The sequence below is a fragment of the Pinus tabuliformis genome, chromosome 8 (assembly GCF_031772625.1).
Source record: "Pinus tabuliformis cultivar Carrire ecotype Pingquan chromosome 8, CPIR1, whole genome shotgun sequence".
Classification (NCBI taxonomy): Eukaryota; Viridiplantae; Streptophyta; class Pinopsida; order Pinales; family Pinaceae; genus Pinus; species Pinus tabuliformis.
The window spans coordinates 403,430,471-403,502,559 of record NC_142294.1 but is presented as its reverse complement, the minus strand read 5'-3'; positions in this window follow the sequence as shown (position 1 = coordinate 403,502,559).

The following is a 72,089-nucleotide window of genomic DNA, read 5'->3' as shown; positions in this document are numbered from 1 at the left end:
GGATTGGGCCTCTTTCTCCTTTTTTGTGCCTTGGCCAACCGCCTTTGGAACATCTTCATCTTTGCCTTGCACACGTGCATTCTCGCCCAATAATGGTTCTTCATGTTTCTCAACAATTTTTTATCTTGGTTGGCCTTAGCCAACAGCCTCTCCAAGTGAGCATTTAGCCGGATAAGCATGGACTCTTGCTCAGCAGGCAATAGATCACCGGGTCTTCTTCTATTCAAGATGCGATCTCCACGAATCCTCCACAACTCATCAAGAGCTTGCTCATCCTCCAACTGCTTGTTGCGCTGCTCTAGATATGAGATTGTCCATTGTGCCCCCTCTAATCTCCTCTGCAATGCATCATTTTCAGCTCTAAGGTGCTGAATGATCTCCTTTGACTCTCGGCTAGGAGAACTGACATCAAGATCAATAAGCTCTATATCTGGAACACCTGATGGTCCCTCATCAATCCTGGGCTGCTTGCCCCTCTCTGATACCTGTGCTGCTGAAGAAAGCGAGGCCCCTTCCACCTGATGTGGAGATAACACTCGCTGAGCCGATGAAGAAGGCGAGACCCCTTCCACATGTTGTGGAGAAAGTACTCGCCGAGCTGCTGCAAATAAGGCCCTCTGGCCTCTCTGATAAGTAACCAAAGATGAGGAGCTAACATGTCTAGTGACGGGGATGTCATGCTGCTGTGATGGTCCTCCCTCCTCGTGAATAACCTCAGGATGTGGCGGTGGTGGTGCTGTGAAAAGCTCACGAGAGATTAACTCCTCCCATGAGATGCCCTGCTGAGCCAACTGATGTAATACCACAAGCTGAATTAAGCCATAATGGTAAAGGCTCCTATACTGTTGTGTCGGGCTCTTCCTCTGCATCATGGACACCATCCTCTCAATGTTCTGATAGAAGAAAACAGGGATGTTCATCATCCGTACCCGTGTGAAGTGCATCAAGAGGCGAATATGGTACGAATATACCTGTGAAAATCTGCCTTCACAGGTAAAATAGAGCATGATGAGCCTCATCATGGGAGCATACTCACTCCTAAGAAATCTAAAAGGAAACACTCCCTTCAAGCATGATACCTTTTCAGCAGCCGGCCATTTACCAACCCACCGAGACAATCATCACCGTTCATTTCTTTGAGAAGGAAGGCATTTGGACCACGGTGTGCTGCAATTTTGTAGGGACCTTTCCACAAGTTGTCGAATTTTCCATGTTTCCCTTTGTCTTCATTTTGGGCATCCCATCTCAAAACAACATCATCTATCTGAAAATCATCTGGTTTGGCCTTTTTGTCATAGATTTTCTTTATGCGCTCCTGCAACTTAAGGGAATTTTGAAGAACCTCCTCTCGTGTCTGCTGTAAATGAATCATTTGACTAATCCGTCGTTGCATAGGATCCTCCTCGCCACCAGCTTCTTGAAGCAACTTTGCTACCGGAATACTAAGAGAAGTAGGAAACACTGCATCTATCCCGTAAACCAGTTCAAAGGGTGACATACCAATCGACTTCTTTTGACTTACCCGATCAGCCCATAATGCATTTACTAACTTTTTGTGCCAGCTCTTCTTATTGATTTCCAACAATTTCTTTATGATATTCACTAGAGATTTGTTCGAAGATTCGGCCAGCCCATTTCCTTGCGGATGGTAGGCGGTCGAATGCCCCAAGCTGATGTTATATTTGTAGCAAAAATCAACCATTTTCTTCGATTTAAAGGCTGCTGCATTATCTGTAATCAACTTATGTATACAGTCGAAATGTGACAATATGTTATTCTCAAGAAAAGAAATAATTACCGAGTCCGTGGCCTGCCGAGTGGGAATGGCTTCAATCCACTTCGTGAAGTAATCTGTGGCGGTCAAGATCCATCGATGCTGCCCAGAAGATGCTGGGTGGATTTCGCCAATAAAATCCAAGCCCCATTGCTAAAATGGTGCGCTGATTTCAATGGGCTTGAGAGGCAACGACTGTAATTTCTGCTTTCCTTGAAAAATTTGACATTCATGACAACTCTTAACTTCTTTATAGACATCAGAAAACAATTAAGGCCAATAGAAACCTACTCTTAGGATTTTATTAGCCATGGTCTTCCAAAACAAGTGACCCCCACAGTCACCTTTATGAAAATCCTCTACTGTTGTCTTAGCTTCTTCTTCGACCAAACAATTCAGCAATATGCCACCGGGGTCTTTCCGATAAAGTGCAGATTTAATGATACAAAATTTGGCAGCCTTTAACTTCAATGTTCTAGCTTTGTTTCTAGGCATCCCGGGGGGTGAAGACACATTTTGAAGCACATATACAATATCCGCATACCAAGGAGAAGAAACAAAGATATCTGATACCTGTAGAGCTGAATTTTCTTTGTCTTCATCGGATAAGGCAGCAATCAAATTGATGTCTAAGACATGAAGATTTGTTTTAGCCATCAACTTAGCAAGTCCCTGACCTTTAATCAACTTGGTAGGCTTAATTTCCACATCATACTCTAATAGTGCAGCAATCCACTTAACCCTTCTTCCTTCCGGTTCCGTTTGTACTAAAACATCCTTAACAGCTGCATTGGGAACATATGCCAAAATATGAGAATTCAGTATGTATACCCGGAAATCTTTCAAAGCTTTTACTAGTGCCAATGCTTGATTTTCGATGATATTATAATTCAGCGCTCCATCCCTTATGATGCGGCTGAAAAAAGCTATGGGCTTCTCAACTCCATCTCTCTTTTGCATCAACACAGCTGCCAACGTATGCTCAGAAGCAAATGAAAATAAAATAAAATCTTGTGTATAATTCGGGCTGATCAAAGTTGGGGCTGAAGATAAAATTAACTTTACCAAGTTGAAAGACTTTACCGCCTCTTCGGTCCATTTGAGCTCGCTGTCCTTTTTAAGCATGTTGGTTATTTCTCTAAGATGTTCGGCAAGATTGGGAATAAAGCGACGCAGAAAATTCAATTTGCCATTGAAGGATTGAACCTCCTTCTTGCTTCGGGGCTGCTCTAATTGCTGAATTGCTTCCACCCGTGCAGAATCGATACGAATGCCATCTTTAGAAATAATATGGCCCGGCAGCTTGCCTTCGCTCATAGCAAAAAGGCTCTTCTTCGGATTCAACGAGATACCATACTTTCTGCACTTTTGAAACACCTTAGTCAAATGAAACAAATGCTCTTCATCAGATTTAGAAAACACGGTCAGATCATCAAGATAAACGACCAAAAAGACATCCTTCTCATTAGCAAAATCCATGTCCATTGCCCGCTGAAATGTGGCACCAGCGTTCTTCAATCCAAACGGCATCTTGGCATAATGGAATGTCCCCCACAGAGTAGTGAATGATGTCTTGTCTCGGTCATCTTCATGTACCAAAATCTGATTATACCCGGAATAACCATCAAGCAATGACATCCTTGATGCCCCAACTACCCGCTACAATATATGATCCATTTTGGGTAGCGGATAATTGTCCTTTAGCGATACCTTATTCAAATTTCTGAAGTCTATACACAAGCGAATCTCACCGGTCTTCTTTCTCACGGGCACCAAGTTGGAAATCCAATCAGAAAATCGGATTGGCACTATGATTCCAGACTTATATAACCTGTTGACTTCCTTCTCGATCAATGGCAGCAACTTAGGATTAATTCTTCTCAACTTTTGTCGAAAAGGCTTTTGATTTGGCTTTATGGGAATGGTATGCTGAATGATACTTGTGTCATACGTTTTCAAATCTGAATAGTTCCATGCAAAATCATTAGAAAACGAATACAACAATCTAATATATTCTTTCTTTACCTTGGGTGACAATGCTTTTGATAGCTTCACCATCTTTGGATTCTCAGCTGTCCCGAGATTCACTTCTTCGACACCTTCTTCTGTTGGCCTCAAAGTTGGCTTGCGGGCCACATCATCTTGATCGAACAATTCTTCCAAAGGAATTAATCCTTTAGGAATGTAATTGTCCTTGAGTTGCAACACATCCATCTGATTTACTCCTTCAGCTTCCGTGTCTATTGAGATGTCTTCGAATTTACCCTCAATTTGCAAAAAATCTTTGATTTCTTCGTCATCTTGGAAAACTTGCCAACACCTTTGATTATCTGGAACTGTAGGATGATGCTTCACATATATCTCAAACTTATTGCTGGAATTCATGGGGACAAGGAGCACGAGGGGAACGTTAGGGGAGGGACACTTTTAAAGAGAAAATGGGAATAAATATATAAAACAGGGATTTAAGGGAAAAAACATTGCAAAAATCATTGCATATGCATCATTATATACATTGTTTACATGGGTATAATGAGAGGTAGGGTTGGGGCTTGATTTTTCATTTTTTAGGGAAAAGGGGTAGGGTTTAGGTTTTCTTTACAAATTTAAAAGGGAAATTTATATAGAAAGACAAGGAAAATGACATGGGAAATGGGAAAAATGATTTACAAGGGAAAAACCTTAAAACAGCATAAAACCCTAGGCATATTTTACAATTTTAAACCACAGCCATATAGAGCTTTTTCTCTTGCACAATGAGATCTTTAAAAAATGTATTCATGATGTCTTTAACCATAACAAGCAGCAATTTGTAAGTTGGAGGGCCTACCTTAGGCAATTTAGCAATTTTGTTGGCTCCTTGGATGAATTTGCAGGTGATTTGGTAAGGAGGGCGCTGACGGGTCGCGCGCCTCACCCAACGGGTCGCGCGCCACTGACAGGTCGCGCCCGTTAGAAAATAACACTGCTGGAAGGCGCTTGACGGGTCGCGCGCCTGGTCTGACGGGTCGCGCGCCTGGTCTGCTCACAATTTCGCTCAAACCCTCACCCAATCTCTCTTGCAAGTGAGTTAGATGCACAATGAGGGTAAATGGAGGGAGATTGGGCTTTTATAACTTTGATTTGAAATAATTTCATGCCCAAACCCACTTTATAATGTTTTTTCTTTGACACTTTATAAACTTGACTTTTCTTGGTTTCCTTTGTCCTGAAATTGACTAATTTGATGCTTTTTGCAGGGATAGCATCTGAGGGATCTTGGCAAGGGAGCCAGGGTTACATGCTGTCTTTTGAAGCCTTTTGAAATTTTACCATTTTTTACAAAAATTTGAAAAATGACCTTGGCTTTAAAAACATGGTTTTTAAATCCAAGGTGAAATTTAACTGTACAAGATAGAAATTTTTGAAGAAACACTTTGAAAATCATCCCTCTGGCTTACTGAGCACTTATTGACCTTCAGAGACATGACCTTGAAGACAAACTTGACCAGAACCCTATACCTAGGAATTTGACCTCAAGACAAGACAAGACAAGCTTGAAAGAGATTAAGGACTAAAATGACTTTGATCTAGCAATGCCAAGAGGGGGACAAAGACACCAGCTCCTCCATCAGGGTTATGGCATGCCTAATGGGATGCAAAAATTGACACTGATGAGACACCTACTTATGCAAATGCAAAGAGCTTTGATCGCTGATGGAGGGCTACAAGACCGACTCTAACACGGCCGACAGAAAAAGCCCTATATGGATGGATCGCAGCTAAATGGAAGACCAAAGGCGACGTAACACTGCAGCTAGGACTGAATGGGTTCTCTACTGCGATTTTATTTTGCCTAGAAGACAAATACAGAATCCTGGGCGAAGGGCATTATTTTTTCGACTCAGCTGGTCTGTATCTAAGGGAATGGGTAGCAAGATTTAACCTAGACAAGGAAGACCTCACCTGGGCTCCAGTCTGGATCAGAATGTATTCACTTCCAGATGAATACTGGGATGAAGATATTCTCAAAGATATAGGAAATGGATTAGGGGAATACATAAAAGCGGCGGAAGAAACAAAGCTACACAGATACACACCCTATGCCTGCATCTGTGTTTTCACGCACCTGGATAAAGCCCTCCCAGACTCGGCAAGTCTTTCTCACCACGATAATGAATGGATTCAACCCTTGGATTATGAACATGTTCCTTTTCATTATCGAAAACTCCATGCTCTCGGGCATTTATTTAGGGACTCTCCCCTAAATGCCAAAACCAATGCTCCTGAACCCTAAGAATCTTTGACCCATGATGGCTTCACCAAAGCACCCAGCCGCAAACGAGCGCACAAAAAGCCTTTGACCGGAAAAAATCCCCAACAAGACAATTCCTCTCGCCCTGTTATTAGGAACAACTTTGAAATTCTAGCTCAAACCTCATAAGAGCAAATCCCGTTCTCCAAGCCCAGCTCCACACCCACCTCCTCCTCCTCCCAGCCTCCTCTTTCAAGCTCCCCTTCTGAACATCAAACCCCCAAAGCTGCTCAGGCTAACCCCAAGGACAGACAAAAGGAACCTGCAGGAAAAGATAATGATATGGACGTGGATGGAACTCCTGATCCCCTCCAAAGCTTAGACATATCCACAGAAGGAATAAGCTAGGTGCAACAGATGGATGAAGAACCAGAAAGTATAGATCTGAATGGACTAGACATTTTAGAGCTAGAGTTAGCATGCAAAAAGAAGGATTACGACAGTATCCCAGAGCTTCAACTCAATAAACTGGAAGTGGTCATCTCAAGGGCTTATTAGCAGAAACAGCTAGGCATCCAGCTAGGAAGCCATTGGGATGGAGGCCTTCCCCAAAAGACTCGAAAAAGAGGGGAAGAAGAACTGATCTCCAGCGAACAATAGAAGTAGGGAAAATCTTGGTGGACTCAGGCTGGTATGCAAAATTGACGAAGTACTACAAACCCTCTATTAATAGTGAATCATGAAGCTCATTTTTTGGAACTTAATGGGGCTCAACAGCCCAGGGAAACTCAGAATGTTAAAAAATATGATAAAAATGGAAAAGCCGCAACTATGCTTTCTTCAGGAGACCAAGTGTAACAGCTCTACACTAGGCAACATCCTTTCTAAAGCATGGCCAGGTTGTCAATCAGTGGCAGTGGATGCATCTGGAGCATCAGGGGGGCTTGCCATTACATGGAACATGCAAGCGCTTACTCTCTCAGACTTCCACGCTTCTCATCACCTCATTCAGGCTGCCTTCCACATTTTAGGCACCAATATACATGGAAACCTGACAAATGTTTATTTCCTGAAGGAAGCAGGAAACAAAATAGCTCTTCTCAATACTATCGAAGCTCTGAATAACAACAGATTGCATCCTCTATGGATCATTGGAGGGGATTTTAACATTATCACCAAGTTGGAGGAAAAGGTTGGGGGAAGAACCAGATTGGAATAGGAAAACACCCACTTTAAAGACTTCATCCAGAATACCTCTCTAATAGACTTGCAATATTGTAATGGCACTTACACTTGGAGTAATCGGAGAGCAGGAAAACATCAAATCGCTTCCAAACTGGACCGATTTCTCATATCAGGTAATTCGGTTCACTTAGGAGGAGACATAACTGCCACTATTATACCCCACTCAGGCTCAGATCACTGACCAATCGCCCTCCAGTGGCAACGACTAAGCAACTCCACCAGAAGGCCCTTTCGCTTTGAAGAGTTCTGGCTCACCCACCCCACTTTCAAAGACATTTTCAGAACCACTTGGACAACATTCACTCCACCAGAAGGATCTAAGATGTTTTAGTTCTAGCAGAAACTCAAATATTTAAAATATGATTTGCGTTGGAACATTGAGACGTTTGGAAACATCTTTAAGGCGCAACATGACTTAAATAAGGAAATGTCAGATCTCGAGCAAAAAATAATCACAGAGGGTCACACGGAGGGGACCCCAGAGCAAGAGCAGCACATCCACAATCAGCTAGAGGAGAGGAGAAAGCAGGAGGAGATTTTATGGAAGGAAAATTCCAGGATCAGATGGCTGAAAGAGGGCGAACGGAACACCAAATTATTCCACTGAACCACTGTTCAACGAAGAATGCACAACAACATCCCCTTCATTCAAAGGCAAGGGGGGGCAAGAGCATAACAACATGAAGAAATTGAGGAGGAGTTTCTAAATCACTTCAAGCAAGTTCATTTAGAGCCCAATGCAGACAAGTGACCTGTGATAGAAAGAATAACACATAATGTGCAAAACTAATCACTAAGGAACACAATGAACTTCTCCTTCATCCTATACTAACTCAGGAGGTGGATACAGCCATGGCCTAGCTCAACGAGGGCAAAGCCCCTGGCCCGGATGGCTTCACCACAACTTTCTTTGACACTTTTTGGGAGCTAATAAAATTGGAGGTCTGGCAAGTAATGGAGGAATCGAGAGCTCTTCATTGGCAGCTTTCTTCTTTCAACTCAACTTTCATTGCCCTTATACTAAAAGAGGCGGAATCCATCACCCTGGACAAATTCCGTCTGATTGCTCCCTGTAACTTCATATACAAAGTTATCTCCAAAGTTATATCCAACAGGTTAAAGCCCCTCTTGCCACTGCTTATCTCTCTGGAGCAGTCTAGATATGTGGAAGGGAGACAGATCATGGATGGCATTATCCTCTCGCATGAGATCATAGACTCCCTCAAGCATTCCAATCAAGCAGGTATGCTTCTAAAGCTTGATCTTTCTAAGGCCTTCGATAAGCTCAGTTGGACTTACATTCAACAAATGCTAATTGCCTTTGGATTCTCTCCCATGTGGATCTGTTGGATCATGAGTCTTATCTCCTCCTCTTTCTTCTCCATTCTCATGAACAGGATCCCATCAAGACCCTTTAGTCCCTCTCGAGGAATCAGGCAAGATGGCCCTCTCTCCCCCTTCCTCTTTGTTTTAATGGCTGAAGGCCTGGGTCGTCACATCAAACAAGCCCTCCTCTCGCAACAGCTTAAAGGTCTCTTCATTCACCACTCCCCAGCTATATCTCATCAACAGTTTCTTGACGACACCATGCTCTTTGGCTACCCATCTGTCCAGGAAGCCTCCTGCTTCAAAGCCCTGGTCAATGACTTCTCTGAGGCCTCAAGAACTAGCATCAATAACTCCAAGTCACGGATCTTTTTCTTTCACACCCCTCCTATCGTTAAGACCACTGTTGCTCGAATTTTGGGATTCCCCATTGCCACTCTCCCTTCCAAATACCTTGGATCCCCCCTTACTGCCTCAACCATCAAGCATTCCTCCTTGCATACTCTCATTGAGAAGCTCGAATCCCACCTCAACCTTTGGACGCACAGAACATTAAACTTGTCCAATCGTGTAGTGCTCATAAAGTCAGTTCTTCAAGCAATGCCACTCTACTTATTCTCAATCCTAGCGGTGCCTAAATGGGTTCTTAAAATAATTCGGGATCTTCAGCGAGGATTCCTTTGGGGAAGTTCAGCTACAAACCGCAAATGGGCCCTGGTAAAATGGACCACTGTCTGCACGCCCAAAGAAAAAGGGGGCATTGGCCTGAGAGATCCCACACATAGCAATGCCTTCATGAGCACAAAAATTTGGTGGCAATGGCTCTCTAGCCCAAAAAAACCTTCGGCCACCATTTGGACGGCCAAATACGCCAATCACAGACCCTAGGAGGAGCTCATTAGGTTCACTCACAATGTCAAAGGCTCGCTAATTTGTAATGCGGCCAAACAACACTTCGAGTTGATACAACAGCATAGTTTTTGGGAAGTAAGAAATGGAAGGACAACACGATTCTGGACAGATGCCTGGAACTAAATTCCATAGCATAGCCACATTCTTAATCCACTTCCGAACTCCATTGGAGAGGAACAACAACAAGAAAAGATTTGGCAATATTGGACTCAGGAGACAGAGCAAGGCTTCAGGAAATGGAAACAAGGTAACCAACTCATCAGAAATGAGAATTACCAAATCATTAAGGATCTGGAAAGGGAGCTAAGAAAAAGGAGCATCAGACATGCCGAAGGAAGAGACATTCTACGATGGGGGTACCAGCCTAAAGGCGCTTTTACCACTTCTGAGGATTACAAACTTATGTGTAATAACCCTACTCCTCCTGACCCAATTTGGAGCAAAATCTGGGTGTTAGGTTCTTGGCCTAAAGTCTCCTACTTCCTTTGGTTGGTAGGACATCAGAGAATCCTCACATGAGATAAACTTAGATGCAGAAATTATCATGGCCCCTCTATTTGTGTTAATTGCAAATCCCAAGAGGAAACTCTCCAACACCTCCTGGACTCTTGCCCCTTAGCCAATAAGTTGTGGGAGAAGGCAAGCTTCAAATGTCAAAGAAGATGCAGACTTGAGGAAGGCATAACTAACTCATTGCGTCATTGGCAACAGAATCCATACAAAAGTGAAATTCTCAACCGTTTATGGAACATAATCCTCAGGCTCCTCTTATGGAGCATATGGAAGGATAGGAACAAACACATATTCAAAGATCAATACTCCCTGATAGATAGTATCTGGAGCACACTCTATGGGAATCTGAAAGAGACGCTGATGCTCCGCTCATGGACAAATGAGGACCTTCTGACTCTAGAAAATGAGAAAGCCATTTTGGATAACTGGCAAATGCAACTCCCTCAGGAATCTAACAATAAAGGCCCTCCTAAAAACAACAACCTAAAAAAGGTCTCCTGGACTACCCCTCCAAAGCATACCTTCAAGCTCAACTTTGATGGCGCCTCAAAGGGCAATCCTGGAAATGCAGGCTTTGGCAGAATTTTCAGAAATCATGAAGGCACACCCTTGCTGCTCTACTATGGAAACATTGGGTGGGACACCAATAACTCGGCTGAGTTAGAGGGACTAGGCAAGGTCTCCTTCTATCATGGAGACACAACTTCCAACCCGTGGAGGTGGAAGGAGACTCTCAAATCCTTATTAATATGGCCAAGAATCTCCTAAATGGATCTCATGCAAGGAAAATGACCACCAGTTGGAGGCTTGAAGCAAGACTGGAAGCCATAGAACAAACACTCCACAGTAATAGGGCCATCACCTTCAATCACATAAAGAGGGAGGGCAACAAGGTCGCTCACCTTCTAGCCAATTTAGGGGTGGAAAATGAGAATGCTCTACTCACAGGAACTCTGGACGTTATATCGAATCATGATCAGGCACAGGAATGCACTCGTCTAGTCCAAAACGATGATGCTCCCCCGGATGCGAGTGATTGAAGGGATGGGATGGGTGATTAATTGCGGCCACCTACCAGCCATGCGTAGTAGACTAGATCACACATGGGGGCAGGATCGTTATCAGCTATGCGGGAGTGGGTTTTACGGCATCCAGCAGGGGAGCATAAATGCTTCGTTCGCCTTAGCACATAAGCCAGGGTCCGTCTCCTCGGCTCACATGAAGGTTGTAGTAATGGCGGGAGGGCCTCAAGGCGTGGGTAGGTGTGATATATGCGGTTATGGGTTGGGCTTCACGGCGCAAATTCATGGTCTGTTCACTGTGCACATTCATGGTATGTTTATGCAGTCTCTGGAGCTGCGAGCAGCTCCAAGCGTTTGCCTCTCTGTTTGGGCTAATCCCTCGCCTATTTTTGGTCTCCCCGGGACAGTTCTGGAACTCAATTTCACATTGAGCTCTATTCATTTGGGCCCTGCAATCATGGTTCGGCCTCGACAGTGAATGCTCAGCCGTCAAGGCACCTCCCGTGGAGGATCTTCACACCCCCCTGTCGACGAAATTTCTCCCCATTGCTGCCAATGCCATTGCCATCGCACTCAAGAAGCAAACCCCCTTCGGTCCAGTCAATTCCTGGATTCCAGCGCTCCCGATTCCGCTTCCTCGCCCGCCTTTGGCTCTGCCATTTTCAACTTCAACAGTTCTTTGAACTATCCCCGGATCAGCGCCCATGTTTCGGTGCTCTTCATTGAGGAGTCCCCTGATGGAAGCGATTCGAGAGACAGTCGGGGGACGATGCCAGCTGAGGGCTCCGCGAAAGCCATGGAGACTCCCTCTGCAGACCCTGTGAATGCTTCTTTGAACTGTCCCTCGAGAGCTCAGGAGGTGATGATCAGCCAACAAGAAGATGTCAATATGGAGACCGTTCCAACTGCAGCGGAGGTGGCGGAATTCGGGTGGTGCAGGGTAGTGGAGGAGGATCCTGAAGACTAGATGCGCCTTCTTACCCAGTCTCTGCGGCCCATCTGTGAGGGCATTCGGCCACTCTTTTTGTTTTCGGATATGTTTTGGATATGTGTTACTGTCTCTGTGTCTCTGTGTCAATGCTGATGGCAATTTGTCTATGTTTGGGTTAGGGAATTTTTTCTCTCTAGATGGAAAGTGTGTGTCTCCCCTCTACGGGATTATTTTGCTATTCCACTGGCGCCCCTGCGTGGGTTGGTTTTTGTTTGGTCTGGTAAGTCCTCGGAGACTGCAATCTCAGCTGTTCCAGGCTGCCATTACTTCCAGGCAGCTGGTTCTTTCTATTTTGTAATGATGTAATTGTTCTCTATTTATGTATATAATAGAATAGTTTTAACGAGAAAAAAAAATATGGAGATTATATGAAATAATATTATTTATATTACATTATGCATAATTTATATTTAAAACAAGAATATATTAATAATAGAAAAATATGAAGTAAAATATTTCAAAGTACATATTAAATAATTTAATTTTATATCTGATGATGATGATGATGATGATTAACATCGAGTGAGACCAAACCTTGGTCTATCAGACCTAGAGAAATGAATTATTTATTTTGATTCAAGATTTTATTCTTATGCTCAAAAAGCTTGGAGAGAAACCTCCCGAGCTCACTTTATTGTTGACAACCTAAAAGCCTAGGAAGGTCACCATTGCAACAAAGATTTTGAAATTGAGATCTAATGTGGTTGTATATGGGGCACTCTAAGAGGAAGTGTTTTTCATCCTCGATGTTCGTATTCTCACATAAATTTTCATCCTAGATGTTCGTATTCTCACAAAGATGGCAGAACATTTCCATCCATGGTGTTTTAGGAACTACCCAACTACCCGTTTCACTATGGAGCTCATGAGAGTTTGTTCTAATGTTGGCTATATTAATTTTCTTCTTTGAGCTAGTTAAAAATGAGAGATACTTTTGATATTCTAGGGTGGGGATGATGACCTCCTTATAATATCTTAATTTTCTTTTAGTTTCTAAATCTTTATCTACTTTACATAGATAAAAATAAATATATGAGATACTTGACATATTTTTTATCTACTTTACATAGATAAAAATAAGGTAATTTAAATTAAAAATTCGTTATATTTTAATTTCCATAACTAGGGAGATGAGTAATTTATTTTATTTATAATATAGAGTTCATATATAAAATTTAAAAAATATCAATAGCAAGGAAAATTTATTTTATTTATAATATAGAGTTCATATATAAAATTTAAAAAATATCAATAGCAAGGAAAATTTTAAGGTAGGTTATCAATAAAATATTGCAATAAAACGGTTGATTAAAATGTTTTAACATGAAATATATATAGAGGGATTGAGATAATTCTCTTTCCATTAGTATTTTCTTTCTAATTCAAGTATGAGATATATTTGTAATTCTTTTAATGCTCAATGTTGATTTGATATGTAATATTTTAGAAAATATTAAAATAAAGAAAAAAAATCTATGTATATAAGAAAAAAAACCATGGGGCGTATTTTAACATTTTAATGTAAGAACATTAAATATCAGTAAAATATTTGAATTTCAACTGCATATATACTATACCATCCTAGATTATATTTAATCTTGATCTATCATGTTTGCATCTCAAAATATTTGGTGAGTGAGGATTTGTATATACAAAGTTAAGATAGATCAAGGTGATACAAATATAATCATTTCATGTAATATTGACATTTTATCCTTAAATAATGTCACTTTTATTATTAAAACACTTCTATAGAGAAATAGATAACCATGAGCATGAATCTCCTTTAATTTATACATAATAAATAAGAAACAAATAATAACCACAATTTATATAGTTGTTGTTTTAGCTATAAATTTACTTAAAGAATCATGGAGGCTCATATATTCTATAAATAGAAAATGAAAAAAATAGTAGCAAAAACATTTCTATATAGTTGTTGTATGGGTTATTGAGTTTGATAAAGAATAATAGAAGAAAGTTGAAAATATTAACAGATTGTGTTTAATAAAATAATTATGTATTAAAATACAAACTAATTAATCTAAGTTTAAACATACAAACATTAATTTATGATATATATATCTTATGAAATTTCATCATAAAGATATAAATAAATAGAAATAAAAATTAAACAAATATTATGTTTTTCACATAGAGTTTGAAAACCTATAAATAAGTATCATATATATATATATATATATATATATATATATAATTGATAACAAAGTACATGTGACGTTACATTATGTATTCACTAAAAATTAAAATGAAAATACTCAATGTGAATATAAGCATCGTTTTGTTCTCGATCAAGAGCACAGTCATTCTATATATCCATAGAGAACATAATGTTTTTCCTACTCCATAATATTATTTGTGAATGTATAGTGATTGTATATTGATAATGCTTTTTCATGAAAAGTCGAGATGGATTAAAATGTCCATGAGTTGTTGTGTTTTGAAGTGTAGATGTACTTTTTCTATGCAACTAAAGTACTCAAATTAAAACTCTTCTTAATCCTCATTCTTCTCATGACCATCACTAAAGTAGTCAAAGTCAACACTCTTCTTCATCCTCATTCTTTTCATGTCAATCCCTAAGTGAAATTCTTAGAAACAAGTGAAGATGATGCAATTGAAACAAGAAAAAAATGTTTGGAAACAACCAAGAAGATGTTCTTGGATAATCACCAATTCTTTTTTTTGTAAAATATTCTACCTTTACTATGCAATTTATCCAATTGGTTGAAGAAGAATAAAAGTTACAATATTAGTGAAATTGATATTAATTTATGTTTAACCTAATTAAAATTTTAAGATATTGGTTAACTGATATGAGATTTTTGACTTATATCTATTAAATTATATGATATAACTAATTAACATCTCATATATATATATATATATATATATATATATATTACTACATGATAAAAGTTAGAATTGTTCCAGAAACCATGCAAGTACATTCTCGCATAGTTACTAAGTTTGAATTAAAATTATAAAAGATTGGATAAAAAATTTCCATTGAAGAAAAATTGGATAATATATATGTGACAATGCGTGCAATAATAATATACATTTCTTACCTATTTTTTTATAGTTTCACTACATTGTCCTAACATGACCACCCTTGGCGAGTGACTAGTTAGTCAAATCTACTTCCCCATACTACCATACACCAAAGTTAGTGTTCTAGATTTTTCTTTATAAATACATAGATCTCACTTCCCATTCATAATTATTCATTGGTAGTGATAGAATTGTTTGGCGATTCTTATAAAATTTTCTTTGTATTCCTATTCAAGGTATAGACAACCAAATAAGAATTGAGTGGGTCAATTCAACTATATTTTGATTTGGTTTTTTTTTGTTTTCTCGCTATGTGATCTTTTGTATCATAGGGAAGCGATTTGTTCCATTGGGAAATATATCAATGTTTCTAACAAAACTAGACAAAATTTTATATTAAAGGAATTTTTTCTAAATTTCATAATTCACTTTCTCTTCTTTATTTCATTATCACAAAATAACATTTTTCCCATTCGTAACTTATTAATAATAAGATGTTTTTTTCACAAACATTATTTAATCATGTTATTTATCCTAGATAAGAAGTATATTATTCACTCAAGATATTGTTTTATGCAATACACGTACAAAACATGAGAAAAGATAGATGAGTGACTTAGAAATTATCATCTTCGAGATGGAAGCCACCTTTAAATTACATAAATGAAAAATTATTGGATATATGGACACAACAATAAATCAGAAGTTATAATAACAAAAACAATAAGGGGGATACACATTGCTATAGGGACCTAACATGCCCCTCCTTCGCAAAAGTGTTGTCCTCAATGCTTTTCTAGCTTCTTTTGTATAAAATTATCATCCTCCCATCTTGAATATTAAATTGGTAAGCTCTTCCAACTAATGAGATACTCTGAAATTAATAGATTCCATAGTTTGTCGGTTATTGTTTCCATCAGTACTTCAAGCTCAAATATGATTTTTCCTTCTTGGTAAAGTTGTTGAAATAGTGTTTGAAATAGGAGCTTGTGAGTGATAATCAACTTTAAGCATGAAACGTGGAAAACTCAATGTGCTTGGGAAAATGCAGGTAACTCCAATTTGTATGCTATAGTACCAATATTTCGGCACACCTTGTAAGTACCACAGTATTTGGATGATAATTTATTATCCTTCTTACCTTGATTTAGGGACATTTCTAACTCACGAACAATCACATCACAAGCAATTACCAAGGAGATGAATTGTTAACAATTAATTCCCTAGATTTCTCAACATAGCTAAGGTGTTGAACAAAAGAAGGGGTAGACAAAACAAGATGACACACAATAATCATCTTCAAAAGGAAGGAAAAACCCTAGAATAATTTCACATATCATCACATCATCAGAGGAAGTGAAGGTTCTACGAAAGATTGAATTAAAATTCAAGCCTCTCTCTCTTGAAGCAAAGATCTCATATAAGGGAGTCCTCCCTCTTCAAAGACTTGAAGCAAGAAGCTACAAGTTCATGAGAAAAGTTGAATAATTGATCTTCTCAATTAAGTACCTTTTATTATAATACAATCTAGGAAAATGACTTCATGTTTTAAGGAAGATCAAAAGTTGCTTGGGGCATAAAACTTTCTTGGTTAGAAAATTAGGATAGGCATTATCCTTAAAGTAAATGAATTCATCTATCATGCTCATGCGCAAGTCTCCAAGCCATAGGAAGAATGAAAATTATCGAAAAAACATGAAAAAGGATCTCAAGGCTCAAAAGATACTCAAGGAATCCATCAAAGATTCACTTATTTCCTATGTTGGAAATCTAGAAACATCCAAAGAAATATATGATAAGCTAGGACAACTTTTCCCTAAAATCATGGTAGAAAAGATATTAACTCTTAGACCTGAGCTTCATAGGTTGAACATAGATGAAGGGATATCATCATGTCTCTCAACATCCAAAGAAATATATGATAAGCTAGGACAACTTTTCCCTAAAATCATGGTAGAAAAGATATTAACTCTTAGACCTGAGCTTCATAGGTTGAACATAGATGAAGGGATATCATCATGTCTCTCTAAGGCATCTCAAATGAAAGAACAATTCAAGGATCCACGAAAGAGAGCATAAGATAACAAAATATCCTCAACAATTCAAAATTCCTTAACTCATGAACAAGGTAGCTTCATTGTCTCTAGAGAAGAGGATGTTATCCCATACATGAGGTTATGGTCTCTCATGAAGGGAGAAGGAGACATGATGAAGAATGAAAGTAAAGAACTAGAATTCCATTAAAAGGTCCACATTAAACTCATATAAAATTTATATAATTATTAAAATTATAATAATTCATATTTTATTTATAGATATTTATTAATATTATCATAATTCATATTTAAAAATTATTTTTTATTTTTTATTACTAGGATAATATATTCGATAAAATAGTCATCTAAGAAACTGATTTTATTAAATAAAACAAGTGCTGCATGCAGCCGGTAGTCCCTGCCGAGTCTGTCAGAAGGTCTACGTTGCAGATGGCATACCTGCCGAAATTTTTTCGAAATTATTTTTAAATGATTTGTATTACTCATAGTGTAAGAGTAATTATTTATTTTGTAATAAAAAGATGTCAGTGGAAATTGTTTTCAAATTATTTTTGCAGATTTGTTTTTAAACGAATTGTATTGGTCAGAGTACAATGTTGAAATCGTAAGGGAAGTAATTTTTTTTATTTTTTAATAAATATGTCTTGTCTATTGTTGGCAAAGCAGTGGTGGTATAACCATGAATGGGAAATCCAATATAGTTATTAAATTAATTGTTCATTCTGAAATATAATACACTATATAAGACATTGAACTTTGTTGGTCATTATGAAATACACGATGTAATTACTGAATTAATTGTTCATTCTCAAATACATGATATAAGACACTGAAGTTGTTATTCATAATTCGTTCATTCTGAAATACATGATATAAGACGTTGAACTTGTTATTCATAACTCGTTCATTCTGGAATACATGATATAAGATGTTGAACTGGATGTTCATAATGAAAGACATAAAAATAGATGGTTTTATGATAATAAAAAAACTAACATTCACGAATGTGATTTTATTGTTATAATATTTCCTTGTAGTTTAGGCCTATTACTCAATAACTTAAATTTTTCGAAATCCCTAGAACATGGTTTTCACGTAAGAGCGTGTGAAATGTTACAAGTAAAAAAATATTGTAGGTATATTCAAATAAGTAGATGGGAATAGTTTACTTTCATTAATTAAAAATTAATAAATTTATTATATTTTTCTTTAATGAAAGTAAACTATAATTTTTTAAATTTTAATTAATTATCAATAAATATAATTATAAATAAATAATAAAGAGTTAAATTTTACAAAATATTGATAAAATATTTTAGTAATTTAAAAGTTTTTAGTTTAATTAAAAAAATAATATAATTAATTAAAAAAAAACTCTAAAAAATAAGAATTAGTATATTTAATATAAAGTAGTTGTTAGAGGTTTTCATTATATTAAATAAACTAATTATAATAACAAAATTTTAATAGATTTATAAAGGATAGGGTTAAGAATTGCTATAAAGATATTATATATTTATAAAGTAGTTAAGAGTGTATTTAATAATTTTAAATATATTAAATAAATTTATAATATTGCAAAAAATGAATAAAGATAAAGAATTAAGAAATTGTTATAAAATATGATTTATGTAAAAAGAAAAAGAAAATGTTAAGAGTATATTTATAATAATTATGTTAAACAAAATAAATCATAATATAGGAAAATTTTAAATAGTAATAAAGAGATAGGGAACTATAAATAGTAAAATGCAGCATAAGAACCATAAATATCGAAATATTAGTTCCTTGCTAATATTAGTCATATGTTAGGACATTTATCTACAATATATTAAATGTGAAATGAATCATAATTTTTTCTCACCTAATATTAATAAAGTATGATATTGACTCATAATATTTCAAGCAAGCTTATTTATAAATTAAAAATAATATTAATAAAATATAATATTTACGAATAATATTTTAAATAATTTTATTTATAAAATAAATATAATAAAATGATGAATAATCTCCACTATTAAAAAATTTCTAACAAGTTCCTTTAAATGTAGATATCTGACTAATACTTTTATAATTAATAATATTAATTTAAAAAATGTAATTTTCTTAACTTTATTTAACAACATTAAAACAAATAAACAAATGTTGAGCCACCCAGAACCATCGTTTGGGAACGAAAGTCATTAGCTATTTGATGAGAAAGCTTCATGGGCTACACGCAAATTTATATTCTAAAACACACCATGCGATTTTATATTCTAAAACACTAGTGCTTTGGCGTCACATTTGCTAACGTTGTCCACGTTTCAAATACCACTATGAATATTCAAATAATTAAAAAATAATAATCTAACAGATCGTGAATCAACAACCTTTTATAACAAATTATTTAAGCAGATATATAGAAATGAATCTCTATTTTCGCTCATAAACTCACTTCTTTGTTTATCTTCTATCTGTTAGATTGGGTTGGAGAGAATGAGCTTCTCAATTATCACCCTTATTATTTTTACTTTTCTTCTGGTTGCCTATTTTGTTGCCGTCTCCCGCTTGATATTCATGTATAACAACCCTTCGGATATATCTTACAGCATATTGAATTTTAATGGAGTGGCAGAAGCGATCATATATACCGCAGAGTTTTCCCCAGTGAGTATGAGAATTTCCTTTGTACCCGACGTAAGCAATGGCAGCAGCTGAAGAGACCCCCACCGATACTAGAGCCACCATCACCTGCACACAATTATGAAATTCAATTCGAGATTTGAACAACATTTATAACGCAGCTTTCACACCTTCATAGCAAAGAAGAAGAAAAAGGCATTACCAAATCGGTGACAAAGAGAAGAAAGGCTGACAGTGTAGAGGAGGAAAATTTGCCAGTTACGGAGAAGATGAATGAAAACAGTGTGTACCCACAGGCAATTGCATTCGCCACTACAAAGAACCTGCAAAACAACATATCATAGGGAAGATCTCAACTTGTGACCCCGCCTTCCCTTGTGTTGGGTTCTATGATAAAAAGATGTTCTAATAAAGGTACGAAACACAATATATAAGTCACTGTAAGAGCCTATTATTGTAAATTCCGCGAATGTGAGTTATGGATGATCCTAACAAATAGAGTTTTTCGCAATTAAAAAAGTCCTTAAACACCATCTACAAATCCCAAAATTAAAATGGAAATGGAACTAATATATTCAACTTAAGGAACTAACTATGGAAGACGAGTGGCTGAACTTCGACTGGACGAAGAAATGGCATGAACAAAAACAACTACTGTAATGGTGGAACTGCTGTAATCGTGGAAAGTAATATTAAGTCATTGTAAAATGGAACTTACAAGTTGTAAAGATGAACCTCCGCTCGACGCTCTCTGCTCCTTTGCTCCTCAAACTAGCTGAATTCGCTGCTAGACACTCTCTGCTCTGAACTTACTCAGGACTCTGGACAAGGCATTTGTAGACCACCAGATGCCTATGCATATGCAAATAGCTAGCACTTGCAGGATGCACGACACTGCATGTAGGACATGGAGAAATGCCTGGAGAAATAAATTTTGATATGCCAAAAACTTTTTCAATAAACATCCTATTATTATATTTTTCTTATCAAGTAATTTATATTTAATTAGATTTCAGAAAATTTTAGAATCATTTAAATAGTGTTTAGTGACTTTTGTTTTATTTTATTCTAAAAAGTAATGTCAAATATTTCGGTAAAATATGAGTTCTTACTAATCATTTGGTAACAGTAAAAAAAAAACAAAAAGTAACAGAAAATAACAAAAAATTAATAGCAGAAAATTAGTGGAAACATACACCCCAAAAAAAATAGTTTTTATGAGATATATTTGTTAAAAAAAATTGAAATGTAGGATTTTATGAGATATAATTGGAAAAATGAGTTTCGGATAACTGAAAAAGTTATTAGAGCTAATTTTATTATAATTTTTTGGGTGAGAAATTGGAAATGTTTAGGATGCGGTGATGTAATTATGATAAGCTTAGGTTAGTTTTTAGCTTTTTACATTGATAACTATGATAAGGTTAGATTATTATTTTTTTTAACTTTTTACATTTTTATAATATTAAAGTTAGATGACTAATTTTTATTTTCCTGATTATTTGTTATATATATATGTTTTTCTTATCAAGTAATTTATATTTAATTAGATTTCAGAAAATTTTAGAATCATTTAAATAGTGTTTAGTGATTTTTGTTTTATTTTATTCTAAAAAGTAATGTCAAATATTTCGGTAAAATATGAGTTCTTACTAATAATTTGGTAACAGTAAAAAAAAGACAAAAAGTAACAGGAAATAACAAAAAATTAATAGCAGAAAATTAGTGGAAACATACACCCCAAAAAAATAGTTTTTATGAGATATATTTGTGAAAAAAATTTGAAATGTAGGATTTTATGAGTTATAATTGGAAAAATGAGTTTCGATAACTGAAAAAGTTATTAGAGCTAATTTTATTATAATTTTTTTGGGTGAGAAATTGGAAATGTTAAGGATGCGGTGATGTAATTATGATAAGCTTAGGTTAGTTTTTAGCTTTTTACATTGATAACTATGATAAGGTTAGATTATTATTTTTTTTAACTTTTTACATTTTTATAATATTAAAGTTAGATGACTAATTTTTATTTTCCTGATTATTTGATATATATATATATATATATATATATATATATATATATATATATATATATATATATATATCTTTTAATGTTTTCGGAAAAATCTTATTTATCACAAATATACATTACTGTTTGTCTAATATTTTTAACCTCTCATATTTCGAAAAGGTTGTTTTGGAAAAGCTAGGCAATATGAGGAAACTTTGGATAACAAAAACTTTTCATCTCCGAAAACTTTGGATATCTTATTTTTACGGCAAACATAATGTCTTGAAATCTGCGAAGCCCGCAATAAGACCCCAAACTTTGTTGTCCAATCAAAAATTACATAATAAATTTTATATTATTTTATACTATGAAAACTTTGGTTAAAGTTGTAATGCACAGCGATATTTTTGGTCAAACAAGAGATTAATACGTGGTCAACGCACAATCGATCACTAAGAGTCCCAGGCAGGGACTAATAAGTCTTTGCCATTGAAATTAAAATGGAGCCTACATCTATCTTAACTCTTGATCCACTCATCAAATCTCCTTTAATTCTCAAAGGGTTTTGCATCTCAAAAGATTTGAGCCTCCACCACTTGGTAGATCCGGACTTAAATGAGTATATGCTTAATTTATTATTAATTATAAATAACAATTTTTTTTATCTTTTACATTTTATTTTAGTTTTAGTTTTAGTTTTAGTTAATTTCATGAAGTAGAAATGCTTTATTGATAATAATAATTATTAATAATACTTTGTTTTCATGAACAATTCAAAATATTTAAAAGACATTATAACATCACTACATATTCCATTAGCTATCTAGCAATTACTTTGAACTTATTATTTTTTTTTTCAATTTAGCTTACATGTAAAATTTTACAAACATTTACATGATTACATTTTCCCAAAACTTTTTTCTTTTAGATTTAATTTAAAAAATGTTAAAAAATAAAATAAAAATAAAATATTTGTAAAATATTTTGATTTTAAAACTATTTATGGTTTTGGGGCAAGTGGTATTTATAACCCATACTATTGGCCCATGATATTGTAGCAAACAATAATTACAAGTTAATAATATCTATAGTAAACTCTAGGTCAATATCCATTGTCAAAAATCTTGTTATTTTGTATGTTTATTGTAATTATTTAGTTATATTTTTAAAATTTGTATAAAATTAAATTATATATATATATATATATATATATATATATATATATATATATATATATATATAGATATATATATATATATAGATATATATATAGATATAGAATGAGTTATAGTTTTTGGGAATGTGGTATTGATAACCCATACTATTGGCCCATGGTATTGTAACAAACAATAATTACAAGTTAATAATATTTATAATAAACATAGGGTTAATATCTATGGTTAAAAATCCTATTATTTTGTATGCTTATTGTAAGTATTTAGTTTTAATTATATTATTTTTGTAAGCTTGGCCGTACTACATCTTCATATGTCTAATATATCATCTTGATGAGGGGGTGGAATTGAACGAGTGACTTCACATCATGGAGTGCCTTAACAAAGCACTAGTTTTAATTGTAAAAATGTTATAAAATTAAATTAAAATAAAATATTTATATTTTTTTCAAATGATTTATAGTTTTTGGGTATGTAGTATTGATAACCCATGGTATTGAGCAAAGGTATTGTAAGAAATCCTATTTAGAGGTTAATAATGTGCACATTTAAAATGGGGAAAATATTAGTGGTTAATAATTTTGTTATATTGTAAATATTAAATTCTTATGTTCTTATTAATTATATTTAAATATTGTCACAAAATGATAAATACTATTTATATGTTATATATTTTAATGTGGTATGTATATTATGATATTCTATTATCTAAGAAATTGTTCATAATTTAAAAGCATTTACATATAACATCTAAGGCCTACAGATCTACCCTATATTATATTGGGTTTTAGAGTGCCCAATTTTGTTGCTACAAAATTTTCATATAGACTAATGATATATATAAAGCATACTATGAAAAAGAAAATCTTGTAAAGTTAAGAAATAGTAACTTTGTTACTACTTGTTCAAATCATATTTACATTATGTGCATATACAACTAAATGAATGTCACATTCATGTAGGTTTGAATTACAATTTTTTTAGAAACATGCATAATCACAGAGTGTTGATCAATTTGGCATGACACTTGACATGATGTTATAGTCTTGCTTAGGGAAGGAATAATAATGCGAAAATTGTGATTGATTTGTTTTACAACATTCAACTATTCACCAATTCATAACTTGTCCATGTTTAGAAAAGAGATGACTAAACAATATTTATTAATGATTCTTTGGATATTATAAATATGATCATACATCATATAAGAACTTTGAAAAATAATGGAGAAAGTAGGAATTCAAGTAGAGTGGAGAAGAAATACTTTGTAAAGATATGAAATGTTCATTGTAAAATTGAAATAATAAAACTAGGACTCCTGAAAATCAAGAGTAGAATAGAAATTAAATAAGAATTTATAAATTACAAAAATGAATCATAAAAATAACATTAGTATACATATAAGAAGTTATGCTTTGTTATTGTTAATTTATGTGAATGATGTTATGTTATTGACAAATAAAAGAAATACTTGTTGCCTCCATAGAGTCACTCTACAACATAGTATGGGGGAGAGGTTGTCACTTAACTTTACATTTAAAAGTAGGAAAATTTAGTTTAAATTAATAAATTAAAAATAGTAATGACAAAAAAATTAATGCCCGCCATGTAGGTTTTAACACTACCTATATTAGTTGCACTTGAATTGTAAAAACATAAATTAAAATTAGTAATGACAAAAAATTTAATGTCTGCCATGTAGGTGTACATATAATAGTTGCAATTGAATTGTAAAAACATAAAATAAACAATGACAAGAATATAAAACAAATACAAAAATATTTTCCCCTAGATCCCAAAACATGGACTTATCATATTGATCATAAAATAAACAATGACCGGAATAAATATTTTCCTCTAGATCCCAAATATACAATGCGTATATATATATATACATGTTGAAGCATTCATAAACCCCAATCCATCAATCTTGTATTAGAACATGAAGGTAATCCCTTCACCATATCTACAAAATATCATGGGCATAAAACCGACATGCCCAAAACCATGTGCAAAACTCATGTAGAAACACATAGGTAGGTCCTCTCACCTAATATAGATTCCAATATAACCCACACCAAACAAGAAAATACTTAAATTTGCACTTTTACATAACTTAATATGTATGGAAAATATATTGTCACTTAAAGTAATACTAATTGAAAGTAACAAATTAAAAATAATAATAACAAAAGAAATTAATGTGAACCTTAATTTATTTATATATATATAGATAGATAGATAGATATATATATATAGATATATATAACAAAAAAATATCTTATCCTGAATTATAAGTAAAATATTTCAAAGTACATATTAAATAAACATAGTTTTATATCTACTTTACATACATAAAAATAAGTAATTTAAATAGAAAAATTGTTTATATTTTAAATTTCCATAACTAGGGAGATGAGTAATTTATTCTATTTCTAATATAGAGTTGATATATAAGATTTTAAAAATATCAATAACAAGAAAAAAATTAAGGTAAGCTATAAATAAAATATTTCAATAAAATGTTGATTAAAAGGTTTTAACATGAAAGGTATATAAAGAGATTCACAGAATTCTCATTCCATTAATAGTTGCTTTCTAATTCAATGTATGAGAGATATTTATAATTGTTTTAATGATTAATATTGTTTTGATATGTAATATTTTAGAAAATATTAAAATAAAAAAATTGAATGTATATATATAAGAAAAAAAACCATGGGGCATGTTTTAACATTTTAATGTAAGAATATTAAATATAAATAAAAATTTTGAATTTTAACTCCATATATACTCCATCCTAGATCATATTTAATCTCGATCTATCAAGCTTAGATATGTTTGTATCCCAAAATATTTGGTGAGTCTTGAGGCTTGGTAGATCCAAAGTTAAGATCAACATGATAGAAATATAATAATTTCACGTCTTGACAGTTTATCCTTAATTAATGTCATCTTTATTAGTAAATAACTTGTATAGAGAAATAGATAACCATAAACATGAAGCCACTTTATTTTATATATAATAAATAGGAAAAACAAAATAACCACAATTTTATATGGCGGTTGTTTTAGATATAAAGTTACTTCTAAAATCGTGGAAGAAGATCATATACTCTAGACATAGTAAATGAAAAAATAGCAACAAAAACGTTTTTATATAGTTGTTTTATGGGTGACTGAGTTTGGTAAAGAATAATAGAAGAAACTTGAAAATATTAACAAATTGTGTTTAGTAAAATAATTATGTATTAAAATACAAACTAATTACTCTAAGTTTGAAAATACAAACATTATATATATATATATATATATATATATATATATATATATATATATATATATATATATATTATCAAATTTCATCATAAAGATATAAATAAATACAAACATACACACACACACACTATATATATATATATATATATATATATATATATATATAGATATATATATATATATCGAAAAAATTGAGAACAAATTACATGTGAGGATACATTATCCATATACTAAAAAATAAAATGAAAATACTCAATGCAAATATAAGCATTGTTTTGTTCTCACCACAACTTTATTCTATATATGCATAGAGAATATAATGTTTGTCCTACTCCATAATATTATTTGTGAATGTATAGTGATTAGATATTGATAATGTATTTTCCATGCAAAGTAGAGATGGATTAAAATGTCCATGAGTTGTTGTGTTTTTATGTGTAGATGTAATTTTTTTATGCAACTAAAGCACTCAAATTCAAACACTCTTCTCGATCTTCATTCTTCTCATCCCTAAAGTACTCAAATTCAAACACTCTTCTTGAACATCATTCTTGTCATGTCAATACCTAAAATACTCAAATTCAAACACTCTTCTTGATCCTCCTTCATGTCATGTCAATCCCTAAGTGAAATGTTTGGAAACAAGTAAAAGTGATGCAATTGAAACAAGAAAAAATGCTTGGAAACAACCAAATAAATATTCTTGGATAATGATCAATTCTTCTTTTTGTAAATACTTCTACCTTCACTATGGAATTTATCTAATTGTGTAAAGACTAATAAAAGTTAGAATATTAGTGAAATTAAATATTAAGTTTTGTGTTAACCTAATTAAAATTTTAAGATATTGGTTAATTGATATGAGATTTTGTCTTTGCCTAGTAATTTGTAGTTAATGTTTTCTCGATTAAATTATATGATATAACTAATTAACATAATATATATATATGATTCAGTGCCTACATGATAAAAATTAGAATAGTTTCACAAATTGTGCTAGTATATTATGGCATAGTTATTAAGTTTGAATTAAAATTATAAAAAATTGGATGAAAAATTCCCATTGACAAAAAAATGGATAATATATATGTGGCAATGCCTACAACAATACTATACATTTCTCACCTATTTTTTTTTTAATTTCACCTCATTGTCCTAACATGACCACCCTTTTAATGATGAGTTAGTCAAATCTACTTCCCCCTACTACCATACACCAAAGTTAGCCTTCTAGATTTTTCTTTATAAATAGATAAATCTCACATCTCATTCATAATTATTGATGAGTAGTGATTGAATTGTTTGGCGATTCTTATAAATGTTTCTTTGTATTTCTATACACCATCAAATACTTAAATATGTATAGAAGAGATATTGTCACTTAAAGTAATACTAATTTGAAGTAACAAATTAAAATAGTAATAAAAAAAGAAACTAATGTGATCCATAATTAAAATGGCTTAATCTTACATAACTTTTTAAATTTTTAAAGAGATACAAGGTAACCTAAGTAAAAAAAAATTACCTTTTAGTATAACGAAGAAATGTAATTTCTTCAATAAGTAATATGGAGATTACATGAAATAATATTATTTATATTACATGATGTGTAATTATATATAAAACAAAAAATATGTTATCGCGAACTAAAAGTAAAATATTTCAAGGTACATATGAAATAACATAATTTTATATCTACTTTATATAGATAAAAATAAAGTAATTTAAATTAAAAAATTCCTTATATTTTAACTTTCCATAACTAGGGAGATGAGTAATTTATTTTATTTCTAATATAGAGTTGATATATAAGATTTAAAAAATAACAATAATAAGGAAAAATTTAAGGTAGATTATAAATAAAATATCTCAATAAAAAGGTTGAGTAAAATGTTTTAAGATGAAATATATATAAAGAGATTGAGAGATTCCCATTCCATTAATAGTTTCTTTCCTAGTCAATGCTTGAGAGATATGTGTAATTCTTATAATGCTTAATATTGATTTGATATGTAATATATTAGAAAATATTAAAATTAAATAAAAAATAAAAAATAAAAAATTAAATATATGTATATAAGAAAAAAACCATGGGGCATGTTTTAACATTTTAATGTAAGAACATTGAATATAATTAAAATATTTGAATTTCAATTACATATATACTATATCATCCTACATCATATTGCATCTAGATCTATCAAGTATATCAAAATATTTTGTCATTAGTGAGCCTTGGTAGATCCAAAGTTAAGATATATCAAGGTGATAAAAATATAATAGTTTCATTTAATATTGACATTTTATCCTTAAATAATGTCATTTTTATTATTAAAACACTTATATAAAGAAATAGATAACCATACCCATGAATGCCCATTATTTTATACATAATAAATAGGAAAAAATATTAACCACAATTTCATATGGTTGTTGATTTAGATATAAAGTTACTTAAAGAGTCTTAGAGGAATATCATATATTCTATAAATAGTAAATAAAAAACAATAGTAATGAAAACATTTTTATATAGTTGTTGTATGGGTTATTGAGTTTGGTAAAGATTAAAAGAAAGTTGAAAATATTAACAAATTGTATTTAATAAAATAATTATGTATTAAAAATACAAACATTAATTTATTTTATATATATATATATATATAATCAAATTCCATTATAAAGATATAAATAAATACAAATAAAAAGTAAACAAATGTTATGTGAAACATATATATATGAGAACAAAGTACATGTGAGGATACATTATGTATTCACTAAAAAAGTAAAATAAAAATACTCAACGCGAATATAAGAATTGTTTCCTTCTCAATCCTAACAAAGCTATATTGTATATATCCATAAAGATTATAATGTGTGTTCTACTTGATAATATTATTTGTGAACGTATAGTGATTGGATATTGATAATGCATTTTTCATGCAAAGTAGATACGAATTAAAATGTCCATGAGTTGTTGTGTTTTTAAGTGTAGATGTAATTTGTCTATGCAACTAAATTACTAAAATTCAAACACTCTTGTTGATCCTAATTCTTATCATGCCAATCCCTAAAGTACTCAAATTCAAGCACTCTTCTTGATCCTAGTTCTTGTCATCTCAATCCCTAAGTGAAATGTTCAGAAACAAGTGAAGGTGATGCAATTCTCTTCCTCATCCTCATTCTTCTCATGCCAATCCCTAAAGTACTCAAATTCAAACACTCTTCTTGATCCTCATTCTTGTCATGTCAATCCCTAAGTGAAATGTTTAGAAACAAGTGAAGGTGATGCAATTGAAACAAGAAATAATGCTGGGAAAGAGCCAAATAAATATATTTTGAGAATCACCAATTCTTCTTTTATAAATACTTCTACCTTTACTATGGAATTTATTCAGTTGGCTGAAGCCAAATAAAAATTTAAATATTAGTGAAATTGATATTAAGTTTTTTGTTAGCAATTCAAATTTTAAGATATTGGTGAAGTGATATGAGATTTTGTCATTGCAATTGTATGATATAACTAATTAACATATCATATATATATATATATAGATATATAATTCGATTCCTATATGATAAAGGTTAGAATTGTTTCACAAACTCTACAAGTATATTATGGCATAGTTACTAAGGTTTAATTAAAATTATAAAAGATTGGATAAAAAATTCCCATTGACGAAAAATTGGGTAAAATATATGTGGAAATGCTTCAAAAAATAACATACATTTCTTACATATTTTTTTTTTATAATTTCACCTCGTTGTCCTAACATGACCACCCTTGGCCAATGACGAGTTAGTCAAATCAACTTCCCCATACTACCGTCCACCAAAGTTATCCTTCTAGATTTTTCTTTATAAATACATATATGTCACTTCCCATTCGTATTCATTGGTGGTAATATAATTGTTTGGCAATTCTTATAAATTTTTCTTAGTATTCCTATTCAAGGTATAAACGACCAAATAAGACTTGAGTGGGTCAATTCAACTATATTTTGATTTGGTTTTTTTGTTTTCTAGCTATGTGATCTTGTGTGTCATAGGCAAGTGATTTGTTCCATGGGGAAAGACATCAATGTTTGTAACAAATTTAGACAAACTCTTATATTAATGGATTTTTTTTCTAAATTTCATAATTTACTTTCTCTTCTTTATTTCATTATATTTGTCAGAAAAAATTATTTTTCCCATTCCTTATTAAAAATATGATGTTTTTTTTATACACATTATTCAATCATTTTACTTATCCTAGATAAGAAGTATACTATTCAATCAATATGTTGTTTTATGCAATGAGTGCACAAAACGTGAGAAACGATAGATCAACTACTTAAAAATTATCCTCTTTGAGAGGGAAACCGCCTTTAAATTACATAAATGAAAAATTCTTGGACATGCACACAATAATAGTAATATGAGGCTACACTAACAACAACAATAAGGGGGATACACTAGTGTTATAATGACCTAACACATCCCTCTCCTTTGAAGGAGTGTTGTCCTCAATGCTTGTGTAGTTCCAAATGCTTCTATATAAATTTCTCATTCTCCCATGTGTAATATTAAATAGGTAAGATCTTCCACCTAATGAGATACTCTGGAATTAATCGATTCCGTAGTTTGCGGGTGCTTTCTTCCATGAGTACGTCAAGCTCAAATATGATTTTTCCTTCTTGGTCAAATTTTGTAAATAATGTTTGAACTAGGATCTTGTCACTAATAACCTTGTTTAAGCATGAAACATGGAAAACTTGGTGTACTCGGGAAAATACAAGAAACTCCAATTTGTATGCCATAGTACCAACCTTTTGGCACACCTTGTAATTACCATAGTATTTGGGTGATAATTTATTATCCTTCTTACCTTGCTTGAGGGACATTTGTAACTGAAGAACAAGCATATCAAGAAATTACCAAGGAGATAAATTGTTAACAATTAATGCCCTATATTTCTGAACATGGTATGAGAGCTAAGGTGTTGAAGACAAAAAGGGTGAGACAAGACAATATGACACAAGAATCATCTTCAAAAGGAAGTAAAAACCCTAGAAGAATTTCACATGTCATCACATCATCAAAGGAAGTGAAGGATCTAAGAAATATTCAATTAAAATTCAAGCATGTCTCTCTTGAAGCGAATATCTCATATAAGGAAGTTCTGCCTCTCAAAAGACTTGAAGCAAGAAGTAACAGTTTCATGAGAAAAGTTTAAGATTTGATCTTCTAAAGTACCTCTTATTATAATAAAATCTAGTAAAATGACTTCATGTTTTAAGGAAGATCAAAAGCTCGTTGGGGAACCAAACTTCCTTCATTGGAAAATAAGGATCACATTATCCTTGAAGTAAATGAATTCATTGATCATGCTCATGGGAAAGTCTCCAATCCACCTGAAGAATGAGAATTATCTGAAAACTTGAAAAATGGATCTGAAGGCTCAAAAGATACTCAAGGAATCCATTAAAGATTCACTTATTTCCTTTGTAGCAAAGCTAGAAACATATAAAGAAATATTAGATAAGCTAGAAGAAATTTTCTCTTGAAGCATGGTAGAAAATATCTCAACTCTTAGATCTGAGATTCATAAGTTGAACATAGATGAAGGGATATCATGATGCCTCTCTAAGGAATCTCAAATAAAAGAATAATTGAAGGATCCAGGAGATAGAGTATGAGATAAAAAAATACTCTGAGCACTTCAAAATTCCTTAACTCAAGAACAAGGTAACCGCATGGCCTCTAGAGAAGAGGAATCTATCACATACATCAGTTTGTGGTCTATCATCAAGGTAGATTGATACAAGATGAAGAATGAAAGTAAAGAAAGATCAGAAAGAAGGAAATAATTAGTCTCAAAATGAAAAGAAAGATTTGAAAGGTTTGGTAAGAAAAGGAAGAACATGGCTAAAGTTGATCCAGGTGGATATTGGTGGCCACCTTCCAAGTCCACTTGGACCCCGACCATTGTTTCTTTCATCATTTTAGTTTCCTTAATTGTAGCACAATTTACTATTTTTAGCTGTTTTTCATGTCCTGAATTTCTGGAGCCGTTCTGAGGCCCTAAACAACATTTTTTGGGAAAACTGGGAGCAAGTTTGGCCCATCCCAATGTTATAATTCTCGGATAGATCTTAACAAGATATTATGCACATCAAAGAGTAATCATATACCAAAGTTATGACCTCGCGAAGGTGATGTGCCAATTTACCCAAACGGGGCCCAAAGTTTGGCGTTTCATCTTCTAGGGTTAGGGTTTTGGATGTTTAAGGTTTTCCATTATTTCTCAGCAACAAATATGCCTTTGAGCCTCATTACAATAGAGTTAAAAGGCATGTATCCGCCACATATCTTCTCAAAGATAAGCCACCATCGCCCTAGCTGGTTTATTTCTGTCACTGTTTGTAAGCATAGTTTAGTATTTTACATTAATAAAATGAAGTATTTTTTCCGCTGCATCTCTGTGTTTATGGTTATCTTTGTAATTTGTTGTGTTCCTATTGAAATCCGGATCAGTGGTATCAAAGAGGTCTATTTTTTTCTCTATTTTTCTCCGCATGTCCCCAACGAGGTCGTGATATAAGGATTTAGGGCTTGAATTGGTCGAACCTTTGTATGACTAGCCTCGCAAATCCCAACAGCCTCCCATGGTGGATGAAAAGAAATATGAGGGGGCAAAAGATCCTATTGAAATCGTGCTCAAAGAAGCCCTTGAGCGACAAAGGAACACGATGATGGACAACTTTGCTTAGATCCTTTAGCTGCTACTTAGGGGCGGCGCATCGGCTTCCAAAAGCTACTTTGGAAACACCACACCATTTAAGGTACATGTTAATTTTGAAATCCCCATATTCAAAGGTCTGATAGACGTAAATGTCATTGATAAATGATTAAATTTGCTAGAGGGTTATTTTTTTCTTCATGACTTTTCCAGTGAGGAAAATATTATTTTCGCTCTTCTCAAAGAAGCCCCCCACGTCAAGGATTGGTGGGAAACCTACTGCAAGTAGAAGGATGAAATTACAGGCTCACTATTTTCAGCTGCACCCACTTGGGATTCATTTCGGGATGTCGTCAAAGAGCAGTACTACCCTGTCGGAAGCTATGACGATCAATACATAAAGTGGACCATGCTATTGCAAGGGAGGGACCAAGACGTGCTAGAGTTTACAAATATTTTCCATACCCTTCACACAAAGTTAGGTATCAAGGGTTCAGGGCATCATTTCGTACTCAGATACCATGACTACCTGCACAAGTACATCAAGGAAGAAATAGAATTCCTGAACATCCCCTTGCTCGGCATGGCATACCCATATGTTGTCAAGGTTGAGAAAAAGTTTAAACACAAGAAGCGAGACTTTGGATCTACGAATCTAAAGCAAGGGAAAGGTTCCCCCAAATCGCAGAATAAAGGACAAAGACAAGGCATGGTAGCCCAACACAACCCGCCAAAGCTGGAAGCAAAGAACAATGTCGTGAAGCACAAAAAGGACAATGGAAAGTGGTGTGAGTTCCATAAGAGATCCACTCATGACACAAGTGAGTGTCGGGCCAAGAAGTCACTGGTGGTTGAGCTAAAGGTTTCAAAATCAAATGCATATTCCAACTCTGAGTCAAAACCCGATAAGGGGAATAACAAAGGGAAGCAGATTATCAATGCAGATCCCAATGCCAGCATTGCCACCATGAAGATAAATAAGGAGGAACCCAAATAACGAGAGGAGGAGTGTCTCTTCCACTCCCAGATGTGGGTAAAGGGCTCCCCGCTATAGTTCATTGTCGACATTGGAAGCAAAAAAAACCTCATTCTGGTAGAGGTCGTGAAGCGACTAGGCATACCAATCATAGCACATCCACAACCGTACACCATCGAGTGGCTTCGCCAAGGACGAGATCTTTGCGTGAGCCAGTAGTGTCGCTTTCCATACAACATCAAGCCCTTCACAAATGAGGTATTTTGTGACATTGCTCCCCTTGAAGTTTGTAATGTATTATTAGGACAACCATACTTGTGGAAGTGACATGCTATGCATGAAGCAAGGCCCCATGCTATTATTGTTACTTTGGGAAATAAGTTGTACAGGATATCGGAGGTAGCATCGCCTACTTCCATCTCTTTGATGTTTTACAGTAATGTGATTTCCAAAATCGAGAAATTTGTTTTCCTGATGATATACTCTCAAGGAAAGAATAAGATAGTGGCAACGACCTCCAGATAGGGCCCCCCCGCATGACAACTATAGATGGACAAGGTCATGGAGGAGTACGAGGACATCTTCACCTCCCATGCAGGGGTTCCTCTATACTGTCAGGTCAAGAACTCCATCGACCTGATCCAAGGTGCACTGCTACCCAATGGACCAATCTATCGGCGCTCCATTCTAGAGAACAATGAAACCAAGAGGCAGATTCAAGAGCTGTTGTAGAAAGGTCACATCCATCCGAGTTCATCGCCATGTGGGAGCCCAATTGTGTTGGTACAGAAGAAGGATGGGACTTGGAGATTCTGTATTTTCTATCGGGTACTAAACAAGATCATTGTCCATAATAGGTACCCGATCCCACAGATTGATGACCTCCTGGACCAACTAAAGTAGGCAAAATATTTCAGCAAGATCGATTTGAAGTGAGGATATCACCAAGTACCAATAGAGCCCTCCGATGTATGGAAGACTGCCTTCAAAGCCAAGGAGTGCCTTTTTGAATGGTTGGTTATGCCTTTCGGATTGGCGAATGCTCTTGCAACCTTCATGAGGCTAATCGATGACATTTTATGGCGATTCACAAACTCATTTGGAGTGGCATACTTGAATTACATCTTGAACTTCAGCCAGAGTTGGGAAGACCACCTCCACCACATCCAACAAGTTCTCCAAACACTATGACAACACAAGTTATGTGCCAATTTGGAGAAATGCACTTTTGGCATGACCTAAGATTAGTATCTGGGATACATTATTGATGAATAGGGGGTGCATGTAGATTGAGCCAAGATCCAAGTCATTCGGGATTGGCCATCTCCAACCACTCTCACAGAGCTTTGCAGCTTTCTAGGTCTTGCCAAATTCTACTACAAGTTCGTGTTGGGATTTTATCATATCACTTCACCCTTGAGTCAAGTCACCAAGGGAGGAGCGAAAGAAAAATTCTTCTGGTAGGAATATCAACATAAGGCATTCAAAGAGTTGAAATATCGCCTATGCACGACATGAGTGCTAACATTACCAGACTTGCAACAACCATTTCAGGTCGAGACAGATGCCTCTGACTATGCCATTGGGGCATTCCTTACTCAACATGGGCATCCAGTGGCATATCATAGTGAGGCACTTCCAGACACAGTCCGGAAGTATCCCACTTATGAAAAAGAGATGTATCCTATTGTGCAAGACTGCTGACAATGGAAGCATTACATTTTGGGGAAGGAAACGATCATCCAAATAGATCATCGACCACTGCAGTGCATAAAGACCTAAGGGAAATTGTAGAATGATCACCATCAAAAGTGGTCCACATACCTACAACAGTTCCATTTGAATATCAAGTACAAGAAGGGCATCACTAATAATGTTGCAGATTGCCTCAGTCGACCACCGATCATGGAATTAACCACCGTGCTCAACTCTTGTGGGCACTAGACCTCTAATTGGCCACTTCTCTACAAAATTGACCCAGAATATGGCCACACATACCAACCACTCTTCGAGGGTCACCATGTGCCAGATTTTCACCTCCAAGATGCCCTGTTATGCCACCTTGGTCACCTTTGTGTTCCTTCAAGAAAGTGTGCCAAGATGATTTGTGAAGCACACTACACTCAGGTTGCTGGGAATTTTGGGGTCGAGTAAACACTGGCAGTACTACAGAAGTATTTCTATTAGCTAAATCTTCGATAAGATGTTGGGAAGTACATCAGATCATGCACTAGCTCCGCCATTGCCAAACCAACCATCAAGAAGCAAGGCCTGTATACCCTGTTTCCTACCCCTAGTCGACCTTGGGAGAACATCTCCATGGATTGCATGTCAGGCCTTCCTTCCACTAAACATGGAAGTGACTGTGTTTTTATGGTCGTCGACAGGTTCTCGAAGATGGCCATTATGGCGGCCTGCAAGAAGAATATCACAGTAGAAGCCACTAATAAACTCTTCTTTGAATGAGTGTGGGTACACTTTGGGATCCCATAGTCTACCATCTCAGATTGAGGCAACAGGTTCCTAAGTACATTTGGGTCCAGTCTCTGGTCGATGCTAGACACCAAACTCACTAAGTCCACAACTTTCCATCCTCAAACTCATGGCCAAACAAAGGTTGTCAACAGGATGATCATACACATTCTGTGCATGTACAACTCAAAGCATCCAGGCACATGGGATGAGAGCTTCCCCTATGTTCAACACAGTTATAAATGGGCTCTTCACAACTTGACTAGCCACAACCCTTTTTAGGTGGGATTGGGATTCCAGCCACTATGTCCCATTGTTGTGGCCATGCCATTTGCAGCTACTCACGCAAATTTGGCTCATGTCCAGTCCGAAATAGATAAGGCAACCAACTTCATTGAGCACATCCACCATATTCATCAGTTGGCCCATGACATTCTGGAGAAATAAAATGCCAAGTACAAGGTGTGAAATGATCAATGTTGCGTGCCACACAAGTTTCAGGTGGGCGACAAAGTCTAGTTGCATTAGCAAAATGAATGCCTTATTGAAGCCTATCAGAAACTCAGACCACCCCGATATGGTCCTTACATGATTACCAAGGCTATGGGATACCATGCATTTGAGCTCAGCATTCCCCCATTCCTTGGCTTGCACCCAGTGTTCAATGTGGAACGCCTTCGGCCATACTGTCCACCATTACTAGACACATCCGACGTTGCAGAATAGCTCACACCCATAGAGTTAAATCCAGATTGCATGGAACAGGCTACAATCAACTCAATCATGGACACATAGATCAAGCACACTCACCAACAGAATATCCAACTATATCTAGTTTTCAGTGTAGGCCAACTCCTTCACCATGGAATGTGGCTCGTCAGGGACCAAGTTCAGCAGAAGTTTCCTCATCTCATGGAGGAACTCAACACAATGGGGACCATTGCTTCCTAAGGGGGGAGGAATGATCCAGGTGGATATTGGTGGCCACTTGCCAAGTCCACTTGGACCCCCACCATTGCTTCTTTCAACATTCCAATTTCCTTAATTGTAGGACAGTTTACTAAAAGTTTTTTGGGTCCTAAACTTCTAGAGCCGTTTTGAGGCCCTAAACGATGTTTTTTGGGAAAACTTGGAGCAACATGGGTCCATGGATCAATGTTTCTCTTGCTAAAGTTCTAGTTCTCAAACAGATATTTCTAATGAGATATTTTGCACGTCAAACGGAGATCATATTCCAAAGTTACGACCCGGGAAGTTGATGTACCAATTTACCCAAACGAGGCCCACACTTTGTCATTTCATCTTATAGGGTTAGGTTTTGGGATGTTTAGGGTTTTCCGTTATTTCTCAACAATAAATAGGCCTTGGAGCCTCATTGTAACAGAGTTGAGAGGCATGTAGTTGCCATATCTCTTCTCAGAGATAAGATACCATCGCCCTAGCTGGTTTATTTCCATTGTTGTTTGTAAGCATATTTCAATATTTTAAATTAATAAAATGAAGTATTATTTCCATTGCATCTCTGTGTTTATGGTTATCTCTATAATTTATTGCGTTCCTGTTTAAATCTGAATCAAAAGTAAGATGCTATGGTAGTCACAAATTTGGACACTACAATAAATATTTTCCTAATCGCAAGAGGGGCATGTAAGAAGACTACTCTTCTAAGGAAGTAAAAGAGACCAAGACAAAGAAGCATAAGAAGGAGGAGGCTAAAAGATGACTACGGTGATCTTCTTCATTAAAAGATTTCTCTCGCTTGCAAGTTATAGGTGGGAAGCAATGAAAAGTGGATAGAATGCATTAGAAGGAAGCGTCATGATAAAAGCATTAGAAGTAAGACCTTATGACATAATTTACAGTCCTACATAATTCCTTCTAAATTTTCTTTAATGACTAGTAAGATGAAGAAAATCACTTACAATTTTAAGATTTTTACTCTAATTTCATTGCTTCATTGTCTCAGTTTTCTTTACATCATCATGCACACATTAATTACTAAGAAAACAAATAAAACAAATTTTTAATTTCCTTCATGAGTGAATTTTATTTTTAGGAATATCTAACTCCATGCAAATGTTGTGATATCTTAAGGAGAGGCAAGGTTTTGTGAATAATTAAGCACGCTTGAGCTCATCCAAAAGGTTAAAAATGACTGAAATTAGAAGATTAGATTATATTTTTAGTGTCTTAAGAGATCAAAGGTTAGGACACATATATACCTTCTCCCTTAGGGGTCATGAAAACCAGTGTAGAAGGTTAGTAGTATGGAAAAGGATAGAAATGACTATGAATTCTTGAACCATGTTTCTATTTCATTTTTCTTCAAAAAAAATTGTGACATAGATGTATATTAGGTGAGAAGGTACATGGGATGTGTGGAATAAACTAATTATAATCCACTGTATAGGGTGTCAGGAGTCAGTGGTGAGTTTAAAAGATGGATTGTTGTTTGTTTAAAAGTAGTTGCACAATGAGATGAAGAAATCGAGGTTTGAATGGGATTGAGTGCTATTCACTAAATTCCATTCTTAAAGAATAATTTATTTTAGATTTCTGTTAGATTTGTACAATTTTTTTGTCTCAGTTTGTGTTTAAGAGTTTAAGGAAAACAAGATTTATAAAAACCTAGAAATGTTTTAGGGAGAACAAATATCAAGACTTAAGTTAATTTATCAATAGTTGAAAAATTCCTTAGTGTAACTTAGGAAATTTTATTTATTAAAATGAATTAGTTAAGGAGATAAAATTATGCTATAGATATTTCCAAAAAGTGACATGTATCAAGTCTAATATCTTAGTCATCGATCATAGTTCGATATTGGTGGTTGATGCTCCGAATAGAGATTGTAAGAACAAGTTTATAGGATGCATATTAACACAAGAGGGAGAGTAGGTTAGCTAAGGTGGATCCAACTACCTAGATGCATTGATTCAACAAGGGAACACTTCAAGTGACAGAGAGATATTCAAAGAGGAGTTGCAAAAATATTGAGGAAGATATTTCGAAAGGTTTTCTAGTGTTTCTCCAATGTAAGATTGGGGAGGTCCAATTATATGTAAAAACTGCCACAATATCTAGTGCGAATGCGAGTGAAAATTTCAACAGAGAGTTCATTTCAGTTAATACTTTTTACGAGTACAAAGAGTTTGGATAACTCACTTGGAGCTAATTTAGAGGTTGTGTGAGTTATTCCACGCCATCAATGTGTATTTTTGGCAAATCTAGTAGAGGGTCACTTTATTTGGAGAGAGTGAGAAAATTTTCTCCTAGATATTTTTCCAATGTATTTGTTGGAGGAATTGTATTCTCTGGATTTGTTGCATAGTAATGAAATAAACCCTCATGTGTTCCCTTCACCATTTTTTCACAACTTTTCAATCTAGAATAATTGTATTGATTTTTATGTGTGTGCATCTATTTATTTATTCTTTATTTAATTCGCAATATTTTAATTTTTTTGTGAAGAATTATAGTGTGATTTATTCATTATTTGTTGTAGAACAAATAAACTTCTAATCATTTGGAAGAATAAATTCAAGTTATTGCAATTTTAAGGAAATATCACATTTTCTATATGGTGGGAACTAATTATTTTGTAGAGAACTTGATAATTCGTTTGAAAGTGTATTTATGGAGTTCTTCTTGGAAACTCATGTATATATTATGAAAATCGATGGTGACAGGGACTTAAAGTACCTTATGATTCAACAAAGAATTTAATGTAACAAATACCCAATTTATTAACAAACATGCGGGTTTTGAAAGAATAACACCCGTTATGAATTTCGTATGTTAAAATTGATCACTAAATTTCATAGAGGCTCCATTAATAATATAAATTTGGAAGTTATTCACAACATGGATGTAGTGGTGTGTTTCTTGGGCTACATAACAATAAAGGAAGCTAGGGATACTACCACAATCAATTGAGACTAAAAACTTTTATTGATTGATTTAGTCAACCCATTTGAGGAATTGGGAAGTATAAATACATGTGAATACATTAAGGGAGATCTATGGCTCAACATCTTGTATGTAATATGTTCGAACGTATTGAATGGACGAAAAAGAGTCATATAAGATGTCCTTTGAAATAGCCATCAAGAGTTATTCCTCTTATGTTTATGTCCAAGAAAATATTTATTGACATACTTGTACTAATCACATTTATGTTGACACTCAATTTTTGTATTGATGGGCACTAATGGTTAAGATCATTTGTTTCTAAATAAAATTTCATAGGTTTAAATCCAAGGAAGATTACACTATTAAATATTTGAGGAGGTGAGTGCCTTGTTCAATACAGGAGGGGTTTGGTACACCAATTTAGTGGTGGGTCCCTTATCACACAAACTATAGGTCTCATTCATCAATTCATGTTTGGGTTGGCCACTACCTTAATTCTAGACTATTATTAGTCTTATTAAATTGTTCCTCTTAAGGGGTGGTAACCATAGAGTTGGATTGGTGGAAGGTGAAATAATGATCCCAACCTATTATAAATTTGACATTATTATTTGAAATTTCTAAATAAATATTAGGATAATAATATTTTTCACAAATTATTGTTTAATATATAATATTTTTCTATATATTTAATAAGTGAAAGAAAAAAGAATACAAGAACAACAAAATGAATAAAAAAAAAATTATAATTTAATGTTTTTTGTATGAGAACATCAAACACATAACTAGATAAGATAAGTATGGAACACATATATGTACATGCTCACAATGTTTAGAATAAAATCATAATTCACTAGTGTAAAGGAAAAATACATAAAAAAGTATGAACTAAGAATTAAAATTCACTTAATAGGCACACTAGTAAAAAAATCATGTTCAATATTAATCAATACCATATTAATAAAAGTTTCTGTAAATACTAGATGAAATATAAAATGTGAATTTCTATTCTTTAAGTAATTTAAAGTTAATGAATAATTTGAACCTAGTATCCTCTTAATGAAGAAAAAAAAAACAAAAGAGAAAAATATGGAAATAATAAACATTTTAGATACGCTACCTATGAAAAGTATTTAATATAACAATAATCATTAGAGAGAATACCTATAAAGGTTTCTTGAAAAATAAGCATCTTTAATACCACTATAGGTAAATGATATATTGGTATATTATAGTTTATTTTATTAACTTGTAAATTTAACTATGGTAACATATAAGCTAGAGCTCTTATACACCAATGTATTGTAAATTGTTGGACCTACATAGCATGCTTGTTTTTCGTCAAGGGATGCATAGGTGAGACACATAATTTTCTAACCTCGACGATCAATTTATAACATAAAATAAAGTCATTCCAAGAATAAATTATTTCTCCACAAAGTGTGATGTTCTACCTACTCTATTCACTTAGGCTTTGATATACAAATGTAAACTATTGCACTTTATATCACTTGATTTTGTTCCATTCTATTTACACATGTAAGGTCATATACCTTGTGGTACCTAGTTTTTTTCAAACATACTACACTTATCCATTTCAATAAATGTTATACACTTATCCTACAACACTCAATTGTAGAATCCAAAACTTGGATGGTCCACATTTTAGGCTAGAAACTACTAAAACAAATTGGTGTGAAACATGAAAATCAAAAATTCCACATAGACTTTAATTATAGAAAAAGTTGGTTTTCAATTTATTTTCAAATTAAGTTACATCAATTTCCCTACCCAAGGTAGGAAATCTCTAGATTTCATTCAATGTTTCTTCTAGATCTTTTCAACTAACTTAAAGTGCTAAGTAATTAGTAAATTAAGCCTCCTCACACACCCCTAGGAAAATGACATTGCTTGTTAGGAAAGCTATTAGAAAAAAAAAAAAGGTGTTCAAACACCTCCTTCCATGGAGCTCCTTAAAGGAGATTGTCCCAACATATAGTCCTTTTTCTTGAAGAATAAGGGAAAATGTCATATAACGAACCTCCTTAGCCTACCTAGGAAAATAGTCTCAAGTCCCCATAAATTTAATTTTTTTTTGTCTTAGTTACATTTAATATTTCATAGTCATCATGAGTCGAGTGAACCAAGGATGATAACTACTATGAATTATCAAGGTGGAGAATCATATACTATAGGCATAATATCACATGCTCTCTTGACATACAAGCCTTACAACAACTTTAATATCTTCATGCAATATTCCATGCAACATTAATAGAACATTTTCTTACATTTGTTTTTGCTAGCATTGGCATGCATCATACTTTAGGCATAATTAAAGCTACTACTATCTGGCCTACTATGCACATGCAAGAATACCTACACTATCCCTAACCGATACCAGGATGAGGGTGTTTAGATCCAGTTGTTAGATTTTATAATTAAATAAACCATTTACATTTTGTATGAAAAAAGACAGCATACGATCATTAACTCTTTAGCAACCCCTTCGCCAACACGTAATAGGATATTTCTTTTGGTTTATTTCATCTAATATACTTATGAATAAGATTATTAATATAGCTCATGCACGACATAAATATTACTACCTCATTATACAACTAACAACATTACTCCATAATTGTTCGCATGCACAAAAGTCTTAATGTATAAATAATATCACATAAGTTAGAGGCACACTATCTTCCTTGACACTAGAATATTCATTAGGTGTACTTCATCACAATGCATAGATTAGATAACCAGTACCTTGGCCTATATAATTACAAACTTAGAATAAAAGTCATTCATCATTCAAAGATATCATTCTCCTACACAATTAAAACAATAAATTGAAAGCATTACAACCCTTTGCAGGATAGGTAGCAACATACAGTACAATCCATGCATGTGATACAGACTAAGACTCATTTGGAGGGAGGAGCACCACCACCCAACCATGAATCACCTCTCGTTCCCCTTGAGCCGAGGTTCTTTCCAAGGATCAATTATTCTCAATTGATCAATGAACTCGGTATTTAATACCCTCTTTAATGATTTAGTTTCCATTAGCGACATCCTGTTTTATGGGTTTTTCCATTTTCCTAGGTGTTTTTTTGGAAAAGGTCGTCTTTATCTGCCACGAGGATTTTCCTCATAAAATATTTCCTTTAACTCCCGCAAAGATTTTATGTTTGATAGATCTTTATCTCCCATCCATCTGATGGATATCCAATCCATCCAAGCTTATCTATAATAACATCTACAAGATTATCATGAAAGATTCATCTCTATCCCTTTCCTCAATGGGATTTTACAAGAATCTTGTCTCTCTTGGTGCTCCACCCACCAAGTGATAACAAACTTAACCATGGTTACTTATCCTTGAACCAATTCTTACATTCCTTCTTCTGTACCTAAAGAGCTTCCCCTCCAATTCCAAGCTAAAGAGTGTGGATGAGATGGAGGATACTGAAAAGGTGGAGAAGGAGACCATTTTTTCCATGGTGAAGGAAACTGAGCCGAAGGGGGAGTGGGATACTTCCATGGAAATTGTTGAGTATTATATACATTATTCCATGGATTGAAAGTAAAATATTGAGACATACCTCATGGTCATGGTTTCCAAGGCTTCCTAGACCCAATAAAGTAAGAAGAATGAGCCTCCTCACTTCATTCCTTGAGTGATACCTTCAATCTTGGGAGCTCTCGACAATAGCCTGTAGAACGGTTGAGGTCACAAAGATTGCAGAAGCTAATGTTGTTCATTTTCCATTCGTCAAGGAAATATTTCTCTTTACATTTTGGGAAGAACACCGCCAATTCCCTATCAACTTCATCCTATATATTTTTCACATGGCCAGATAAGGTACTAAGAAGATTGGTCTTGATATTCCAAAACAGGTTTCCAATCTCAGCTCGGGTCACACCTCCATTTGTGGATTTCTATGATTTAATATAGGAATATCATGCCATGCTTCTCCCTCATGACAATCCTCGCAAACACCTTAAGTAAAGATTTATTATATCATCGTCAAGGTAGTCATATCTCATCGCTCAAATCAATACTAATTTAAAAATATTTGGATCGAGATCACTATGTTTGGACCTTTTTAGATTATAATGGAACTGTTCCACATAATCTTTCATGTTCTCTTCTTCCTTCCATGACATTCTGAATATCTCATCCCTTAAATATCTGGTTCGACAATAGTCCTGGTATTTTTCTAGAAATGTAGTCTTCATATCTCCCCATGTTTGGATAGTGGAAGAACCTAATCACATAAACCATCTTAATGCTCCTCCTTTCAAAGTGGGAGAAAATAGTTTTAGCTTCTAAAATTTGAAGTGTAGTTATAACTCAGGTACAGAACATTAAAATCAAATAGGAAAGTATGAGGATCCTCTACAATTAATCCACGGAAAGATGGAAGGGATGAGAGAGGGATATTTTTCATGGGGGATTCTCCCCTTATATCACTTATTGGAAACTCAAAAGTGGTAATAGTGGCATCTATCCCACTATTGTTGTTGTTATCCCCCATTGGAAATTCTCTTGATTCTTGTTCTTGTAAGTATACTTCTAAATGTTTCTCATATGAATGTTTTGTAGATAAGGATTCTTGTGATAATTACTTAGTTTGTTCTAGGGATTGTTGTTTACTACACTACTTGAGTCTGGGTATTAGAAAGTGAAAGAATGTTCTTCCGATTTTGGTCCTTGATATTTCCCATTGGTTTCCCCTTGTCCTTCTTATCCAAAATCCTGGCCACAAGTTTCTCCTTGTTGTTCCTAAGTTGATTTTACATATTTGAGATTTTGTAGGCTAGTTTGAGGAAAATGGGGTCCTGAAACAGAGGAAAAAAATACTCCTGATTTTAATGTAGAAGCAACAACTTTTTATGGGCCTGTTTTTCTCACATCCCTATGTGGTGTTGATTTCTCTCTTTCTACTTTTGAGATCAATTCTTGGATAAATGTTACTCTCCCTTGATCAATATTTTTCTTGTTTTTTTTCAACCCCTTTTGCGTGTAGATTTATTAGGGTTCCTACTTTTTTCTTCTTCTTCACGCATACATTCGACACATGGACCCAATGTGTAATTATTTGCACATCCTAAGTGCCCTAATTATTACGGTGATAAGCCTACTTGGGTAAGTTAGAGTGATGTGCAGGTTCTTACCTCTCATCTTACCATACAATGTTTGTAAAATTATACACTCTATCAAAAGGAAATTCAAAAGAAAGTCATGGTTGACTATGTCATTGAGAGCCTTCCTTAGAAACAACACCAAAATGTTTGTGAGGTTTTATCACTCCTAAAGTAACTAAACCATAATTATTAATTATCAACAAGGGTAGGTCTTTTTATTTAAAAAATGTCTACACTATTTGTACCGATACATGTAAAAACCACGTAAAACATAAAAGATGCTATTCAACACGCTTGCATAAATTAAAGCACTCTTGCAGAACAGAAATACACACATGTAGGAATTATGGTTACACCACTCTTATTTAGACGCAATTATAACTGCTCAGATCTTCTTACTATCCCCATGGGATTACTTCATGCAGCCCTTGACAACTGTCTTTGAAAATGGCGGCTACACTCATGAAAATTCATAGTGTAACAACAAATTTGTGGTGTAACAACACGTTTGTCGTGTAACATCAGGAAATGGAAAACCAAGGAAGTAACAATAAGTAATAGCAACTCATACTGTGTAACAAAAAATAACAACAATAGTTGTTAACCCATGGCTATGAGTAGTTATAGAAACACCTAAAATAGAAACATTCAAAAGAACTCTTCCAAAGATATCTTGGTTAGTCATCCCAAAGAAAGCATTGTTTCATTCAATACTTAGCAGAAAATAGCATAATAATATGTCAAAGAAAAAAGTTGCTTCTTTATGAGAGGGAGTGACATTGTACTCAGGAAATTGTAGGTTCAATGAGGGAAAATGGCCAAAAATGGCAAAAAGGATGCATGAAATATCCTCAAATATTGCACCCAACAGCTACAACATCTAAATGAAACATGAACGAAGACCCCCTTCCATTCTTGAGGAAAAGAAACAATAAATTTCCATTTGATATTTCTCGTGGGGGACAAGCAACAAAAATATAGGAGATGGTGGAGAATAGTTTTGATAAAGAAAAATGGGAAGAGCTTGATCCCACCATTGCATTATTTTTTTAAGAGAGCTTCATATCCTTTAATCTTGCACACTCAAATTTATTTATTGATATGTGTAGAGCTCTAACTCAAGGGTGTCCATGAGGGTATGTGCCTCCTGGGTCAAAGAATATTAGAACCACATTGTTGATGAAGACAAAGAAATAAGTGGAAAAAATGCTTGAGCCTATTAAATCGGCATGGCCAAAATGTGGGTTAGCATTTTTTCTGATGGATGGACAAATTCAACATGACACCCACTCATCAACCTCATGGTGTCTTCCTTGAATGGTCAATTTTTCTTGAAATCTATGGATGCACTTCGACAATACACGAACGCACAATATATGGTGAGGTGTTTATTAAAGTTTTTGAAGATGTATGTGTTGATTCTTGTCTACAAATCATTACAGATAATGCACATTTTTGCAAGGTTTCTTGCATTATTGTGGGAGCTAAATATCCACAAGTATTTTTGACACCTTTCATTCTCCATTATTTGAATTTAGCACTTAAATCTATTGCTTCTTATGTGCTTTGGATTGAAAGCATTTTTTGAGGATGCACCACATATCTGCCACTTTGTGTAAAATCATACAAATGACCTCACTATCTACAAGGAGTACACCAACCTATCATTGTTGAAGATTGCACATACATGATTTTCCTCTTAATTCATCATGTTGAAGAGGTTGAGCGAGGTCAAGACCATTCTTGGGGCCATGGTTATTTCATAGTTTTGGTATTTTTAGAGAAATAGAGATCAATGAGCCTAAAAAAGAGTGAAGGACACAATGTTAGATGATGCTTGGTTGGAGAGGGTGGATCTACTTGTTCAGATCATGGACCCTATCATTTATTTGCTTCAATTTGTAGATACAAAAAAACCCATCTTAGGAGAGGTTTATGAGGGATGGTATTCCATGATTGAGTGTGTTAGGAGAATTATTTTACAAAGTGAGTGCCCAAAGTATAAGACATCGTCAAAGGCCTTCTTCACCACCATACAAGATATGTTTTTGAGGAGATGGGAATATAATTGCACACCTTTAAATTGTTTGGTTCACTCATTGAACTCAAAATACTACAACCATGAGTGTTTGAATGGTGGACCTTCCTTGAGATTCCCTCCTCACATGGATGGGAAAATTTCACGGGGGAGGAATTGTGCATTGAGGTAGAGTTTTTAGGTTAGAGCATCCATTGATGAGGTGGAAGATGCCTATGAAGAGTTTTCCACTACCACTTGTCTGTTTGCATGATATGATGTGATTAGAAACATGGGGGCTAAGAAGCCCTATTCTTGGTGGGAAACTCATGAGGCAAGAAACCATCCTCTACATATTTAGTCATGAGGCAGGTTTCTCAGGTGACTTAATCCTCTTGTTGCTAGAAGAATTGGAGCACATATGAGAGTTTTTATAGTGTCAAGAAGAGGAGGCTTGAGTAGTCAAGGGTAGAGACAATGGTTTATGTGCACACCAACCTTCGTCTTATTAACTGTGTAAAACTTACATCTAGATGAAGATCTATGTTTGAATCAATGAATTTGTATCAAGAATGAGAATTTGTGTAAGAAATATCTAGTTTTTAAGATATATATATACATATATAACTTGTCCTAACTTTTTCTATTCGGGAAGTCAACCTCTCCAACACTAGAATCTCGTGTCCGCGTGGTGTCACGTGACTTAGGTTCTAACCCTCTACACTTGGAATCTATGTTTGTCCATTAACTCTTGCCCTAAGGAGGGAAAGCCTCTAAGATTTAGCTATTTATTTTCAATGTTTATTTCATTAGTGGGTGCAAAACTATTACAAAATAACCTACACTATGAAGGCACAACCAAGCATAGAGGAAGTTGATGGACTATATGCTAAACCTTTCTAGAGTAGTGTGTAAGGTCAATCCCAAACAAGGTCACCATATATGACAGAATGGGGTAATGAACTCAACACTTATTAAGGTTTGTTTTTTATTTTAAATTATAAAATTACATTTTTCACTTAGTTTGTTTTCAAGAAGTGTTTTCTCTCTTTATGGTATATTAAGCACCTTTATAAGAAAAAAAAATCAGATATGTAGTTTTTCTTTCTTAATTTAATGATAAAAAAAAATCACTTATCCATTTAAAGAAAAGGTATGCTTTCAATACCAGTAATAAGAAATTAATAATATAATCAAAAATTGATTATTTAATGGAAAAAAGTATATGATTTCTATGTTAAAATATGAAATAAAGATTATGATGATAAAAAGTAAGACCTCAGATATTTTTTCAAGTTTTCCAAAATATATTAAGCTGGAAGTTTTCCAAAATGTACTCAGCATGAAAATTATAACTTGCATTAAAATTATTACTTTGAATAAACCATCAGATTTAATATTTATTTTCCAAAACACATGTTAATATTTGAAAACAAAATGATTGAAAAATAGTTTGAAACATTTGATCTCTTCAAAATCAAATGATAAAAGATACGATGAAACATCTCATACTTGACAGTAATGAAAGTGCTCAATACAAAAGATAACAAAGTCAAATTTAGTGAGAGGAATGCCTATGGTTATTGTTATCACTCAGGTTGTTCCCTGCCTCCAGAAGGGAATACGGCCGAGGTAACCACTAACCAATCTTTTAATTGCATATTGTATCCATTCTGCAACGAGAGAGGGCTCTCTCTTTATAATTTAGATTTTTTTTGTTATATTTTATGCTAGTTATTAAGCATAAGTTTTGTTTAGTGTTTGGAAGATGACATTAAGTAGAGCAGGGATGTAATGTGTGAGAAGTTCAGACCATTGGGTTGATGGAGTCTAATGGAAGTAAACCTCTGGGTATGGTGTCTTTGGCAATAGGATAAATTATAGAGCAAGATAATCAAACATAGAGGCAATTTTCAAGCTATAATGAGGTGAAGTGAAGTCAGGGAATGAAAGGCAATTAAGAATATTTTAGTATGCTAACAGAGGGAAATTATATAAACATAATCAGGGAGCAATTAAGAATTCCTTAATTATATTTAAAATGAAAAAACTAGGGAGGCAAGAGTGATGAAGAATTCCTGTCTATGCTCGCCCTGTAGAAAACATAAGAAATTACAGAAATTGAACACAGAGTACAGCAAAGTAAATTATGTGTTATCCTTCTTTCCTGTAACTTAGAGCATGATGTTCAGATGTTTAAATAAAACACAAGTATACTAACATGAGAGTAGAGAAGACTTATTGATCCATGCATTAACACGAGAATTCTGCAATATATCCTTCTTCCATTGATTCCATAACCAGCAAATTCACCAGCAAATCATTCCAACAATCTTTTATTTCAGAAGAGCTCTCCACACATACAGCACAGGTCCAGAATGATATTCACCAGCCAACAAAAATACATATCTTGGGGAAGTATTTATAGAATAGTTTACAAAATATCCCGTAGGAAGAAATATCAAGTAATAAATCCATCCATCTACTGTGGCAAAGGCAATAACTGATGTGGAAAAAACCACGGAAAAATAAATGAAGGAGCAACTATGCTTGTACAAGCCGGCTTAGGTGTTCCGCTATTGTTGACTTTTTGGCTTGAGTAGTTGGCTGATAGCTGTTTCTTTGATTTGTGTCCCTGTTGTGCTGGCGTTTGCCACCTGTGCCTAAGTTTGTCTCAACACTTTTCAACGCACATTCCTTCATTTATCGGTTTGATTTTCTAATGGGTGACTTCTGCATTTAACTTTGCTATTATGCAGCAGATCAAAAAATAATTTTTAAATTACCTTGGAAAAATCTCAAGCATGCTCTCCCACCATTGATCTATAGGCAGTTGGTGTCTCTGTAGCTTAATCAATGTTTCATCAGCTTCAGTGTATGTGTAATACTTTGGCTAGACCTCAAAAAGATGATTTATTTCATGTTCAATATAAAGAAAATTTTCCAATTTGTCATACAAAACCTGTCCAGATGGAGGTGTTGTCTCTTCTGTGCTGCTTGATGATGCTGTGATTTGATTTGTGATATAGGTATTTACCCTTCGAGCATACTGTTCATGTGTTAACAGTCTTCCATTGTTGGTCAGTAAGCTGGGCATCCCCTTGCTCTGCAACATTGCAAACTTTTGTTTGAAGATATTTATTTCTTCCTGCATCTCTTGGCACTTTCTCTCCAAATCTGCACAAAATTCCTTATGGTCAGCACCTTTTTCACTAGCAGAATTGTGTCTGTTCGGTTCCTTATATCCAGAGCTACCAATTGTCCTCTAGTAAGGATATTCAAAAAATGGATCATTTTGTTGGCCTCTTCGGTCCTGTTTGCCAATAATGTTCTGGCCTTTTGAGTCTCAAATTGAGCTATCCCAATCAACTCAATCTGGTCATGAATGGTCTGGATTGTTGTCCATTGATCAGTAATGGACTGGCCAATTTTACTCCACAAAATTGTTTTGATTTCTGTTAGAGTCTTGTGAAGAGTAAGGTCCTTCTCCAGCTCCTTTATTCTTTTCTCCAAGGCCTTTACTTCCCTTGTCTTCTCAGCCACATCCATCTTTGATTTGTCATATTTTACCTCAATTTTGGCCAGCTTTTCTTTGGCTTCTTTTAATTCTGCCATTTGCAGTTCCAGAGCCTTTATTTCTTTCATCATTTCCTCCATACTCAGGCTGGATTCTTGTTCTGCTACTGCTGTAGTTGTTGCTGAAACTATTGCTGAAGTTGAGGCTGGAGCTGAGGTACCTGCTGTTGGTGTTGGATCAGTAGGAGGGACTGTTGTGGTGACTGTAGGAGGAGCAGTTTCAAGAGATGGAGCTATTTGAGCTGGCTGAGAGGCCAACTCTCCCTGTTTTTCTTACAGTGCTGCCCCCAAGGCTTTCTCTATTTCTAGCAGTCTTTCATCCATCTGCATAAGTAAACTTACTACATCCTCATCTTCTTTTTGTTGTGCTACTTCTATGGTTTGAGGATGCATTGTAGCTGACAACCTGAGTTGCTTCCTGAGGGTTGCTATGTCTTCTTCTTTCTTCTTAATTAAAGCTTGTACGCCTTTGGGATCATTGGGATCATGTCCCAGATCCATAATGATCTCCTCCAATGATTTGATTTTATTATCCTTGGCCAATGATGAAGCCTTCTCCAATTCCAATTGGGCAGAAGTATTATGAAGCTAATTCTGCAATCTGTGGGCCAATATTCCCTTGTCTACCAAGGTGGAGTACAACATTTCTCCAGTTTGTTTGTGTAACTCAATCTGTTCCATTGGGTGGATGTATTTAGCAAGGACTTCTATATTGGTTCTGATATAATCAGTAGCTGATTGGAGCTGCTGTACTGTAGGCCTGAAATGACTGAGGGTCATTTTTCCTTCTTGGATATCATAAGCTGCCGTTAGCCTCTATTGATTGGTGGGAGCCATTCTTAGTAATTGGTTATAGAGATGGAACATTATCAGCTCATTTCTGGCTTTCTTTCAGTGAATGACTTCTTGATGTCAGAGCCTTGCTTGCTCTATTACTTGGTGGATGTAACTTCCACACCTTTTTGTCTCTCTTGCTCCTGCTGAAAGGAGCTACCTGATGTTTCCATGCTTGGAGGAATCCGTTGTTCAGTTGTTTCCTCACCCCTTTGATTGCGTGTTGTCTCCTCTGTAAATTCTTCCTCAGAGTAGGGGTTCAACCTTTGTCTTTTCTCTCCTTGTTGTTGTGTGGATGCCCCTGTGGGTGTCTCTTCCTACCTGTTGGTGGGCCCCGGTATTGTAGCAATAATGATACAACTCCTGGAACTCCCTTCTTTAGTTTTATCAACCCGGTAATTCGTAACAAACTTGGAAGCGATGGTTTTGTATGCACAAGTACTAGCTCTTGCCGCAGCTGTCACTTGGTCAACTGGCACAAGTCCGCTAGGGGCTCAAGCCAGCTTCTATGAGCTTTTAGAAGAAGCTTTATACTTGATGGATGGAAGCTAACTCAAAGGAAGCTAATCTACTTGCAGAAAGAAACTGAAAGTTAAAGAGTAACATAACCCTAGCAAACCCTAATTCTACCAGCTAGTCCTACTGATGCAAAGGAAAGGAGGAAAACTATTGAAGAAGATGCCATTACTTCTATGAAGGTAAAATGCATGTGTCTAGATGTTGTGGGGAAAAATGCCTATGCAGGACGATCCTATCCACCTAAGGTGTGACAGTGCCTTAGCAACAAACAGAGATAGCTATTCTAGTATTGTTCCTTTATGAATTAAGAATGAAGAGAGATGGATGGACTAATCGGTGTCTTCCGTTTGTCCCTCGATCCGGTTTCTCTTCTCTTTGGGTGTTCACAGCTACTTGCCTTCTCGCTCGCCCAGCTTCAACAGGTCTCTGCAATATTACAAGAGAAGAACACTACACAAAGACATAGATTCATAAACATAACTAGTTCAGGATTAGAAGTAAACTAAACATACTAATGCAATCATACATCAAAGATACATCAGTATATAGGAGAAAACCAAGATAGCTTTATTGATGAATAACAAGGTTCAAGAAGAGATACAACCCAGAGGGCTCCAATCCAGCATCTCCTTCCCAGCAAAATGGAATTCCTATCTTCACCTCCCTTCAAAGCATTAAGCACCCAATGATTCCAATCTCAAACCAACAGCAATTATTTGCAATAACAAAATTCCAACCTCTAGATCTCATGGAGGAGAGATCCATATATAGATGTTTTGGAGAGAGGATGAGTCAGCTTGAGATCTGACTAGTGTCCTCTCCCTCTGTCAGTTCTTGATTCCACTTGGAGGTTCTTGCTTCCACTTGGAGATTTGGAACCTCTTACTCATCACCAGTCGAATTCCCTGAGGCAAGTGTCACTTTGGAAGCTTTCTGGGTTTTGACACCTTGAGAAATGAGCTTGCCACATGTCCACTCTCGCTCAGCACAGGTAGCCAGTGTTGGCTTTGACATTCAGCGCAGGTAGCCAATGTTGGCTTTGACATTCAGCGCAGACAGCCAGTGGAGCCATTGACATGATCCTGAATTGACTTGTTTTTGAGCAGTTTCTGGTGGAGAACTTCTGTGAATTGCTGTGGTTTGTTAGCCTTGTTCCTCTAGGGGTAGGAACAACATGTTTAGGGACTTTGGATCCCTTAGATTATGGACATTTCATGCTCAATGTTGTAAGGCACAAAAATGTCTATAACAGTTGCCCCCTAAAGTATGAGGCTGTTTATCGGGTGAAATGCTTTATCCAGGAGGGTCCGAAGTTCATCCAATGCTGGGAGGAGACTTGTAATAAGATACAATACAATACATTATTTTTCATACTGCTTTCATGATCTAGCTGAGGCGGGCATTCCCATGCTCAGCTTTATAAATTCATTTTTCTGTACATAGAATAGACAATCGTCTGATGATAGACTGATAATTTTGATGAAATCATCATCCTTTGAGTAGGATGATTATCTGCTGCAATGATGTACATGTCAAATGTCTTTATCTTTCCTGAATATATATCGCAGCCCGGATGGATGAAACTAGATCCGGGGTCTTCAAACTCGTTCGATCTTCACTCTAAGTACAAGTCGATCCATGTGAGAAATGTTCTGAAGTCGAACATGGAAAGACATCGCTTGATTACCGGTCAATGAGGTAAAACGTTAACAAGCGCGAGAGGAATCACCGATAATGATAATGACCCTCAAGGTACTGCAGTACAATTCACGTGGTGTGAATAAAGGACTTGGTGTCGAACACCACGCAAAATCTTCTGGTCGAAGGTCATTGATGTATACCTGTCGCCGGAAGTGAGAAACTTGCCATTGAGGCATGCAAGCTTCAAAGTACTGAAGGGGATGTTCCTAGATCAACTTCTTGGATAATGAGCTGATGTCGACAAGAAGCGATCCGTCAAAGGAGGGCCTTAATGAATCCCACATCAGTGACACGGAACGGAGCTAATGATTTGATGGAGGTGAAAACGATCTGTGACATATGATTCAGGGTGGCAGTCATGAACGGATGAAGGATAATGTATGGCAGTGGATGGGACACGGTTGACTCTTTCTGAATGACTTCTCTTGAACATATGGCGACACTGATGCGATGGATCAGTAGCATTACCCTAATTATGGATGGTATGGCGAGACCATGGTGATGTGACCGGTGAATGAAACAACCCAACCCGATTGTGGTACGGAGGAAAAGTGTCATGTTCAAGAGCGACTTGCTACCATCAAAGTTTTCTTAAGTTTCTCCCAATTTTTCCCCAGTCATTGCTGACCAGTACCTCTTTATTTTTGTCAAGCTTGAGGAGGATAACATATGCTTGTTCTATAACCTACCCTTCGGGCAAGCCCATCGCTATGTTTGAACGAGCCTAGCGATAGTGAAACTCATTCTCGTCTAAAGACAAGTTTGTCGCTATTTAGTGATTTTAACGAGTCTAACGACAAGGATAACTCGGTCCTTTTCATTTTTAGAGAGTCTGAAGAGGTACATAAAGTTAACTCCAAAATTCCTTTTTCATCATCTAATCCCTTTAGTCCGAAAAAGTATAAAACAATACAGAAGGGATGAGTTTTCGATAGTTTTAACGAGCCGAACAAAATAAGCGCTCGATCTTTTTGTGCAATAATCCCCCAGGTCCAAAAAGATTAAAATCTAGAGGAGGGATAGCACTTCCGGTCACTTTAACGAGTTGGAAGGCCAAGGACTCGGCAATCTTTTCATATTTTACGAGTCAGTTGAAAAGAGCTTAAAGAAGACTCGTCTTTTGAGGAACGAGTGATAAACAGGGTTAGCAGCTGATTCCAGGTATAGGTTGGAATTTTCCAATCACGGCAGTGTCACAAGGATGGCTAGGTGAAATCACTCTTCGCAGTTGTTCCTCAAAATGGGTAAACAATCATATGGAGGTGAACGATCGGCCAAATGAAAAGTGGAGGTGACGATGCAAACACGACCAAGGCTTTAATGGCTGATAAGGTTACATTCACAGTGGTTATTTACCAGGTAGTGGTTCATTTTTTAATGAGCTTAAACGCTGGTGGAAACACTTGCTCATTGCTTATGTTTATTTTTTAACGAGCATGAAGTCTGTGTTAAAACTGCTCGGATCTTGCGTTTATTTTTTAACGAGCATGAACTTTGTGCTAAAACTGCTCGATTATATGGTCAAATTTTGATTTTTCACCATAACTAGCTTAGCCCTTTTCAAAGATAGTATTGCATTCTCAATTGCTGCATCAAACTTAGTTAGAAATGAATAACATTTGTTTGAAAACGAGATTAAAACCCTAATATTTTGCTTTGAACTATGTAAAAAGCAATTAAAAAGTGTTTTTACCTCTCATTTTACCATTTCATTTGAACTTGGTTTGTTGGAGCTTTGGAGGTGCCTCTTCCCCCTTGATTTTCACCAGCTGATTTTGGGAGATTTTGTGGATGATTCTCGACGCCGTCTGGACCAGGTAGGAGCTAAACCCTATCTCTTTCTTTTCATGGTTTCATTTTTCCATTCTGTGCCTGTTTTCCTGTCTCCCTGAGCACCTGGGGTTTTGTTAGGGCGCTCTGCCATCAGCGCAGCTGGTTCACTCGAAACCTGCACTGAATATCAAGCTGCCTTAGGGTAGTTTGACCTTCAACGCAGGTGGAACACTGGCTAGCTGCGTTGGGCACAGAAAACTGGTTTTGCTGCACAGTTTTTGATGAAATTTTGCGAGTTTCTCATCAAATCTAGGATCTTACTCTTTCTCTTGTTTGTTTTGCAGGGACCTTTGAGCAAAATGACCCTTACATGGCGAGAATGAGAACATGAAGAAGAGGACATGATTGCCCTCCATGATCCTGTCACGGTGAACGCGCTGCGGAACTGTGGCCTGCTGAAGTTCTTCCGTATCTCTAGTATGAGAGCACAGATCTCCTTACTGCAGTATATGCTTGATGCTTGGGATCCTATCAACCAAGTATTCCAGATTAGGGGCAAATCCATCCCCTTGACCATAGTAGACATTTACTTCTTGACTGGGTTGTCAAGGCGGGGTGCCCCCATTTCTTTGTCAGGTTCGGCCCGAGGGAATGACTCCGTGAGAGATTATGTCCGCCAGTATTGCAGGGAAGGATCTCAGCCGAGCAGAGACGGCAAGGTCGTTATCCATGAGATTACTGACAGGTCTCTCAGGTCCATTCTGTATACTATTGGTAGGATGGCCGGTAGTGCATCTCTTCATGTTGCCAACAGATCTTATGTGCAGCACGCCTTGGAGTGTCTCCAACCGAAAGTATTCAACTGGTGTGATGCAGTACTTCTTCAGATGAAAAGTCAGTTGACCAAGGTAAAGGACGGGAAGCTGAAGAACTTTGGATTTGGTTCTATTTTGACTGCCTTTGCCTTGGAGAAAATACCACTGATGCAGCCTCAGTATATTGCACTCGACTTGCCTTCTCCCACCGAGCCACGCATGCAGAGATGGGTTGATCACATGTCTAGGCATGCTGGTCAATCTCAGATTTCTTTCACTGATATCTTCTTCAGGTGGTTCTAGCATCAGGAGATGGTCTATTCTGAGTATCCATATGTTGGTATGGATTTCCGAGGCGATCCATATTTGGTGCTACCGGATGGCGAACAGTGGGGCGCTATTGGTAAAATCTTCGACCATATCACTGTTTACTGTTTTTATTCATAATGTTTATGTGCTTTATTCTGTCAAGACTTTAATCAAACTCTTGTGTGCATGCAGATGTTGGTCCTGTTCGTCCAGCAGTTCGCCCGAGAGCGCCAGTCGCTGCCCCAGCAGGGGAGCCTGCTGGGAGGGTTATTCTTCGCGACCTTGACGTGGCCGAGACCCTTACAGCTATGCAGGAGCAGGTTGAGAGCCTTACTCTCGGTATTCCGGATGTACGGATCAACGAGTTACCTTTACAGTTGCAGCGGCATACTACTGGTGTGCCTAGACGATGGACTCATCTCTTGCGCATGATTGCACCGGCCGTGACGTGCTATCATGAGCATCACTAGGCTAGGGTGCCCCCTAGCATTTTTTGAGTTTTTGGGTCATGCGACCAATTTTGTCTTGGTTACAAAACATTATGTGTAAACAATAAACAGCTTTTATATGTATATATATATATATTTTGATTTTCGAGGTTTATTCTGGTTGAGTTATATGATCCACTTGTACAACATTGATGATGCATTTCTTTTTATAAATGTCGCAAATGTCTATCTAACACATAGTTTGCTAATGAGTCGGTTAATGTGTTTAAGTTCCTGGAAATATGTTGGTACTGAATTAAATCAAACTGTCTTTCCAAAATCTTAACCCTTAGAAACATACGATAAATAGCTGGATTGCGGACAGAATATATACCATTGAGTTGTAGTATCACGAGTTGTGAGTCTAGCCTGACGATTAGTCGGCGTATACCATGGGTGATGGCATCAGAGAGTAGTTCTATCAACGTGCTATACTCAGCGATATTATTCGTTGATTGCCCAATACACACACCTCTGAAACTCACTAACTCGCCGCTTGGATCAAAAATGGCCCAGGCCGCGGAGGACAGGTTCCGCGAACTACGACTCGCTCCGTCAGCATATCCCACACATGTCTCAGAAAGGTTCGACATCTGCAATAAATGTAAAAAGGTGGATTACTCGACCAAAACAAACACTTTAGCGAAAACAAAATACAACAAAAGCACACAGGTTACTATTTAAGAATAGTAACGCTTGAGGTACAACCCATTGCGGGGTTGCGCCAATGGAATTCCTTCATAATCCATTAACTCATAGGCTCCTCTTGCTAACACTCGTTTAACAATATAGGGTCCCATCCATAAAGAATTAAATTTACCTGCTCCCAATTTGTCGGATTCTTGGTCGTAAAGCAAGACCAAGTCACCTTCTCAGAAGACACGGGGTTTAACATTTTTGTCGAACTGCGCCTTGACTCGTTTCTTATGGGCTTCGTTAGCCAAAGTGGCGTCGCGACAGGTTTCATCCAATTGGATTAATTCCAAGAAATGGGCCTCTTCTTCTGAAGTTCTGGGGAGGAGGTCGATTTCGAGTTTAAGAGACGAAATTTCACACTGGACTGGTAAGACTGCCTCCAGGCCATACACCAATTGGAAAGGTGTGAACCCGGTCGCATTTCTTACTGATGTTCGGTAAGCCCACAAGGCTGAGTACAGGATTAGGTGCCACCTTCTTTTGTGAACTCTGATCATCCTTTGCAACATACGCTTCAGGACCTTGTTGATCGCTTCAACTTGTCCGTTGGCTTGCGGATAATACGGGGTAGAGCTGTCGTGAGATAGCCCTAGCTTGGCAGCTAATTCAACCATCATGTGATTGCGAAAATGCGATCCATGATCTGTAACTATAGCCTGTGGTACACCGAACCTGGCGACTACATGATTGAAAAAGAAAAGGGCAGCTGTTTCGCCAGTGTTATCTAATGTAGGCATCGCCTCGGCCCATTTGGTGAAATAGTCAACGGCGACTATAATATACCCATGCCCCCCGGTCGAGGTGGGGTTACATTGCATGAAATCGATGCCCCATTTGGCAAAAGGCCCAACAGCAACTATTGGCTGTAAAGGTGCGGGTGGTCTTCTAGTTTTGCTATCAAAAATTTGACAAGCATGGCAACTTCTGACTGCGGTTATGCAATCTTTGAACATGGTTGGCCAGAAGTATCCTGCTCGTAAGATTTTTTGTGCTGTTGCATATCCAGATTGATGCCCCCCACACGCGCCTGAATGACACTCATTCAGGGCTTTCTCGGCCTCCTCATGGGTGAGGCACCTCCTCAGAACTGTATCGATACCACGACGGTAAAGCGTATCACCGACGATCATGTAGTCTTTAGCTTGGTATCGTATATGTTTTTGTTTAGAGTGAGAGGTGTTAGGCCTAAACTTTTGGGTTTGGAGATAAATTATGATATCTCCATACCACTCATTGCTTGTAGATATCAGAAACAAATTCTCGTCCACGATTGATTCTTCGGATGTTTCATCGTTGGACGACGATGGGAGATCGCACAATAATTCTGCGAAAACTAGAGCTTTCTTTGATTTGGATTTTACAAATTCCAGATCAAACTCTTGAAGGATCGCTATCCATTTTGAATATTTGCCCCCCAGCAACTGTCGCGACAGTATATAACTCATGGGGTTGCAATTTGATAAAATGGTAGTTTTCCGAAAGAGGACATAATGTCGAAATCTTTGAATCGCTTGAACAGCTGCAAGCTCTAGTTTTTCAACATAAGAATACTTGCTTTCTGTATCATTCAAGTTTTTACTTAAATAATATATAGGATGTTCAATTCCATCTACTTCTTGAACTAAAACCATCGCAATGGTCGTATCCGCTGCAGCTAGATACAGGTTAAAATCTCTTTGATAGTCTGGGGCATACATTAATGATGCTTTTACTAGAGAATCTTTCAGAGCATCAAAGGAAGCTTGCGCTACCTAATCTCAGACAAAAGGTACATCCTTTTTCAAAAGACGAGTATAACCTTTAGCAAGTTCTGCGTAATTTGGAATGAACCTCCTCAGAAAGTTTGCTTTCCCTTGGAGTTTCTGAATCTGAAGCAAATTTGAATGTGGAGGCAAATTAATGATTGCCTGGACCTTGCAAGGGTCGAGACGAATCCCATCCTTAGAGACTACAAAGCCAAGTAAACGACCAGAACCGACGCAAAACACACATTTGTGTGGATTGAGTCTTATCTTGTAGTGTCGGCAACGTAGAAATATCGCCCTTAAATGCTGCGGATGATCAGTCCGCTTTCGCGAATGAGCCGGAAGGTCGTCGAGATATGGTTGAACGATGTTCTTGATGTCATGGAAGGCATAATTCATTGCCCTCTGAAACGTCGCCCCTGCGTTCTTTAAACCAAAGGGTAATTTTCGATAAGCGAATGTGCCCCACGGACAAATAAATGCAGTCTTTGACTGGTCCTGTGGGCGGATATTTATTTGATTATACCCGGAAAATCCATCCATAAATGAAAAGATTTCACATCCGGCGCATTCATCAATTATCTGGTCGATGAAGGGTGTAGGGTAGTTGTCCTTCGGACAAGCTTGGTTTACATCCCTATAGTCGACACACACTCTAATTGTCCCTTGTTTCTTCATAACAAGGACAATATTCGATACCCAATTGGTTAGAGGAACCGGGTAGATGAAACCAGCATGGAGAAGCTTTTCAACTTCTGCTTTAATGGCAGCGGCTTTCTTGGGGTGCACCTGCCGAAGCCGTTGTCTTACCGGTTTGACATCAGGATACATCTTAATTTCATGTTCAACGATACTCGAGTCAATGCCTGGCATTTCATCATATGACCAAGCAAAGACATCTCTGAACTTGCGAAAAAGAGCGTTATATATTTCCAGTTCTGAAGGAGAACATCCTTTGCCGACATAAATATTCTCTACAACATTTGTTTTAGTCGAGATATTTATGGCTATAGTCTCTTCAATATTGGATAAGTTTCGCTCGGAATCCACCGTATTTACAGTGTTTGATAGGAATTCAAAAACTGAAGGGTGATAAAGGTCATTTTGAGTATCTTCTTCATAATCTGGAAGAAGGGAACGATGGTGGCAATCATTCCATGGTGCCCCCTCAATCAACATTGATTGTAGGATTCCTTCGTCAGTCCCATGCACTTTCGACCAAGGATCTAATGAGGTACCATATTCTCTAGACCTATCTACCCAAACGCTTGAGGAGCGTTGATTTGGGTTCGCCTCCCATGCCCGAAACATTGATTGCTACAATATTTCTATTGGGCTTGGGGGCAAAACCATTGCATGATCCATGTCGATATCGTCTTCTGCGACCTTCGTAGAAGATATCATGTTGCAGGCTGCTACTAACGCTATTTCTCCTATATAGATGGGAGGTGGAAGCGCGAAAGTTCCCATCAATGTGGGGTCTTTCAGTAGGCCTACTCTGATATCTTGAAGCGAATGGTTGCTTCCATGGATCATGGGAATGCTTCCTGTAACTTGTGAACCATTAGGGAGGAAGTTCTGTTGGTCGACGACCGTAATCCCTCCTTGAAAAGGGAATGCGATCTTCCTAAAATAAGTCGACACCACAGCTGCCATGGCATATATCCACGGTCTTCCCAGTAGGATGTTGTAGTCAAGATTCCCATCGATGACTTCAACATCTATTTCCACTGTTTTTCCCCCTAGTTCAACCTTCAAGTTATTTAGGATACCGTACGGGGTGTACGTCCTTCCGTCGAATGCTTTTAGTGTCGTCGAAGACCGCGACAAGGTTGGAGACCCTAAAGTTTTCCAGCAACTCATCGACATGATACATGTAGATGCCCCCTCATCAATAATTGTTCGGTGAACAGTTTTGTTGAGGGCTTTCACTTGAATAAGGAAAGCTAGTTGAGCTGGTAACTGAGGATCGTATCCTTTGTGGTCGAAGGATACAAGATTGGAATCCTTAGGATCAACCCCACCAATAGCCGATAACAACGCCTGCCTTTGGGATGGACAATTTTGTAGTACTTCAAGAGTCGACATAGCGGATGGCGATTGGGCCAAATCTTCCACTATGTTATAATGCTGCGCCGCTCTGGCGCGAGGATTAAATGTCGACTTGTGTACTACTCCCTTCGGCGGTTTTATTGTTAATTCAGGAATGATGGGTGGTACAACTTCTGTCGAAGTTGTTGTCGAACTACTTGGTTGATCTTTACCTTTGTCGTTCGACAGCTGCGGATTCCCGTAATCTTTGTTCCTTGTCGAAATCAAAGCATCATTTTGTTGCTTGGAGATCGACAACATTAGCACTTGCGACGGGGAAGCATTTCCACTATCAACCAGATTTTGACCTGGGTTTGGAAACGGATCAGTTAACACAGCTGAGGTTTGCGAACTTTTGAAGAACCTTTTTAGCTCAGCTTTGTATGGACAATTGCCTGTCCAATGATCCTCATCACATATCATGCATGGACTTTTTGGTTTCCTATTCCTAGGAGGGTTTGAAGAAGTTTTTTCAGGGGATGACTCACCTTGTTTCTTCTTCTTTCCTTTGTTTTGCTTCTTCTTGCTTCCTAGTTGATTGGTTTCTTTGCCTTTATCTCCTGATACGGCATTTACTTCCGAAGCAAGAATTTCTTCTTTTTCATTTTGATCTGAAGTCTTACGGGCTTTCTTAGACGAAGCCTTTGTCGATTTCGCGTTTGCCGTGCCAATCACACCATCGCCGGCATGAGAGTCACTATTTGATTTAGGAGGAGGAGGAATTGAGAATTCCGCTCTAGGGGCATCAAGTATTTTGTCATAGAGCGTGCCAGACTGAGTGTATACTAAGTCTAGATATTGTGCACGAGCAATAACTTGCTCCTCTGTTACGACCCCCCCTTGGCCACATCTTCTGTTATGGCAGGAAGTAACGACTTGATAAACCACTCAGCTAATAGCTGATCGGGAACGTATGTTTTCACCATCCTACGACGACGACGCCACTCATGTATATGATCGGATATATGAGTAGCCGTTGTCTGCTTGAAGTTGGTTAGGATTTCCGTTCCAGTTTCATACCTTATCGGTAATTGAAAATGGGTTAAGAAAGTCGTGGCTAGGGAACTAAAATTGTCGAAAGAGGCTCTAGGTAATTCAATATACCATTTAGCCGCTGGACCCGTTAACGTCCTCTGAAAAAGGTGAAGCCTTATCGAATCATCGTTCAGGGTGTTTGATGAACACCACAGATGAAAAGTCATCACGTGATTCGACGGGTCTTCACCTGGATTTCCATTGAATTTAGGAATGTCCGATGGAAGTTTGTGAGGAATCGCTGGCCACCAAGGGGCGTAAGCAATCGGATCGTTTGTTAACCGGTGTAGATCGGGTAACTCTAAAGTTGCCACGAATGGTAACTGTTGATTCAGGTTAGGTGAAGCATACCCAGGATACGATGGAATCGCCTGAGCAGTAGGCCTTTGCATACCAGCATAATATAATTGATGTTGGTATGATTGATATGGTTGGTGGACTTGACCACTGTAAAGCAGTTGGTTTTGACCGTTTTGAATGTACGATTGGCCACTGTTCGCAAAGATCTGCTGCTCAGAACCTTGGTACACTTGCTGGAATTGTGGTTGTTGGTATTGCACCAGCCACGGTTGTGAAGCCATGTTCTGCTGCGCTATACTAACCGGCGGACCAAGATGTGGGGTAATTGTACTCGTTTGGACCTGTGTTGCCCCACCAGTCAGCGATTGTGGTTGTGTCACAGGGTCAAGGGGGTGTTGCATTACAACCTGAGAAATCTGAGGTTGACATACAACAGGCATCGTTTGAACTTGTGACACTGTTACAATAGCTGGTGTTGTCGGGATGTTCAACATAGGTACACATTGTTGCATAGAATACACAACTCTTGGTTGTTGGGGTAGCATAGGTACCCAACCACTTGTCGTAACTCCAGTATAACCTGAATACTGTTGAGAACTCCCGTATGGATATCCTCCCGGAGGGGGTAATGAAAGGGCATACTGCCCCCCATACGATAGCAATCCGGAACTCAAGGGGATTGTTTGCCCTTGGGGACTGGATGGCCCAAATTGACCTCCATAGGGATCAATTTGTTGAGTTTCAACATAAGGGTTGCCAGCTATCATTCCGGAGGAACAAACTGGAACAGACCATACTGTCGAAATAGTCCCTGGGTGGACTCCTTCTGGCGGTTGTGAGCTAGTTGGGACAGATGGTACACCGGCAAACATTGTCGGAGTGACGGCAGGTAGTTCTGCTGTCGCTGTGTCGTTCGACACAGTCCTAGATGTTGACGGCTGCTCAGACATTTTGAGTCTATCCAATAAATTGCCTAGCGAATCTACAGGAACTTCCACTGGTGATAGACTAACTTCTGATGTAGAAGGAAAAAGAGTGACCCCTACTCCAAAATGGGTTGGAGTACTTGCTTGCGGATCCTCTACAATTTCCTCTATCGCAATCAAACCAGGTGGAAGAGGAAGACCGTCAGGTCCATAAAATATTTCTGGTGCCGAAGAAGGGGTTGAATCGACAGCGACAGTTGTTTGAGGAACAAGACTCTCTGGACTGGTTACAGATGGAACTGGTTCAGTAACACAAGTATTTGTTCTCAGACTAGGATCAGTGTCACTGTCCCTCTATGGCTGTTGAACTTCTTCAATAAAGGCAGGGTTTCCAGAAATGTTTGGAGTAACCGGAATCCCAGATGTTGTCGGAACACTTGTTCTAACTTTGATAGGAGATTTCGAACCGGTTAAACGAGTCCGCTTTGTCCGTACTGTTTTCGATTCCGGAGACAAAGACGGTTGACTCGTAAGCCTCCGCGAACGATGGGGTTTCAATTGACTTTCTTCCACGATTGCGGATTACTCGATCAACTAAAATACAAAAGGGGAAAGTGTGTTTCTGAAATGAATGAATTTTTTAGACGCTTTAAACACAACTTGCTTTTTCACTTTTAAAGAGTCGAGAAAAAGCTAAAGATGACTCTAGTCTCCTTCAATGTTTTAACGAGCCCGAAGTGACAAATGCTTGGATGGACTTTTTCTGTTATAGAGTCTGAAAAAGGCCAAAAGGAACTGCTCTGGAGTTCTAGGCAGAGGGTGTGCCAAACTTTTCGCAAAACCGCAGAATACTTTTTAAGGTACGGGCGGTCGATCTTCCTGAATGCTGTGTTCAGTGCATTGCGATCAGTAGGGCGGCCGACACGGCTTCCTAAGGATAAAGGTTAAATTCCTATAGGGGTCTCCCAATATATACGCGACGGTACGTGGGAGCACAATCCGTACTGGCGCTATCGTCCCTCAGGAGGAATCACCCACCTTCCACGAGATCGACAGTCACCAGGCTTAACGATGCCGGAACACGTCTCTAGCCTAGACCTCTATGTTGTGCGTTATGTTGCAAAGCGTTGTTAAGTTCATTCAGTTTATTTTAAGTTGATATTTTTAGAAGTTTGCCTTTCTGGATCACCGCGAGATGTATGGTACAATTCCTAAATGCAGTTTAAGATGATAAGCAAGCTTTATATCTTTTCAACTTTGAAAATCCTAGCTACTAAGGGAAAAGAAAGATACCATCTTTTCTCAAAGAGCAATCAGCACACTCTAATGCACATTTCCTAAATCAAGCATGCAAACTATCAAAATGCAAATGCACAATGCAGGTGTCTATTTTCCGCTTTCTTAGTATTGATGCCTACAAAGAAAGCTTTTTGTGCAACTTTGAATTTGCTTTTAAATGACAAGTACAAAAAAGTTTACTTTTTTGAAATCAGAAAGGGTAGAAGAGATTACAACACTTTACGACTTTCGAAATGAACACTTGTTTCGACACTTAAAAGAGACAAACTCAAACCAATAAGCAAAAGCAAATGTATAATCAACTGTAAATAGCCAATGAACTCTCTCCTAAGATCTCAATCAACAGATCTGAATCAAGGGCTACAGGATGATTATTTCACTCATGCAAAGGAAAACTGTAAATGACGTCAAAAACACATAAAAACACTCACAGTTTTTTTGTACAAAAGGAGGCGGAATTTAAGCAGAGAAAAGGAGTTATCAGACTGGTACCTATGCTGGTTACAGGCTGCAAAAAACAGAGATCAAAACAGGGCAACAGAGAGCAGAGAACCCCAGCTTCACAAGGCAAAACTGGTTCAGCGCAACCTCAACACTGGGGTTTTGACATTCAGCGCAGGTGGCCTTCACAGGACCTACGTTGAAATGCAGAATCCCTTCACAGGGTTCGCGCTGAACGAGAAACGAGAGTTTCTCACTGGGTTCTGGGTCATAGATTGCTAATTAATCAACGGTTTCAGGCCAAATAAAAGCAACAAGCAAGGTACAATCAAAGGGATGCTTTGAGGGGGTACTAAGATCTATCACAAAGGATCATCAAATCATTTGTGAGTCCATTGTTCAGATCATAGACAAATCCAATGATTGGATCAAGGCAGCAACTGTCTACTTTGCAACTGAGAATAGCAGAAGCAGTTCGATTGTTGTTGTTGAGTCTATGAAACAAACAATGATAGAGACACAAATAAAATGACTAAAACAAATCTCCCCAGCAGAGTCGCCAATTTGTTGTGGGGAAAAATGCCTATGCAGGATGATCCTATGCACCTAAGGTGTGACAGTGCCTTAGCAACAAACAGAGATAGTTATTCTAGTATTCTTCCTTTATGAATTAAGAATGAAGAGAGATGGATGGACTAACCGGTGTCTTCCGTTTGTCCCTCAATCCAATTTCTCTTCTCTTTGGGTGTTCACAACTACTTGCCTTCTCGCTCGCCCAGCTTCAACAGGTCTCTGCAAGATTACAAGAGAAGAACACTACACAAAGACATATATTCATAAACATAACTAGTTCAGGATTAGAAGTAAACTAAACATACTAATGCAATCATACATCAAAGATACATCAGTATATAGGAGAAAACCAAGATAGCTTTATTGATGAATAACAAGGTTCAGGAAGAGATACAACCCAGAGGGCTCCAATCCAGCATCTCCTTCCCAGCAAAATGGAATTCCTATCTTCACCTCCCTTCAAAGCATTAAGCACCCAATGATTCCAATCTCAAACCAACAGCAATTCTTTGCAATAACAAAATTCCAGCCTCTAGATCTCATGGAGGAGAGATCCATATATAGATGTTTTGGAGAGAGGATGAGTTAGCTTGAGATCTGACTAGTGTCCTCTCCCTCTGTCAGTTCTTGATTCCACTTGGAGGTTATTGCTTCCACTTGGAGATTTGGAACCTCTTACTCATCACCAGTCGAATTCCCTGAGGCAAGTGTCACTTTGGAAGCTTTCTGGGTTTTGACACCTTGAGAAATGAGCTTGCCACATGTCCACTCTCGCTCAGCGCAGGTAGCCAGTGTTGGCTTTGACATTCAGCGCAGGTAGCCAATGTTGGCTTTGACATTCAGCGCAGACAGCCAGTGGAGCCATTGACATGATCCTGAATTGACTTGTTTTTGAGCAGTTTCTGGTGGAGAACTTCTGTGAATTGCTGTGGTTTGTTAGCCTTGTTCCTCTAGGGGTAGGAACAACATGTTTAGGGACTTTGGATCCCTTAGATTATGGACATTTCATGCTCAATGCTGTAAGGCACAAAAATGTCTATAACACTAGACTACCTCTACTTGAAGAAAACATATTTTTGTATTTTTGACTAAGTTATTAGAATTATCATGCATGTGCTTTTAACTGGCTTTTCACTGTGCAGGGGCGGATCAATGAGGAAGAATGCTTGAAAAAGGTTGGGAAGGTTCAGAGAGGGTTTAAGGATTCCCTAACACTCTTCCAGAGAGTTTCACAAAGTTTGGTTGCCAAAAAACCTTGTTTGTGAGCTTTTACAGGAAGTCTGCAGGGGTTCTACAGGATGTTTCAGGAGTTTGTACAGGATGTTCAGAAATTTCTACAGGATGTTCTGATATTGGATTTTGGAGGATGGGTGAGTGAAAGAGGATGCATGAATGGATAGGGAGGTAGGGTAGGGGTCTGAGATTACCCGGCGACTGATGGATGAAGTGATGAGAGGGTGTCGAGAGCTAACTTGTCTTAAGGAAGACCAAGGCAATGGAAGAGCAAGAAGGTAGGGTTATGTGGACGAAAGAGGAGTGGTGAGACGAGGAAGCTGACTAGGAGATGGAGCAGCTGGCCTGGACGAAGCTTAGGTGGATGAGAGGAAGATGGATAAGCCCTACACGGTGTGCACTTAACTGAATCACCAAATCCTGCATACAACTGAAATCTTAGCTAATCTATTCGAACCATCAATGAAACGAATGAACAATAGCTTTATTCCCAAAGAAAACCATGTACAGCACTTAATAAAAGGAACATCTAAAAAGGTCTAAACGCATGACTAATTTCTCCAAATGAAAAACATTACACCAATGATTGCATGGCCAAGCAAACTAGTGTTTTTGTTGAGTAGCACTGGCTTTACCATTCCAGCCCCTGATCCAATAAGGGAGAGGTGAAACTGAGAGTGCAGGCAACCCTTTTATGGAGCTTTTATCAATATTTTTCTGATCAATCTATTCTATATGTCCAAAGTAATTCTATTCATCAACAGTATCCTACTTAACCAACACAAATAAATTTTAGCTCAACAAACTTCGTTCAGATGCATAAAAGGAAAATCACACTATTGAAAGAAAAGATAACAATACAAATAAGGAGGCCCTAGGCTCTCAGGTTGGGCCCAACCCCGAGAGCTATGGCTCCTATAAAAACCTCAGAGCTGATATCAAATCTGACTTCTTCCCATTATCAAAAAATATTCATAAGTCAAGAGTTATGCCAATAATGGCTACAAAAGAACAAAACAGAGCTAGCAACACATAGTGCAGAATGTGCAAGAATTTTTTCAAAAAGTCCTTTTTGAAGGCTGAAGCCTTATCATTTATACACTACGAGGCCCTAGCTGGCCTCCTAAGTTTATGGGACTTGGCTGCCCAAACTATGGGTGAACAGCTCCTTCCACGAAATCTGCTTGGCTACCTTCTAGATCCGGTTTTGGTGGCCTTTCGAGCTCAGAGTTGGGGGTGAAGATCCCGAGGGAAGTTATTTAATGCCATAGACAAACCCCCTACGAATCCTCAACCCAAGCTTGGCTGTCTCCTAGCCGATGTCTGCTCGGTTTTGCTTCAACATGTGTCAAAAAATCCTGAAATGAGCACGTGTTAGCCACCTAGGAATAGTGACTACCCTTATTCGTACAAATGACATAAACATACTAGAGAATAATTCATAAGTTATGAAAAATGAAGGATTTAACAAGGGTAGTTAGGCCAAATGAGCCAAAAATGTTACCAAATTTGGGGCTCATCATCACCCCCCTGCTAAAGTGATTGCTCATCCTTGAGCAACTAATCCAGCTCCTCGTCCTTCATTGCCTTAACCGCCACTCTCACATCCCAGGCTTCTGTAGTAGTATCTTCCTCACTGTCATGGAACCCGGCCTTCTTTTCCACCTCTTCCCGTTGCTTATGTTCTTCTTTTACTGTGCTTCCTTCTACCAATCCCAGAAGCAAAGGTGGGCTTAGCTTGAGGCTGATCCAGTTGGCCTGGAGGTTCTGCATGGACTTCTTGTAAAGAGGTACCTGTACTAGGCCCTCCCTCATTCTATTTGGAGTGTGATACTCCCTGATTTTGAGGCTGTCAGACAATGTGTTCCACCTCCAGGTGCAAACATGAACACAATTGTCCCCTAGTAGTCACTCCATATCCTCGAAATGTGCTATAGCCTGAGCCTGCTGATCCATGTATTTTAGTAAAGCCTGCGGGTTGGTTGCTAAGTGTTGGTGGGCGGATATCAATGCAGTGGGGTCCCCTAGCTCTGCTCTGATTAACAGTGGTTCATGTAATTCCCGATTCATAACATCTCTGACCTCTGTCGCTCTCTTTTCTTCGTGGTTTAACCATGAGGTAAATGCCATTAGCTGCATATCTCCCACAACCGTGTTGGGATCCCATGAAGTTTCATTAGGAAGGGCCAAATTATGGAGGTAGAACTCTGATAGATTAGCCTTGTCCTCTGAGGAGCTACTGTTGCACAAATCTGTGAATTGCTGGGGGTTTTTGATATGGGAGATACCCCTCTGTGCTAATGCATTAATCCGGAATTGCAGCCACTGGTCCCGTAGGTATAGGCCATAAGATTTGGCTGGCTGCCTACATTGTAGAGCATCCATAGCCCAACTGGCCATGCAGGCCAGTTGTGCCTCTTTTTCTTGCAACTGCTGTTTGAGAGCTTGTATCTCTATGTCTGCTTGCAGTTCCCTTTCCTGTAGATGCTGGTTTAGTCCCTCAGGACCAGCTTGCATTCCTTCTTTGCCTTGATGTTCTGTTGTAGTGTCCCCTGAGGTTGTGCCCCTTTCTTTCCTCTGTTCCTGTAGCTGCAGTTTGAGCTTCTCATTCTCTTCCTGTAGAAATACTCGCTGGCAGTTTCCCACGTGCTTGGCCATAGCTAATTCCCTTCTTGCCTCCTTGAGTTGTTCCTCCAAGGGGCCTATATCTGCTACTCCTTTAGATTTAGCTATCCTCATCCACGTGTGGGTTCGTACTCTTTCTTCTTCCAATGCAAAGAAGAGCAGTACTGTGAATTTTTGTGGGATAATTTTCCCGGCCTCCAAAAAGTTATAATAAGAGCTCAAGCTGGGCTAGGGGCTAGGCTCCATGATGTGTTCTACCTCTGCCTCCCTTTGTGGTGAGGCGGCTGCCTCCCCCTCCATTCTTTCAGTCTCCTTGAGCTTGGCTAAAGTTTCCTGTAGAACTGCTTCAGCATCCTGTAGAGGGGTTTTTGACGCTGACCTTTCCATTCTCTCCCTCCAGGTAGTTGTCTTGGGGCTCCCCCGCTCATAAGTGACTGATATTTTGGAGGGGGACTTCTCCCTTGGCGAGGTAGGGGTGTCTTCGACGGTAATTGGATCTTTAGATGGAGGTTGGGGCCTGCCAGTTTTAATTCTCACACTTCTCCTCGCTTTGAAATACAGAGGAATCTCCCTTTTGCATTTCTCCTTTGGCTTGGGGGAGGTACTTAGAGTGGCCAGCACAGCTGATGCCTCCCGAGCAAGAATTTCAGCTATCTTCTCCTTCTGTGTTCTTTTCTCAGGACTTCCTATAGAAAGCCCTATAGTGGCTGATTTATGGCTTCCTGTAGAAGCCGTTTTCAATTTTCCTGTAGAAATAGATGGCACTGTTTTAGCCTGCTTGGCTGAGGGTGCTTTTTCTTTCAATTTTGTTGAGGATGTCTTAGAGGTGCCCTCCCTGACATGGACCTTTTCAGTCCTTTCCACTCTGCTTTGTAGCCGTTTTTCCCTGGGGGTTAATGTGGTTTTGTCACCCTCTGTTTTGGGAGCTTGTTTTTCCTCTTGTTTTCCCTTGGGCTCTTTCTTTTCCTCTTGTTTTCCCTTGTGCTCTTTCTTCAGTGCTTTGGCCATGTTTTCTCGACCTTTTTCTTTATTTTCTATTTGAATTAGTTCCTTCTCCTCGTTGCTAGAGGAGGTGAGCTCCTCAGCCAGTACTCGGATATCATCATCCTTAGTCAAATTCCGGAAGGTTTCCTAGGAGAGAGGGACGATATACGTGTGAAGTGCATCTTCCACGAGGAGCTTAATGAGCCCATGATGGGCTATCTGATCTGGCGTCCCCTATTTCAACTTAGTGGCACACTCGGTCATGGACTGCAGGAGGAAGTAAGGGATGCTCAACCTTTTCTCTGAGGGTAGGTCCATTTGGTGTCTAAGTTCTGTGAGCAGCCAAAAATGGTATCCATACATGATGCTGAATTGCCCCTCGCACGTGATATACTTCATAATTTGGAGGTTAACCTCACTCCAAAATGGCTGTAGGTTGGTTCTTCGCACTCCATTCTTGTCTTCTGAGAATTGCTCCTCTGGAAAAAGGAATTATTTCTTAGCCTTCTGGCCTAGTTTTCTCTCCTCCTTATCCCAAGGTACCCCCATCAGTAGATCAGTGACCCTACTAATGAACTGTGGGGTAAGTCTAAGGGTCAAACCTCTGAAGTTGACAACAGCCAACGTTTTGGAC